The sequence below is a fragment of the Ananas comosus genome, linkage group 3 (genome assembly GCF_001540865.1).
Source record: "Ananas comosus cultivar F153 linkage group 3, ASM154086v1, whole genome shotgun sequence".
In the NCBI taxonomy this organism is placed as follows: Eukaryota; Viridiplantae; Streptophyta; class Magnoliopsida; order Poales; family Bromeliaceae; genus Ananas; species Ananas comosus.
Genome location: NC_033623.1, coordinates 3,084,509 through 3,151,336, shown reverse-complemented (window position 1 = coordinate 3,151,336; position 66,828 = coordinate 3,084,509). Strand labels below are relative to the sequence as shown.

At 38.5% G+C, this 66,828-nt stretch overlaps 3 protein-coding genes across 3 annotated transcripts; 1 reads left to right on the top strand and 2 right to left on the bottom strand.

Annotated features, from left to right (window-relative positions):
- Positions 27,565-34,993, top strand: LOC109707357 (LEAF RUST 10 DISEASE-RESISTANCE LOCUS RECEPTOR-LIKE PROTEIN KINASE-like 1.2). Its single transcript, XM_020228582.1, has 4 exons — positions 27,565-29,118; positions 32,752-32,790; positions 33,169-33,459; positions 33,884-34,993. Exons 1-4 carry the CDS (start codon positions 28,344-28,346, stop codon positions 34,819-34,821), a joined length of 2,043 nt encoding a protein of 680 aa, XP_020084171.1. The 5' UTR covers positions 27,565-28,343; the 3' UTR covers positions 34,822-34,993.
- On the bottom strand, positions 40,828-47,670 carry LOC109707455 (protein ABHD17C-like). The gene is made up of 5 exons (XM_020228710.1): positions 47,612-47,670; positions 46,793-46,829; positions 46,427-46,663; positions 46,308-46,355; positions 40,828-41,750 (listed from the first exon to the last, which is right to left on the bottom strand). The coding sequence occupies exons 1-5, from the start codon at positions 47,668-47,670 to the stop codon at positions 41,337-41,339; spliced, it is 795 nt and encodes a 264-aa protein (XP_020084299.1). The 3' UTR covers positions 40,828-41,336.
- On the bottom strand, positions 61,715-63,902 carry LOC109707153 (hydroquinone glucosyltransferase-like). Its single transcript, XM_020228255.1, has 3 exons — positions 63,143-63,902; positions 62,671-63,020; positions 61,715-62,371 (listed from the first exon to the last, which is right to left on the bottom strand). The coding sequence occupies exons 1-3, from the start codon at positions 63,754-63,756 to the stop codon at positions 61,884-61,886; spliced, it is 1,452 nt and encodes a 483-aa protein (XP_020083844.1). The 5' UTR covers positions 63,757-63,902; the 3' UTR covers positions 61,715-61,883.

Sequence of the window (66,828 nt, the reverse complement as noted above, 5' to 3'; positions counted from 1 at the left end):
GAACTTTAGTCAAATTGACCAAAGTGCGAGGATGGTACACTTCGGAAAGTCCGAAGGTGTTAAAATGATCAAAAGTGCGTTGTGGAAGATTTTCGAGAGCTAAAGAATCAAATTCTGCAAAACTACAGATTTTGAGCTCTCGGGGACCGGTCCCTCGTGGGAGAGACCGGTCCCCGAACGCGTATAAAATGAGACAGCCGAAAAATCGGCTAAGTCCTGAGAAACTAGCTCTCGGGAACCGGTCCCTGCCTGAGAGACCGGTCCCCGAGAGACCGGTCCCCCAAAGAGAGAGACTGGTTGCCCTGCGCGCAGCAGCTCTGGCTGCGCGGGGAGAGCCTTCGGGAACCGGTCCCTAAAGGAGAGACCGGTCCCCGCCTGCGCGAACTGCCCAGTTCGGGCAGGGTATTAAAGTGAAAGTTGAGGGGTTTATTTGCATTTTGGCAACCCATTGAGTATAGTAAGAGGGTAAATGAGATATTTCTCTCATTTCACTCCCTCTCCCACTCTCATATCTCTTTCTCTCTCTAGAAGACAAAAAGGAGAAGAAGAAGAAGAGAAGGAAAAAGAAGGAAAAGAAGAAGAAGAAAGTGGAGAAAAAGCTAGTGGAGTGAAGCAACTTCATCTTCCTCCTCTCTAGGGCAAGAAAGGAGCAAGCTTAGAGGTAAGCTTTGCCTCTTCTCATGATTAAATTCCAAACTAGGGTTTGGATTAGAGCAAAGATGGTTTTTATAGAACCTTAGAGTATTTGAAGCTTTTCTTTTGCTTCTTTAGAGATCAAAACCATGAAATGGGGGTAATGGGTAAAGCTTGAAGGTGAGCTTGACCCCTCTCATGGTAGAATCCAAACTAGGGTTTGGATTGAATTAAAGATGGTTTAGATGGACTCTTTAGAGTATAATGAAGCTACTTTTGCCTCTCTTTGAGATCAAACCTTAGGTTTGATGATGCTATGGAGCTAGGGCACCCAAATTGGGGCTTTTGCTCATGGGAATTTCTAAGTGCAATTGACCCTCTAGAAACCTAATTGGGGGTATTTCCGACGCGTTGGTGCGCTCGGATTAGCGTTACGAAAAGTCTATGAAAAGTTATGGGCAAAATGGCCTAAGTTGGCTTCGTTTTGCCGCAGGTAAAGAACGAGAAGCCTAAAAATCCCAGGAAAATCATTGGAGCACCTTTGAGAACCTACGAGGTGGGTGGTGCTTTTCAAACTCGTTGAACTTCTCTCTATGCCTAACGTGTCATTCAATTGAGCATATGTATATACATTGTTGCATGCATTTTAGGGTAAAGCGATGATGAAAATGTGATGTCGCATGATTGTGAGTACAACTTGCGTAATGTGATGACTAAGAACCTTATGAATGTCAAAGACCCTATATATATATATGCATGAGAGAAAATGTGAGTGCCAAAGTGAGGCGAAAGAACAGAGTGACACAATAAGACATAGATCGAGTGGCATTCGATAATGTAAAGTAAAGTGACACTAGAGTTAGTGTGAGGCAAAGAATCAATGTGATGTACAAAGTAATGACAATAACTAAAGTAAATATAATGTGGGGCATAAAGAATGCGCAAAGAGTAAAGAACATGATTGTTAGAGATAGCCAAAGGTAAAGAAATGTAAAGAACCATGATTGCTAGAGTAGCAACATAAAGTGAAGAAAAGAACACTAGAGTTAGTGTAATGACATGATTGAACTTATAATCCTTAGAGTTAAGGATTCGATTATACTTGCTATGAGTTCCGTGCTCGAGGCGGTCGCTCCCCCTCGGGCGATGCCCTCCGGAGTTTTTGCACACGGGTTGGAGTAAACCCGAGGACGGTCTTAGCGGGAGGAAGCTGAGGGCCCGCGATGATGGACTTAATGTGAAGCAAGTTAATGTGGCGAAACCCCCGGGTTAGCCTTGAGATTAAAGAACAAAGAGCAAAGAACAAAGAACAAAGACAAAGTATAAAGTGAAAAGAACAAAAGAACTTGCATAATCTGCATATGTTAATGTTGAGCATATTTTCTGCTTATTGTTCAAACATATTAGCATCATATTATAGATTGGTTACTATATTCAGCTTATCCTTTCTACTATGCCTGAGTTAGTCCTAGTGGGAAACTCGGTGAGATTGAGGCCGAACCCACTGGAAACTTTGTTGTAGTTCTCACCCCACTATTTTCACAGAGCCGGGACCGAGTGAGCTGGTGAGCGATCGCGGTAAAGGTATCGCACCTTAGCCAGAGGCCACCCTAGTTGGGCTTGTATTTTGTAGTAGAGTACCCTATGATCATCTTTTGTATTTGATGATAAATGATGTAAAGAAAAGAATGAAAAGCTCTCTTTTGAGGTAAATGTGATGTAAGAAAGAAATGATGTAAAGATGTAATGAAATGTAAGGAAATTTGAAAATGTACAAGTTGGACTTAATGTATATGATCTAAATTGAATCATAGTACAAGTGAATGTTAGCTTCTTTTCTTTCACTCGTGGCTATTGCTTACCCTCGTGTAAGCTGTGTTTGTATGTTTCCGCTAGTGCACTTTTTTTTAAAAATGTACATGTGATGAGCCTTGGGCGGACAGGGAAAACTCTGTCCGTTCGGCGTCTGTTTGACGTGCTCAGGCCGGCCCAAATTGGTATCTGTCCTGGGGCGTGACACGGTCTCTCCCTACCAGGGGCTGGTCCCTGAGAGCAGACCCTGCCAGACCACGTTCAGGGACCGGTCCCTCCCACCAGGGACCGATCCCCGAGAGCAGATCTGCCAGAGTGCAGATTTGCACTGTTTGCTCTCGTGGACTCGTTTTCATTGCACTTTTGGTGATTTAGACCCCCTTCAGCCTTTCCGAAGGACACCAACACAACCCTTGGTCGATTCTAAACGAAGTCTAACTCTCGTATTTCGAGAATTCACTTCCTCACACAAGTACAAGTAAAAGTACCACCATGCAAACTTATTAGATTTCTAAGCTTCGTAAGTGATTTGAAGAGCGATAATATATTTGGAGTAGGAGGATTGATCTAAGTCCAAGTGAGAAAATCACACTGTAGAGGTCAATTATTATTTTTATTATTATTTTATTAATTTTTAATTGGAATTCAAATTGTAAAAGGTGCCGAAAATTTAATAAAAAAGAATGCGATGGATTCGAGATATGAGAGGTAACATAGAATTTTGAAAAAAAAAATGATTATAATTCTCTCTCCCCTGCAAGTTATGTAATGAGATTAGTCCTCTGTGGATTTATTTAGTTAATTAATTTCGTAATGCAGCACTGCTTTATAGATATTTCAAAACATACAAAACAAACGTCATAACTTTAATAAATCTCCTTCCACATCCCTAACCAAACATTATTGTTATTATTATTTTCTCTCTAACTTAAGTTATGACGTTTAATTTCATCTGTCTTATTGGGAAATATATAGTCGACATATATCTTCATTCAAAAATTTAATTTCATTTATTTTAGAATTTCCAACTAAGAAGCTATTTCTCGTGCTGTCAGCACAAAAGATTTTGTGTGGAGGCAGTAACAAAATGTCCATTTGGGATTGCCTGCAGATGGGTGCCACTTGGCTAGCCACATGGTGTCCATCTCGAAGGGCACTTCTTGTTGAAGATAAGATCAAATTGTTAATTAGTTTTTTAGTTAGATTTGTTATCAGGGATTTTGTTAATCAGTTTAGATTTTTTTCTTTAAGTTGTTAAATTAGTTTAGATTTTGTTTTTTTTGTTATCCATATGCACTATAAAAGGCTAAAACTATGTAGAACAAGTGCACCGCGAATCTATTGATTATTCTCCACATTAATAAAATTATTCGCTTCATTTTATTGTTTTATTGATTACCGCCATAACAAGTGGTATTAGAGAGTCAGGATTCAGAGAGTCAGGATTCGTGAGAGAAGGCTACGTCGATGGCGATCAGCGGGGTTGTCGGATCCCAAACTACTCTTCCCATTTTCAAAGGGGAGAACTATGATTTCTAGTGCCTCAAGATGAAGACGATGCTACGATCACAAGATCTATGGGATCTTGTGGAGAAGGGGTACATGGATGCTACCCCAGAAAATATGAAGAAGGACTCGAAGGCTCTTTTCTTCATCCAGCAGGCCATCGATGAATCGATTTTTTCGCACATTGTTGCTGCGACAAAATCAAAGGAAGCGTGGGATACGCTACAGAAGAAGTATCAGGTCAGTTCAAAAGTACTAAGAGTCAAACTTCAAACTTTACGGAGTAAATTTGAGACTACTTTTATGCAAGAAAATGAAAATGTTCATTCTTTTTTCTCAAAAGTTATGGAACTAGTAACCACTATGTGTTCATATGGTGAAGATTTGTCGGATCGAAAGGTTGGTGAAAAAATTTTACGAAGTTTGACTCCTAAATATAATCATGTTGTGGCTGCTATTGAAGAGTCGAAAAATTTTACTAAATTTTCTTGTACCGAACTTTTGGGCTCTCTTTTGTCACATGAGAATCGCATTGACAACCCTCATGAAAATTCTATGGAGAATGCTTTTTTGAATGAATCAAAAGATAGGGATAAAGGAGTTGTAGATTACAGTCGACAAGCTTCATCACGTGATCGTGGAAGAGGTCGTGGTCATGGTCAAGGAAATAGAGGGAGAGGTAGATCTAGAGGGTCAGATCAACGAAACAGCAACAAATCCTATGGGTCAGAACGATGTAACACCTTTAAGAATATCCAATGTTTTTATTATAAGAAATATGACCATATAGAAAGATTTTGTCAATTGAAAAAGGAGAATAATTCTCAAGTTGATGCTAACTATGTTGAATCCGATGTTCTTTTTGCTTGCTATACCGTAAATACAAATTTAGAAAATATTTGGTATTTGGATAGTGGTTGTAGTGCTCACTTGACAAAAAGAGAAGATATATTTATCGAGTTGGACAAATCAATTCGAAGGCTGATAAAAATGGGAGATGGTCGTATTCGCGAAGCACATGGTAAAGGAGTTGTAAAAGTAAACTTTAATGGTATCACAGAAATATCAGATATTCTTTATGTTCCTGTTTTGGATGCAAATTTATTTAGTGTTGGCCAATTTCTTACTTTTGAATATTCTTTGGTTTTCAAAATTATAAATGCCTCATTTTTAAAGATAGACAGAAAACAGAATTGTTTGCTGAAATTGCCATGGCGAAAAGTAAAATTTTTCCTTTATATAATGATTTTCGAAATCTGGCTATGAGAGTATCTACTAATGAAAATTGGTTGTGGCATGAAAGATTCGGACATCTAAGTTTTTACAAGTTTAGAGATCTTGTATAAGAAGGAGATGATTGATGGATTGCCGCATATTGCACCAAGTGACTCGATTTGTGAAAGTTGCATACGAGGGAAGCATCATCGATCTCCGTTTCCAAAGAAAAGCACGTGGAGAGCAAAGAAACCTCTGGCCCTCGTACATGTGGATGTTTGGGGGCCAATGCAAACACCATCTTTGAATAATAATTTTTATTTTGTTGTTTTTGTTGACGATTTTAGCCATATGACGTGGGTTGATTTTGTTAAACATAAGTCTGATACTTTCGCATCTTTTTAAAAATTCAAAAATATGGTTGAGAAGGAATCGGGCTATCAAATTAAAACTCTCCGTATAGATATAAGTGGTGAATTTATTTCTAATGAATTTGAAGCTTTTTGTGAAGCACATGGTATTTTTAGGCAGTTGCAACAAGTTACACCCTACAAAGAAATGGGGTCGCGGAGAGAAAAAATAGAACCCACATCGAGATGGCGAAGAGCATGTTGAAGGCAAAGGGATTACCGAATAAGTTTTGGGCGGAGGCGGTCTCCATAGCAACACACATTTTAAATCGGAGTCCTACATCATCTTTGGAGAGTATTACTCCGTATGAACCTTGGGCCGAAAGAAAGCCGAAGATAAATTATTTTAGAATTTTTGGGTGTATGGGTTTTGTTCATCTTCCATCTCAAAAGCGAGAAGTTAGATGACAATTCCCAAAAGTGTTTTTTTATGGGGTACAGTGATAGAAGTAAAGCATATAGACTTTTTAATCCTACTACGAATTCTTTAATTATCAGTCGAGATGTAATTTTTGATGAACAAAAAGATTGGGAGTGGAATGAAGTTTTGCAGGGTCGTCCTATTAGATTGGCTGAGGAAGAAGTTCAGAGTACCCCACAAAACACACCCTGTTCTTCGGCAAGTTCTTCGATAACTACACGAGAAACAACGCCGTCCAAGGTAAGGTCGCTTCGGGAGATATATGAAAGGACAGAAAGATGTCAATTTGGCTTGATGCTTGAACCTGAAGGATTCGAAGATGCGGCTAAATCGTCGGAGTGGTGCAAAGCAATGGATGAGGAGATGGCTGCATTAGAGCGCAATCAGACTTGGGAACTTGTAGAACTACCCTCGAACAAAGAAGCACTTGGTCTAAAGTGGGTCTACAAGACCAAGTTTAGACTTGATGGATCGGTTCAGAAATTAAAGGCGCGGATCGTAGTGAAAGGGTATCTACAATGTGAAGGTATTGATTTTCCCGAAACTTTCACTCCAGTTGCACGTTTTGATACTATTAGAACTGTGTTAGCTCTAGCAGCACAATTTGGTTGGAAGGTTTTCCAGATTGATATTAAATCTGTATTTTTAAACGGTGTTTTGCATGATGAAGTTTAGGTTAAGCAACCTCAGGGGTATGAGGTTAAAGAAAAGGAGGAGAAGGTGTACAGGCTTAAGAAGACACTCTATGGCCTCAAGAAAGCACCCCAGGATTGGTATAGTCTAATTGATACTCATTTTTTGTAGGGCGGTTTTAGTCAAAGTGAAAGTGGTCCCACACTTTATGTGAAGACCCAAGGTACAGAAATTTTGATCGTGTGTCTTTATGTAAATGACCTAATATATGTTGGTAACTCTAAAAAGTTGATTGATGAGTTTAGAAATCATATGGTACAAGGGTTTGAAATGACTGATTTGGATTTGATGAATTATTTTTTGGGGCTTGAAATAACACAAGGGGAGAACGAAATTTTTGTGTCGCAAAAGAAATATATATCTAACTTGCTTGACAGATTTGGACTGAAGGATTGTAATCCAGTGACAAATCCACTGGGAACCAATATGAAGTTTTCAGTTAAAGACGGTGCAGAAAAAGTTGACCCTAATGAAGGAGTTTGATTGGGAGCTTATTATATGTGGTTCATACTAGACCGGACATTATGTTTGCAATGAGCGTTCTGTCAAGATTTACAGAATATCCTAGCAAGATTCACATGGGCGCAGCGAAGCGGATATTGAGATATTTGAAGGGGACTAGTGATCATGGATTGCGGTTCACTAAAACTAACAATTTTTCTTTATTTGGTTTTTCTGATAGTGACTGGGCAGATTCTATTGATGATCGGAGTAGTACAAGCGGGTTCGTGTTCAAGCTCGGTTCGAGTACAGTGTGTTGGTCCTCAAAGAAGCAACACACAATGGCATTGTCATCTTCTGAGGCCGAGTATGTTGCACTCACCAGTGCAGCATGTCAAGCAATCTGGTTGCGACGGATTCTATGTGATTTGTATCAGAAGCAAACAGATCCGATGATCATCTATTGTGGCAACCAATCGACGATTGTAACGGCAAAAAATCCGGTGCAGCACAGCCGCACCAAGCACATTGAGATCCGTCACCACTTTATTCGAGATCAAGTGGCAAACGGCAATATCCAGATGGTACATGTTTCCACTCAAAACCAGCTTGCGGATATTTTCACCAAACCATTACCATTGGAGAAATTCAGTTGGTGTTGTCAAGGACTTGGCATCACAAGATTTGATCTTATGGGGGCGTGTTGAAGATAAGATTAAATTGTTAGTTAGTTTTTAGTAGATTTGTTACGAGAGATTTTGTTAATAAGTTTAGATTTTTACTTTAAGTTGTTAAATCAGTTTAGATTTTATTTTGTTTGTTATCCATATGCACTATAAAAGGCTAAAACTATGTAAAACAAGTGCACCGCGAATCTATTGATTATTCTCCACATTAATAAAATTATTCACTTCATTTTATTGTTTTATTGATTACCGCCATAACACTTTTGTAGAGCCCATTACTCTAAAATTAGGAAAGCAGTGAAAGTTATGTGGTACATTCATAACTGCGCGCACTTGCACAGATGAACCATGTTTTCGTAAATTTTTTATTTTTATATTTTAGCGTTGAGAATATGATATTTATATATCATATGGAGTTTTAGGGCTTTACAATTTAGCATTTTATGATTATTTTAATTTTTAATTTGGATGTGCGTCACTTTAAAATTCTAAATATTATACTCTAAATCTTAAATCTTAAATTCTAAAATTATAGATTCTAAATTCTAAATTCTAAAAAAATTAAAATAATAATTTTATAAGTTTGTGGCATCCGCCGTGAGCACATAGAACCCAAGATCAACAGGCAATGTGAGACTTGTCTCCCAAATCTTGTCATTCCGATTCTGATTTAGCATGTCGTTAATCGACTCTGACTTAGTCTGTCATTCCGACTTTGACTTTGCCGAAACTCATCTCACATTTCCGGCTGATGACCGGCTCTGATACCAAAAGTAACGATCCGACCCACTAATAATAATAACTCGTTGGGCTAAAACCACCGACGTATTTTGTTTACTCGAGAGTAGGAAAGAAGTGGTCGCCACGTGGTTCCGCAGCCACGTGTTGTCTAATGGGGCAAACCCAAATGAACATTTTGGAGTTGCTTCCGCACAAAATTTTTATCCCTATCAAAACCATATCCAGCAAATTTGGCATCCGCAGTCTTTGAGTCCCACATCATTATATCTTCGGTTGTAACATTAGTTAGGCACCCTGCATGTAAAGAAAATTCACATCGGGTAGTATCCTCTTTTCCCAAAGATCATAATAAGTTGTTTACTCTTTAAGGCCTTTATTAGAGAATCCTATTGAGGATCACACATGTTGAAACTAAAGCTTTACAGCACAAGTTAATAATTAAACCTATCAAAGTTATCTATTTTCTCCGTACTGTACGTATATATATTAGATTGAGGTGAATAATAAACGTTTGTCTTATGAATAATACCATTACCATGTTCTTGTCAAAATGACCTAAATTATATTTGACACTATGGATAATCAATTCGAAAGCTATATCATCATAAATAATTTGTGAGCACGAAATTAATTGTACTCTTAAGAATATAGTAATGAAACTCTTCTCTCTCTATGTTTAGAGAGAGAGTGCCTGCCTAAAGGTAAAATTAATAATTCAAAAAATGAGTGCTGCAGTTTATTTCATATTACTTTTAAAGATGGGACATCTGGCACAATGATTAGTACCAATAAATTAGGTTTAAGTTATTTAAAATTTTTAATAACTAAATTTTATAATTTTGTGACTTTATTTGCCTATTATTCAAGTGATACCAAAATTAGCAATTTTTTATGGCTGATATAAGGTAAATTTGTGAATAGTAATAATGGCCAATTAAATAATCTCGTAAAATCATCACATTTGTTTCTATAATGTTCAAATACCATACATTTTGTTTAAGGGGTTAATTTCATACAGATCTCAAATATAGTGAATGTCAAATATATTCCTACAAAGTTTAACTTTCATATGTTGTTCGTGCAAAAGTCATGATATTTTAAATATGTTCTTGCCGTTAGAAAAATTTAGTTAATCACAGGTTAAATATTTAATCCTAGTTAGTTTTTAACATTTTTACCCCTCTTATATTATACTGTTATAGCTTAGAAGGACATATTTGTGATGACAAAATTGAAAATATAAACAGTTCTCTAACGGCTTCTAACGACAACAGAGCAAATGGACATATTTAAAAACAATAGAATGTTTGTATATAGGAACAATATATGAACGTTGAATTTTGTAGGGATATATTTGTCATTTACTATATCTGCGGGAATTTTTATGAAATTAACCTTTCGTTTAATGGTGCCAATAATCGATTTAAATATTTCATCATAAAAATAAAAAGTAAATTGGATCTACACAAATAGATAAAGATGTCCGTGGACCGGATCGGGTCTAGGTATATAGTTGATATACTATATCCGTATCCTAAAAGGAAATGGATATGAAACCCGTACCCGTATGCATATATTTTTTATAAATTTTATTAAACAGTTTAATTATAGACAAATTATAAAACTATCACTATAAAAGCTCACGTTCTAATTAGTTACATACAGTCCAATAAAATTTGTTTAAAAAAAAAATTCAAACAGTAAACAATTAGAATTAAAAAATGAGTAAAATAAAAAAAAGAGAAAACAAAGAGACCAGGATTTTCACTAGGAGGAAAATATACAGAGATCTTTCATTTCTAAGTCCTATTGAAATTGATCCCCAACTTAAGATTTTTTTTATTTACTATCGGGTATTTCACCGGGTCCAAATCCGAGTCTGGTTTCGGGTCCGGATTTGAAACCTCTTTCGGATCCTATCTATTAAAAGGTTGGGTTCGGGTCAGGTCCAAGTCGGGTATGGATATAAAGTATCCGGTGTCACGTCCCGGATTACTCGTTTCTCCGGGCTCGCTAACAGACCCGCCGTATACATAGGTATTTCTTCTGTATACGAAGCGAAAAGTAAAAGTATCTGTAAACATACAATACTACAGATAGTAGTGTAGAGCAGCTAGGAGAAAAGAATAAAATATGCATATATAAACTGTGATTCTATACATACATAAGATCCAAGATACAAAAGCACTCGCACTGGCGAGAGTACAACATCTGGATGTATAAACCAAACTACACTACCTGCAGCGGTCCTCCACTAGCTCAGCAATTCGACTGGAAGGGCTCTAACTCGCGACGCCCTTGCCACGATCAATATCAGCGACAGCAGCAGCCGAAGACGATGGCTCTGCAAAACAGTGAAAACAAACTGGGCGTGAGAACTACTATAAAAAGAAATAGTCCTCAGTGGGTACCTGTAACACACTGGACCTTTGCAAATTGCGAGGTTGAAGTGATTGGCCGTGTTCTGAGCTTTTCCAGACTTTCTGGTAGGTCGTTGACTGTGTTCCGACCTATGGCACGTGTCCCGAGATTTGTGGTACAAAGCCTTGCACCAAAATCCGAAAAAACGGGATTTGGCTGACTCTCGGATTGAGTTCTGGCAGGCTTGTACCGGTACAAGGTTGATGGTTGTACCGGTACAGCCATCGGAGCTTGTACCGGTACAGAGCCGCAGAGCCCAGCAACCCGAGCCTCGGGTTTGGATTTCGTGGACCTTGTACCGGTACAAGGGCCCGTGTATCGGTATCAGGCGGCAGATTTTGAGCAGTTCGAAACTGCAAGGGCTTTTTCGCGATTGTAGCCTCTCTATAACAGCACCCTCGCCCCCTAGGGCTTTTCTTGTGCTGGAACCACAGGGAAACAAGGTGAGGAGCCCATTCATCCCCTCATTTTGATTTTCCTTGGTTATATTGGAGATTTTTGAGGATTAATGCCTCATTTTGCTTCTTTTTGCACCTTGGAGGCTTTTTCCACCATTGGAGAGGACTTGGAGCTTTCTTAGAGGCTTGTTGGAGGAAAGATCTTCCACCCCATTTGATTTGGAGCCCAAGTTGAGACTTCTAGAGAGGTTAGCAACATGATTTGAGCTTTTGATCCATATTTAGCTAAGTTTTTGAGATGAAACCCTAGATTTGATACTTAGGGCTTATTTTGGGTATTTTGAATCTAGGGCTTTTGCGGCTAAATTAGTTGGTTTAGAACCTTCCTTGGGCTTGGAGTGGAAGGGTTCTAGCTCTCTTTTAGAGTTTTGGAAGAGATTTCTTCTCTTGAGGTGAGATTTGACCCCTTTTTGCTCCTAGGTTAATGTTTGATATTATAAGGTGATCGTAATGCCCGTGTATCTTATCGCTCAATACTTTTAGGGTATTTTGAGACTCGGGGACAACTTTGTTCGGCGAAACGAGGCACTACGTGACGGTTCGGTGGGTTTGACCTAGCCTATATATGAGAAATTCTCACATATGGTTATATATGTTCCGTAAATGGGAAAAGCATGCATATTCATACTAAATGTATTTATTATGATTTTTAGAATGCTTAAAATGCATATGTTACGTGTGATGAAATTTTGGACCTCTATGTAGTAGAGAGTTGCTTGGGAGATCTATGGTTGCATTTAGCGTTCATTATGAGACTTGATTCTATGCTTCTATAGTGTAAATGAGTTCGGATTCATGGATTTAAACTTAAGTTTACTTGTGACATGAAAGATGACAAAATTGCCATTTAGAAGGTGTGTGAACTAGAGAGCTAATGTCATCAACGGCATTGAGCTCGGGACATGTGTGAACCTAGTGGATAGGGCCATTGAGGGATGTGGAACATGCTTAAACATTAAATGTCTAAGTGTCATAAAGGGGCACTAGACCTAGAGAATGTTGGAACTTCATTTGTGACTTAGAACTAGATCTTCGAGATGCTAGTGACTATACCATGTAGAGACATGAGGGTTGGATACTTGAGACTTGGACTATACTTGCTTGCCATTTGTGCTCATTCGCACATGCTTGTGAGGGTCGCTCCCTACAAGCCGGCACTCCGGAGTTAGCCTTCGCGATCTATGTTCGCTCGTGCGATATTGAGAAGCCTACGGGGTCGGGTGGGACAGACACATTCCAAGAGTAGGGATGTTGGGCTACCACAGGCACTTAGGCGGCACAAGCTGGACTACCTTTGGTAGGTCCTTGATTGGAAATGGAAATTGACACGGTGTTGAGAATGAATAATCGCTACTAGATAGACTTAGTAGTTGGATTAGGTGACATGCTCATGACATAGCAATGGGGTATATGGTACACTTGCCGGTTTCATGCATTGCATCATAGTATACTGGGTTATCTTGATAGAGCGTACTCCTTATATTTTGGCATATGGTATTGTGAGGTTTACTTGTTCATTATGTTGAGGCATATTAGTATGCATTGGATATATTACCTTATGATAGCGTAGATGTACATCACCATGACATCATGCTTATTGGAGACATAGTAGTATAGCATTTCATTCATGCTTTCCTTTAGCAGTTTTTGTGTTCGCTATTTATTGCATATTACTATTATTGTTAGACTTACCCTTCCTTTTGGGGCCTAGTGGTGCATTGAGCTGAGGTCAGTAATTGCCCACTGGGAACTATAAATTATAGTTCTCACGCCCTCTGTTTTGTGTTTTCTTTCAGAGCCTTCCACACTGGGAGAGGCTAGGGACCGTGGGAAGAGCGTCGCTTCAAGTAGCCCTTCAGTGAGAGACGAGTTTAGGTGGTCTACCTCTCGATATATTTCTTTTTGGAGAGGTTGAGAGCTGTACCGGTGTACTAGAGACCACCATTTTTGTACTTTTGAGACTGATAGCGTACTACTTATGGTTTCTTTTTGTCTAGCTTTATATCTTTACTTTGATGTAGATGATAGAACTTTACTCGCTCTGATATCATTAGTTGCTTGTTATATTTGCTTCTTTTTATTGTTCTACCTCTTGCTTTTACTTCCGCTTTTACTATAAACGCCTTATATGTGTTGACATATGGCGGGTCTGGGCACGCTACCGGGAAGGCCCCTGCCGGTCCCGGGGCGTGACAGTACCGCCCTCAACTCATCAGTCTACCCACTAAGTCTACAGGGGTAAGCAAGAAGTAGTAAGGAAAGCTGGAACATATCTACAGCTATCTGCCTCTATATTATCATGCTCTAATATAACCAACTGTAGAACAGTGTCAACTCAGACCCAATCTCAAATAAGGACTGTAATCATACCCGTCCCTGGGACTGTGAGTCCCGCCTGGTTGCGACTATACAGCTACCTCCACACTAACCAGTCCGTGGAGAGCAAGTCCAACCTGCACGAACGACACCAACGCAAACACACTAAGCCCGACTCCGGAGTGGCACTCGTGGGCGCTACCCAACCGAGTATGCAAGCGTATCTCTGTCGAGCTCAATTAGGCTCTCACAAGCTAACGTCAAGTAGACAGGGTCAAAACATGTCTAGAAATCAAACCCACGTGCCCTCGGCACAATCTGAGACCAAAAACAGGAATCTGGGTCCACCGTCCACCCCGACGGCACCCGACAAGCCGAAACAGCCTAGACTCTACTCTAAAAATAAGCTCGGCATCCCAGCACGAGCGTAAAAGCATTCTAAACTACCCCGGATATCCATCGCGTTGAAACAGCGGTCATACAATCAAACCACGGCTCCTAGAGCTAAATCAGGTAGTAGAATCATATGACGGGTCAAAACGTTGGTTTTCTCCTAAGTCAAGTTCCAAGTCTAACATGTATATTCAACTTATTACTAAGCATGCTCCAAATTCAGTTTTATGTATCATACTCATCGATGAATTCGAGCTACAACACGATATTCCGAAGTCGAAACTATACATGTTTACTATACATATATGTAGGAGCCAAAACCGATGATAAACCCACCTCAAGAGCTAATCCCGGTAGCAAAGAACTCCCTCAGCTGCGGAAAACCTGCTGGATCAACTGAAACACCCTCAAGTCTGGCAACAAAGCCACATCAAGGTTCAAGCACCAAAAAGTACAAAAATCCATCAATAACTCTACCATTTCAGCACCTAAGCTAAAATTAGCTCAACTCTAATGTCAAAACTCACCTAAATAACTCCAAATCAAGTGAGGACAGTTCCAATCCACTGGAGTATACTGGAGAATGATTCTCAGGTCCCAAATTCCCCTGCTTCCAAAGATAGCATTAAGAAAAGTTCAAAATTCATAATTCTGTCCAAATACAACAACAGCAGAGTAAACTTGAGTTCAACCAAGCCAACCTCAACCAAATTCTACAATTAGGGCTTCGTGGATTCCTCAGGCAGTCTAGAATCCAGCAAACTAAGTTTCACCGCAATCCGACCTTCCTATGTCGCACACAAGCCAAAACACCGAAGGTCGTCGCTAGAAAACTGAAGAATCAGCACTCCACAAGTTGAATTTATGGACCTTTGATGCAATTTGAGTGATTTGGAGGGGTTGGAATGCTAAAATGGACTTCTCTGTGAAGAAGGGAGGAAAAGAGCAGCAAGGGGGCGCATTCTACCTATTTATAGGGTGTTAGAACGGTCCCATAAGCACCAGGAACAACAGCCGTAAACCTGCAACTCAGCAGAAACGGGCACTTCCGGGCGCCCAGGCCCACATTATGGGCGCTCGAATCCTCCAGGCTACACAAGGCTTCCTCTTCGGAGTCTCCGCCCGTGGTGTGTTGCGCCCATATCCGGCTCCAGCGGCCTCACCTACCACCAGCCACGTGTCAGCGCAAACGATACTCACGAGGTGAACTTTCGGACCCACATCCGAGCGCCCGAAACATGGACCCGAATTGGCTTCCAGTTCTGCTCAGTTCTGCACTCAACTTCTGGGCGACCCAAAGCCAGTTCTGGGCGCCCGAATCTGGCAAAACTTCAGTTTTGCTTATTTGAGTGCGCCGAGTCCATTTCTGCATCCATTTCGCACAGAAAGGACTCTGATTCAGTTCGATACTCTCCAAATGTGTCGACCAGTCACTAACACTGAAGTCAATTCTATCCAAAGCTCAGAAATACTACATCCGGACCTATACCCGGAACTTTGATGGATATTTTTTTTTACTCGTATGCTATCCATTTTTTATTGCGTCCGGTCTGAATCCTGATGGAGTCCGGATAATGTCCAAATCGGATATGATATATCAAATATCTTGGGCAGCTTTAGCTTTAAAAATAAATAATATCCTCAGCAAATTATCAAATTGTATTAAAATAAAATATAAATCCTATTTGATTAGATCAATTAGATCTATTATTAATGATCTAAAACGAAACACGATGTGATTTTTAGTTTTTCGAGAAAATTTTTAGTTGTGTTATTTTCTTCCGCTGCGTACACATGATTTTCTTACAGTGGTATCAGAGCCACCCTCGTCGTTTGTTTTAGATCTAATTTCTTTTTCGATGTTAATTGGATTTTTCGGAACGATTGAATTCAAAAACAATGAGGATTGTTTTTGAACAAATTTTTAATGGTTTCAAAACGTTAATTAGATCACATGTAAAATATAATTTTATTTTACCGATTCGACGCGCGATGCGCTATTCATGCGGCTACGACGCTCGGCATGCGGCCGAGGCGATTGTCATGCATTACTCGTCATTGAGATGACATGCATGCACATGCTAATGTTTCATGCATTACACGTCATCCATTTATCTTGGGTGGCCATGCATGACAAATTAGTGCATAGAGCACTAATTAATTAGTTCATGGTGCAAAGGTCGTGTGCCATGCACGAATGCTTTTGCATGTAGTGCTTGCGCACGCAGGTGGAATGCGACATGTGGTCATGCAGCGCAGAATCACAATTTAAATTAGTTTTAAATTTTAAAATTTAATACATAAGATGTATTAGATCTTTTTAATAATTTTACGAAAATTGTGATTCTTGAAATAAATAAAGATTTATTTTAAAATTAATCTGAAACCCGATTAATTAGAATTCGAATTAGAGAATTTAATATTATATGCATATGATGTATATGAGGTGATGATCATGGATAGCGACCTTGTGATGTGCATGTATCATGTGATGATGTGAATTGTTGTAATTTAAAAGGGACCCAGTATTAGATTATATTTTTTTTGGTGCCTGCGCGTGCCAATTAAATTATATAATTTGGAGACCTGCGTGTCTCATTAATTTTATGGGTTGTAAAGTTATTGTTATAAAATTAATAAGGAAAAAAGGTAGTTTAGGTTCCAGAGGGATTCGTTGTATTCAAGAGTTGATGCGATGCGGATCAAGTTCGGACCAGATGCTGATCAAGGGAGAAGATAAGAGTTGATCAACTCAAATCCGATCAAGACGTAGAATAAGAAAAGGTTTTCTTGTGTGTAATACCCTTATGACCCAATTCCGGCCTAGTGGCTCAGGCCCGAATCAAGATAAAATCCATGATCATCACCGGTAGTTATTTTTATATATGCGATGTATGTATACATGTGATGTGATGGTTTGCATGAGATGTAAATTAATAATAAATTAAAACTGATGAGACAACTAATATCCCTAAATAAAATATTAAGTTAATGGTGTTATGAACCCATTAGTGGCCTTCCACCGTTATAGGGTGTGGGTGTCTCTTTAGTGTTGATTGATGCACCCGGATACGGGGGTCAGTTGCATTAGGGAGCCGCAACCATTCTATTGGCATGAGATGCTGTGCGGTAAGAAAGGGGTTGGATCCAAGAATCTGTTGGGATGAGGATTCAATGACATTCTTATTTGCACGATGAACGGTGGGTCTAACTTAACCACGAGATAAAGCCAAGAATCTGTCAGGATGATGCCTATATCTTATGGAGGCCAAGGATTAGATTGCAATTTGCTTGAGAAGTATTGAACAAGAGTTGTTCACTTATTTGTTTGCTCATTGCCAAGAATCTGTCAGGATGAGGTGGTGTGTAAACAGATGGGACCACAATACCCACTAGAAACTTGTAAACAAAGTTTCCGTTTGCTCCGCTCGGGGACCCTAATCAAATGGATTAAGATTAAGTACACAACTAATTAGAATCTTAACCTTCTGCAGAAAATGGCTGCATCTAACCCACTTGCCAAAATACTTGATACTAATCGCTTAACTGGACCGAATTTCACCGATTGGCTGAGGAATTTGAGAATTGTTTTCAATATTGAAAAATTAGCCTATGTGTTGGACCCGGAGGCTCCAGCGGTGCCCGAAAATTCGACGGCTCAACAAAGAGCTGCAAGAAATAAATGGACTGATGATGATATGAAGGTAAAATGTTACATGCTTGCGTCTATGAGCAATGAGTTGCAACGCCAGCATGAGCACATGGAGAGTGCTGCTGATATTCTACTTCATCTCAAGGAGTTGTATGATGAAGAAAGTCGAACAGCTTGCTACGAGGTGTCGAAGCGACTGTGCAAGGCTAAGATGTCAGAGATTCATGTCATTGAAACTACTAACTTATCGGTTTGTTCTACTTTCACATGGGTCATTGACTCTGGATGCACCTCGCATTTATGTATTTCAATGCAGGGACTAAAACAAAGTAGAAGACTTAAGGATGGAGAGCTTACCCTACGCGTTGGAAACGAGGCAAGAGTTGCTGCTGTTGCCGTGGGGACTTATCCTTTATGTCTACCGACAGGAGTAGTTTTAGAACTTAGAGATTGTCTTTATGTTCCTAGTGCGACTAGAAACCTTATTTCTATTTCATACTTGGTATTGGACGGTTATAAGTTTATTTTTGAATCAAACGCTTGTTCAATTTATTTGAGAAATAATTTGAACGGTTATGGTTCTTTAATTGACAATCTCTATCACTTGCATATGGATGTTAGTGTTAATACAGTTGATAATGGCATGAATGAGAATATCATTGGTTTCAAAAGACCAAGAGAGGAGGTAAATAAAACGTACTTGTGGCATCTTAGACTTGGTCACATTGGAGAGGATAGGATTAACAAGTTAGCTAAGAATGGTGTCTTAGGGTCCTCACCCTCTGAACCATATCCAGCTTGTGAATCATGTTTTCAAGGAAAAATAACTAAGTCTCCTTTTGTTGGACAAGGAGAGAGAGCTACTGAAGTACTCGCCCTAATACATACTGATATATGTGGACCATTCGATGTGTCTGCTTGGGGTGGTTATCTCTACTTCATTACCTTTACTGATGATTATTCACGGTATGGGTACGGGTACTTAATTAAACACAAGTCTGAAGCCTTTGAAAAGTTTAAAGAGTTTAGACAAGAAGTAGAAAAGCAAATGGGAAAACCAATTAAGACTCTTCGATCAGATCGAGGAGGGGAATACCTTAGTACGGATTTCCTAACCTATCTCAAGGATATTGGTATTGTCTCTCAATGGACTCCTCCTGGAACACCAGAATTGAATGGGGTGTCTGAACGGAGAAATCGAACTTTATTAGATATGGTTCGACCTATGATGAGCTTTACAGATTTACCTATATCGTTTTGGGGTTACGCACTTCTTACGGCTATTTATATTTTGAACAGAGTGCCTTCCAAATCTATTTCGACCACACCATATGAGATGCGGCATGGTAGGAAGCCAAGTTTTACTCATATTAAAACTTGGGGGTGTCCAGCTTATATTAAGAAATTAAAGACGGACAAGTTGGAAAGCAGATCAGTCAAGGGTAGATTCATTGGGTATCCTAAAGAATCACTTGGATACTATTTTTATCTCCCAGAAGGCCATACTGTGATTGTGAGCCGTCATGCCTTCTTCCTTGAAAGTGAATTTATTTTCACTGGGGGCAGTGGGAGAAAAATAGAACTAGAGGAGAAAGTCTCTTTAGGATCGAATATTCCAAGAGCCCTCCCTGATAACTCTGTGACACCAGAGATTACACCGCCTCCTCGCAAGTCTAATAGGGTTTCCCGTCCTCCTGATAGATACATGGCTGATTGGATTTAGTGTAAGTGGGAGATTGTTAGTTGTATGCCCTAGAAGCCTATCAGGCTGACGCATTTTATTTTCTATGGGACATATATTTGTACTTAATCTTTATTATTTATATAATTGGGCCTTTTATTCCATTCATGTTAAATGTGTCCATGAATCGTCCTTTGAATTAATAAGATGATAATATGTATTCTCAAGAGTTGAGAATTTGAGATACATATTATTGGTGATTAATTCATAAATGCTCTCAATCGAAGGATCATCATGGGGACGATGATTGATCCGGTAAGATTGATGTGTGTGCCGCTTCCCTTTTGGGATGACGAATCTCGAGTCATCAGTGTGGGGACACTAGAGCGGACATGCAGATGGTTGTTGGAGAACAAGGGTACTGAGCGTGACCAACTACGAACAGTTACATGGATGTCTACTCATTCGTCAGTAACTGGTTCGATGTTGCAGTGGTACAACTGATCGATCCTTAGACCTGCGACACCACGGCCATTTAATCTGAGGCTACTGTAGTTTGACTATGCAACAAACTCTGATCCTAGCCATGGGTTTTAGTAGTATACGTTGGCTGCAGTCGGTTCATATCAGGAATGGGTGTGTGTTTATAGGGGATCTATCACTCTCGGTAAAGAGATAATTAGTTCTATGCTATTTGTACGGCAAAGCTCAGAAATCCTCGGCGGGGTAATATGGTGTATTGAAAGATGTTTCCAAGAGTAACCATAAGAGCTTCTGTCTGATCAAATTTGTCATATGAGGGTGATGGGATTTGACGAATATTCCATGACCTCCACTCAGTTGGAACTATGCGATAGAAGGATTGTATTGTACGGTAACTGCACCTAGAGGTTCAGTCCGATATTCACTTCTGACTGGATTGCCACTACATGCTGCTAGGCGTCACTGGTGGATTGTCGGAACCAATAGAAATAATTATTAACAATTAATTATTCTATTAGGGTAGAGTCAAAAGAGTTTGAGCCATCGAAAGGAGTTTCGATGATGATGTAGATGGGGATCGCATCATATCTTACTACCAGACAGAATTGAACATATTAGGTCACACACATAAGAAATCACGCATGATCGATATTTAGGAGACGATAAAAGAAGTTTATCGGATGGATTAATTATAATTACAATATAGTTAAATACTAAAGTTTACTAATTTATTAGTAAAAGGACTAATTTTCAATTATTGTAAATTAGAGGTATTTATGTGTAAAAGTTGCATGGTGTATTTACTAATCATTAGTAAATAATATGAGGACTTATGTGTAAATGTTACACACGAATCGAATTAGAATTAGGATTCAGAATTTGGTTAATATCATAACCAACTTGTGGGTTAATGAATAATCTAATCGGAATAGAATTTCGATTAGGATTACGTTAGGGTTTTCTCATTATAAATATATGTCATATGACATATTAAAATTAACGAAAAATTAAGCAAAAAGGAAAAAGAAAACTCTAGCCGTCAATCCTTTTTCTTTCTTAAGTCCTCCACAATAAATCCATCGATTTCGATCTTCAAAAGTTGCTAGCACATCTAGAAGATTGATTCATCTTTCTCAAGTCGACGCAAGGGTTAATTCGTGATCGGATCACGGATTGAAGTGGTCGTCTAAATTCGATCAAGGGCGTGATTTCGTGTGGACGCGAGTAGAGGCCGGGTGCGTTCGCGGCTAAGTGAGGACGAATAAATTTTTACCAACGATTGTCGACTTCGTGGATCAACTAGTAAAACTGATCTATCGGTCAGCCAAAATGTTGCATTTTGCAGTTGTAACAACTCTTGACCTTAATGGAAAGTAAGATCATCTAGTTTGCAGAAAATTTTTGTCTATTAAGAGTGAAGAAACTCTATGCCCTTGAGAGGTCAAGACTTGATAATGTAGTCAAGTTAATCCACATCCACTGTATTAGGATAGAATCAAGCTAAGTTGGGCCAAGTTAGAACATAACTTATAATCTGGCCCAGCTAAATTGTTCCCAAGTTCATTACCTACTCTGCTCCCTTCACTCTTGTATTCCTTATATAGTATTTGATGAACTAGGTTAGCTTGCTCTACATGTTGAAGGGTATAATGGTTTATGATAAAATGTTGTCTCAAAAGCAACATTTTAAAGCCCGAGTCGGACTAGCCAGCCGGACCGTGATCCATTGCCGAAGCCAATTCAGTTCAGTTCATTAAATCGGACCGGCTTGAAACCTACTTTGACTTTTTTAGACTGATTTTGCAACTAGCGAATCGGTGAACTAGCTTGATTTTATAAGAACCAATTAGATTTCTCTTTACTCTCGTAAGAATTATTCGATATGGAACTATTCACATGTGAACCAGCCAATGCTCCCTTGAATTCAATTTTTAATTTTCCGAGTATTGCATCGAGTTGCTTTTTTGGCTCATCTCCAAACATGTCATTCGAGTTTTTTTATATGAGCCACAGCAAACCCACTCGACTGCACCACAACATTCAGACTAGTAGTTTAGAATAGTCGAACCATCGACTTTGATACCACTTATTAGGAAGTTTTAGTCCTAACGCAAACCCATCTGAGTCTAAGGATATGACATATCTAATGAAATTCATTTGATCTAAAAACTTAAACAGCTCTTTTTTTTTCCGACTAAACCATTAAAGAACTTTCTTGCACTTTAGCCTCAGTCTTAATTATCCTCGTACATTAAAAATTGCATCAATTATTATCCTACATTTTATCATCATCTCAAATAAATCCAAAAATTAAAAAAAATCAGCAAATTAGACTACAAAACTCCACTAAAACAAATTGGCATATCACATTATTTCACTTCTCAACATATATTTTGCTCATGCTATCAAAATGATAGTTTATTATATTTTGCTATCTGTTGCATTACTTATAGATAATTTCATTTACAAATCTATTTTTACAAAGTTCCAAAGCAAAATTTAACGACTATCCTAATACTGAACCTATGTGAGTGGTAATGATAAAAAAATATAAGAGGATAATTGATGCAATTTTATCTAAAGGAGGTAATTGAAACATACGCGTGCGAAGAGATTTTATAATTTACCCCTTCGTATTTACTACTCATGTAGTAGAGAATCTTGCTAAGTCTAAATCTTTATCTTGTTTCGGCAAGCTTTTTCGTTATATTTCCGCTTAAATTATATACAAAAAAACTTCAGATACACCATCTATATTTATCGAATAGTCATTTTAGCTATCCTTTATTTAACTTTGTCACTGGCATTTAAAAAATAATAATATATAAAATATAACAAAAGATTTAAAAACGAACACAGTGGGTGGCAAATTGATACGTTATTTAACACCACAGGTAGCAAGTGAGAATGCCACGAAACCACGGTGGGCGTTTTTTGAAGTTTTTCCTATTATTTTTAAAAGAATATGCTATTCATTTTTGCGTGTGGATAGGATTTGGAAACCTAGCTTGCGTCCACTTTCTTTAATTTATGGTCGAAAAGGACGAAAGGCACGCAATATATGAGTTTACTGCCAAAAAATAGTAATTAATCAGCGTTGAGGGATCCACGCGCTTCTATTTGGGAAAAAAACACAACTCTAAAAAACGCGTCTCATACACGGAGTTAAGTTGTGCTATGCTTGGAACTTCGAACTCATATAGAAATTTCTCTGTCCCTTTCTGTTATAATATAAAGCTCTGAAGCTAGCATTGGTAGAAGTACGTAATTCGCTGTAAGCATATTTTAAAAGTAAAATTGCAAAGAAACCTCAATTCAGACAATTAAGGTGAGACACGGTAGCATGCTATCTGTTTCTTTTATTTTTTTATAATAAACTTACGCTAGAAATATGGATAACTTATGGATCGTGAATTTTGGGACTTCAGATACCAACCACCAAATTTTTCCACTTGCTTGTTAGAGCCCACCGGTCGGTGAGTACTTAATTTTCACACGCAATGATATGTAGATTTCTACACACCAAACTAAGCGGTGGCAATCCAGCTCGGCTGTTCGCAAACGTAGCTCGTGTTTCGACTCGAAATAAATGTGCATCGAATCACTCGTTTAGTAAACGAACGAACACGAGCTGAATTTTAGAGCTCGTTTAATAACGAGCGGAATACGACGCCGAGCCTGAGCCAAACACGACTAGGTCAGCTCCGTCGTATTCGGCCTCAATAATACCGAATACTTATATTTTTATATTTTATATATACAATACTATTATAATATAATTATATATAATACAGATTTTTATTATTTGATTTTTAGTCCAACCTAAATATAAAGCCCAGTTCAATTATAAAAAGACTAATTTATACGTAAAATTTCAACCATTAGATCAAAGTCTAATGGGTAAGAATCATAAATTTATTTTTTATATGTATTTTTTCTAATCTTTTTAATTTTTTATTCGTGAGTCGGCTCGTGTTCCGCTCGTTGACACCCGTACACCAAACAAACCAACTATCTATACTTCTATACTTACTTATACATAAATTCTCATGGCCAAATCCAACATGGATGCACCACCTTCAATTGAGGGCGGTGGAACCCACTATTTTTTAAAAAAATATTTTTCTATTCTCTTTTGGCTTAGTAAAACTCTTCCTCTTCCTCACAGCCGCCTCCTTCAACTCTCTTTCTCTCTCTCTTTTCTTTTTCCGTCCATCTCTTACTTCCCTTTATCTTCCGAACCAACAACGGCGTCTCTCCCTCTCCTCTTACCTCACCTACGCAGCGATTTTAGATCTCTTCATTTATGATTTTAGGTTTTTCTTTTTCTAGCCCTTTGCCTCTTGCTCGCCGCTTGGAGCCCTTCGGGCCCCCTCTATTGCTCCTCATGCATCCTCGACAAGGATGGCGCGTGGTGCCATTACCGACTACCTTATTCTCAACAATTATGAAATATCTACATTCCCATATTCTCATTGCTCCTATAATTTTTTTTTTAATTATCTATCCACCGTATCGCGCAAATTACTTCACTAGTATCCACATAAAAAAGGCAGAATTGATGTCAACTAGTAAAATTGATCTATCGGTCAGCCAAAATGTTGCATTTTGCAGTTGTAACAACTCTTGACCTTAATGGAAAGTAAGATCATATGCAGAAAATTTTTGTCTGTTAAGAGTGAAGAAACTCTATGCCCTTGAGAGGTCAAGACTTGATAATGTAGTCAAGTTAATCCACATCCACTGTATTAGGATAGAATCAAGCTAAGTTGGGCCAAGTTAGAACATAACTTATAATCTGGCCCAGCCAAATTGTTCCCAAGTTCATTACCTACTCTGCTTCCTTCACTCTTGTATTCCTTATATTGTATTTGATGAACTAGGTTAGCTTGCTCTACATGTTGAAGGGTATAATGGTTTATGATAAAATGTTGTCTCAAAAGCAACATTTTAAAGTCAATCCAGTTCAGTTCATTAAATCGGACCGGCTTGAAACTTACTTTGACTTTTTTAGACTGATTTTGCAACCAGTGAATCGGTGAACTAGCTTGATTTTATAAGAACCAATCAGATTTCTCTTTACTCTCGTAAGAATTATTCGATATGGAACTATTCACATGTGAACCAGCCAATGCTCCCTTGAATTCAATTTTTAATTTTCCGAGTATTGCATCGAGTTGCTTTTTTGGCTCATCTCCAAACATGTCATTTGAGTTTTTTTATATGAGACACCGCAAACCCACTCGACTGCACCACAACACTCATACTAGTAGTTTAGAATAGTCTAACCATCAGCTTTAATACCACTTATTAGAAAGTTTTAGTCCTAACGCAAACCCATCTGAGTCTAAGGATGTGACATATCTAATGAAATTCATTTGATCTAAAAACTTAAACAGCTCTTTTTTTTTTAGACTAAACCATAAAGAACTTTCTTGCACTTTAGCCTCAGTCTTAATTATCCTCATACATTAAAATTTGCATCAATTATTATCCTACATTTTATCATCATCTCAAATAAATCCAAAAATTAAAAAAAATCAGCAAATTAGACTGCAAAACTCCACTAAAACAATTTGGCATATCACATTATTTCACTTCTCAACTTATATTTTGCTCATGCTATCAAAATGATAGTTTATTATATTTTGCTATCTATTGCATTACTTATAGATAATTTCATTTACAAATCTATTTTTACAAAGTTCTAAAGCAAAATTTCTGAACCTATGTAAGATAATGATAAAAAAAATATAAGAGGATAATTGATGCAATTTTTTATATAAAGGAAGGTAATTGAAACAAGCGCGCGAAGAGATTTTATAATTTAGCCCCTTCTTATTTCTAACTCATGTAGTAGAGAATCTTTGCTAGTCTAAACATTTGATTAGGCTAGTGGGCCAGTTAAGAAGTAGGTGCAGGATTTAGAAGGAAGACCACCGACTGAAGAGAATGAGAATAGACCAGCAAAATGAGAAGCAACAAACAACTCCAACCGTCTGGTTCGGGTATAAGCAAGAACTAATTATTACAGGAATAGGTAAAAGTATGGGGATAAGAAAAATAACGTTTGGATGAAAATTAGGTTATTCCTGAGGATAAGAAAAATAACGTTTGGATAGATAATATGAAATAAGAAAAATAGTGAATAGTTATATATAAAAAATGAAGGTGTTGGTGGGAATAGTTATATCCGGTTATTATAGATAACCAAGAGCTACTATTCTCGAATAAAAATTACGCCCCACCGGGACTTCTGGGTATAAATGGATAAGGAGTTATTTCCATATCCCTATCCCCATCCAACAGTTAAAAGACATTGATAGTCAATTAGTGGAATTAGTTCCTTTTGTTCACTGAAAGGGCCATTTACATAAGACTCGCTCCTCATAGTCGACCATCCACATCCTTGCAAATATTAAACTCTCGCTCAAAACACTCGCAACTTTATTCTGAATATCGATCATTGTTTCAATTAAACTATCTTAATTTTAGCGCCTCTTTTATTTTTCTTCTCATTTTATTTATTTCCTGTTTTATTTGAGCCGGGCCAACCAGATTTCTGACTTTAATTTAATGTTAATATACTTACTTTAATAATTTATACTTGCGAGATTGTATAACAGTAACGCTCATCTCTTTGTAAAGATAAACGACGTATCAAATTTTCAATTGATTGTGCAGTTTAACGACTCATATCAAATAAATTGAAAACTAGATAGTACAACAAAATTTAAAAAATTGGATAGCCATTCAAATAGGCCATAGTTTAGGTAAGTTATATACCTTATTACCTGTAAATTTATTACTAAAATTATTTTAATGTTTAGTCAATTTGTTTTGATTTTCCGAATAGCATTTTCTACGCTCTAAAGATTTCGTTATTTCAATTCCAAAGAAAAAAAAGTTTTTGTGCAAACAGTCTTTTCAGATTTCATGGAAAAATAGTATTTTTTACTTTCCAATATTTATTCAAAAATATAAATTTATGAAAAGATATTTTTTTATCATAATATATATTTTTTTGCGATAGAATATTTTTCGCACTTTTCTTAGGGGCCAAACAATTCCTAAACAATGTAAGTAGTCATTTATGCAGGATTAGTACATCCTTGGCTGCTTCTACAATGTTTTAGCAGAACCCTTTTGACTTTCTCTGTTCCTCCTCCTTTTGGTGATGCCCTCTTTTGTCCTCATCACCTTCGTATTAATTTTTGTTGCTTTAATACTTTTTGTGTTTGTGTGTGTGTAGCGCCCCAATAGTCCAACATCGGATGAAATACTGATTTTGATCAGTTTATATGAGGCCTATACGCTAATAATAATAATTAGAATTAAGTATTTTGGGCCGGTGGTTAGGCCCAACGAGTTATTATTGTTAGCGGGTCGGGTCGTTGCAGTGTGTGTTCTCCTTTCATCAAGTAGAAGAAAATAAATGTATTCTTCTATTTTTGCAATGAGTTATTATAATGTAAGGAATTTCCCATCATCTTTTACTAGCCCCATAACCCAAATGCATATCAATGCATTCAAATGCACTATTAGTGGATGAAAATTCCCAAAATAAGGTATAGTGATGTGATATTCAATAGAGTATTACTTGAATATCATTTTTAGATGAATCAGTAGGTTATAATTCCTTCAATATTTCTTTTGGGGCTATGGATAAAGAAGCCCCAAATCATAGCTTCTAATTTACGGATCTGATATTTACTAGTTAGTTCTGTGAGATAGAGTGCTATTCAATAAAATACTATTTGAATACTAGTTTTAGAAGAAGCACTATATTAAAATTTCCCCGGTAACCTTTTCATGCTGCAGAGAGAGAAGCTCTAAAGTCTTGAGTTAGAGTTTCTATCCGACGAAGACGTAAAATCTCATTTCAAATTCTTGCAGCAGTAGAGGTTCAAATTTTTCATTTATAGTAAAGAGACCACAAATAGTAGAAATTCCTCACCTAAACTGAAGATAAAGACACCACATGCTTGGTCCACCCTCCTCACTAGCTGAAGTTCAATAGAAGCCACCCAAACAAGCCTTTCTTTTGACTAAAATACCAATAAAGATGTTCCCCATCTACTCCTCTCTCTTTCCTCCCTGTTGACCATTTCTAATCAAGGCAACATCATCACACCTTGCAAAATTGAAAGAACGCATAGTTTATTCCAATTCCTACCTTCCACATGCAACTTCCACACATTTGAAAATCAACCCCTTCTTTTGACCATCACCATTATTCAGATCATCAAATGAAACCACACCACTCATATCCATCTCACAAACCCTCTCTCCTCCTCTCTCTCTCTCTATCTCTCTCTCTCTTTCTCTCTCCAAAAAATAACCTGCTGCATCCTTTTGAGTAGCAGCAGAACCAATTAATTATGCACCCTGCAGAAACTCTTCCGCTGCTTCCCTTCGTCCTTCTCCTGCTTCTAGCATGCATACTCCCTTCTCTATCCGACGCAAAGAACTACTACCGATACACCGATTGCGCTCCGACGAACTACACTTGCGGGACGATGAAGTTCACCGTTGGCTACCCGTTTCAGTTCGGCACCGCCCGACCAGACTACTGCCGATATCCGGGGTACTACCTCACTTGCACCGATGACACCCTTCTGATCAACATCGACGAGAAAATGATGCCCTTCCAAGTGAAGAACATCGACTACGGGAACCACCTCCTCACGCTCGTCGACCTGAATTTTTCTGCCGAAACATGCCCTCTACCAAACTACAGCGTCACCATCAACACCACCATCTTTGATTACAACGAGCGCAGTACCATGATGACCATATACAACTGCAGCAGTCCACAAATATCCTTGCCTGCCGACATATATAAATTCCCATGTGCGGACGAAATGTCCGGGCAGTACTATTATTATCGACTAAACGACGGGGATAGTGTGTTTGGGAATTGCGATTTGGCGTCACAAGTTCTGGTGCAGATATCGGCGGCATATCTGTTTAGTCATGGAAATTTGAGCTTCGAAGACGTGATGAACGAGGGTTTCATGCTGCGGTGGACGGCGGGGAAGGGGTGGTGCAGTGACTGCGTAAGCTCTGGCGGGAACTGCGGGTATAACACGGTCGCGCGGGACCAGCAAACCTGCTACTGCCCTAACGGAACCGCTATCAGAAATTGCACCACAGGTACACAGAATTATGCTTCGCGACATAGCACTAGCCTTTTTGGCCCTACCATGAGGTTTGGTGCTGTTCGGCAAAGTACCGCTTGCTTGAATCGTACTTTTACGAGAAGCACCGAGCTCAGATCCTTTCAGCAACTCCTTTCTGTTCGCTAAACTAGAAGTTCTGAATAGTTTTTGAATGTCACAATACATTAGAAGTTACTGCAATTGCAAGTAGAAATTGAAACGGAGCCAGATGGGCTACCGTAAAAAGTTTTTCCCTAGAATTTGCGGTTCAAGCGAAAACTTCAGGTGTTAAGGAGATATAGGAACCTACTAAATGAGATCACAGTGCCATTCTCTGTTTTAGATATATGATAGTATATAGGAATCAATATTTACAGTTGCTTTACTTTGCACATAAATAGGATACTAGATTCAGTCCTAACCCTCTTAATTTCTTCAGTTCTCGAGTTTGTTTGTCCGCAACTTCTCTGATTCATTTCCTATCAAATCAATTTGTTCGGTAGCGAAAATCCCCTGTTTTAGTGGTGGAAAAAAAAAAAAAAAAAAAAAAAGGTTTTGAAAATTTTGGATGTATGGTGGATTATTATGGTGGTTGGATTACTTTTTCCCATTTTTCTCACAATTTGATTAATATTGTATTCTTAGCACCAACATCAGGATGCTGAATCATGCAATTAATGCATAAATAAACCAAAATTTTAAATAGCAAAGTCAACGGCGGCTTCCCACTGTTGCCTATCCAAACAGCAAACCTCTTGCTTTAGTGCTGACTCTGCTTTGGTCAATGAAGAAGCAGGAGCACCTAAATTATAAGAAAAGCTAACTTGGATTTTTTTCAGAAACTTCCTCTTCCTTTCATCTTGTATAGTGATGAGTCTACATTACTACATCTTATTCAACTCTTTTCTAGAGATTTGACTTCTCAATCCCTTTCTGTCTCCTCTTCTTATCTCTTTTCCTCTTCCATTCTTCCGAAACAAGTTTTTCGCTGATGACTTATGCTGCGAAGAATTCACTTTCAGGGCATCTTTGGTTCATGATTAGAACCGGAATTTGATTTCTATAAAACAAACGACAACTATCGGAATCAATGAATTCCATTCTGATTCCATAGTCTAAAATATGTGAACCAAACATGACCTCAGTCCCTTGCAAAGTGCCCAGAGTTATGGTTTATTAGAGTAATGCATTGGACCAAATGGTTAATTTAATTTATTGTGAGAAAATAACTTGACGGACAAGTATAATATACTGCCAAAAACCTTTTGGCATACTAGTCATCTATCAATTATTGGATTGTGCCAAGCAAGATGTTCATGCACCCAAACAAAGTTTAATGTCACGGATTTAAGTAAAATCACTTGTCTAGTCCGTGTGGCACTCGCCTTACTCCGCAAAGTGAGCAAGTCTACCTCTCTGCTTACTAGTCCGGACCTACTCGCACAACGAATAAGTACAAGAGAGAGAGAGAGTTTGGGAAATGTTGTATTGTATTACTTGAAAGTAGAAAGATATAAGTGTAATGCTCCAATAGTCCCACATCGGGTGGGAAACTAATTTTGATTAGAATATATGAGGCCTACACGCTGGTAATAATAACTGGGCTTAAGCATTTTGGGGCGGTTGTTTGGGCCCAACGAGTTATTGTTACTAGCGGGTCAGGTCGTTACAATTGATATCAGAGCCGAATACCAGTAGAAAGTGTGAGAGACCAACGAGTTTGGTGGGAGCCGGCTACAAGCTCCCAGGAGAAGTGCTATACGGAGCAAAATGCTACACCAATGAGTTTGGTGGGAGCCGGCTACAAGCTCCCAGGAGACCGTATTTATTACACATCTCCTAGAAACCCTAGAGGCTAGGAGAAACCAGAAGAAAATTCCAAGTCCCTGACACTAAGCTCTCTTACAAGATGTTCATTAACACTAAAATCGCACCACAATCCAAAGAATCCTTGGATCTCTTTTCTCAGTAGCCAAGCAATGACTTCTTGGGGCTATCTGTTAGAACTTAAACCGAGAAAATCTAGTTCGTCGGGTGCGAAAATTCTAAAAGAGATCCGAGAAAGAGAGAAGAAAAATAAAGCACACAATATTTACGTGGTTCGGCCAACGGCCTACGTCCACGGGCGAAGACGGAGCGGAGATCTTCATTATAATCAAAGTGGTGTACAAAATATGCCTCTCTCACAAAACTCTAATCCCAAAAAATACACCCATATTCCCTCTCTCATCTTCCGCACTAAATCAATAGCAGAAAGGGTATATTTATAATAGTGGCAAATCCTAATACGATTAGAAATACAAACCCACTAAGAATAGGAATATCTCGATAAATTAGGCATAATCTGAACTTAACTTGATGGGATAATTAAAACAGAATAGGGTTAGAAGACCTTGCGGTACTAGAATTCGAGACATATTTAACAATCTCCACCATGGCTTGAATTCTATGTCTTCTCCACCAAAATCCCAAGAGCTCCTGAAGTGCTACTGCACATGCGAACAAGTTTACGGAATACTTGACCTTGATCGCCTAAAAACTTAATGAGCAAATCCGCGGGATTCTCTGAAGTGCCAATCTTCTCATCTCCAACTACGCCTTTTGCAACCTCTGTTGCATCAGAACGACAACTTGTCGTAGAGCGAAACTGTTGGAGCAATTAAACTTTCCAATCTCAAATTCGTTGACGTCTTAAACACCCAAACGAACACTCCGGCTCTGACACCAGTTTGTTAGAACTTAAACCGAAAAAATCTAGTTCGTCGGGTGCGAAAATTCTAAAAGAGATCCGAGAAAGAGAGAAGAAAAATAAAGCACACAATATTTACGTGGTTCGGCCAACGGCCTACGTCCACAGGCGAAGACGGAGCGGAGATCTTCATTATAATCAAAGTGGTGTATAAAATATGCCTCTCTCACAAAACCCTAATCCCAAAAAATACACTGATATTCCCTCTCTCATTTTCCGCACTAAATCAATAGCAGAAAGGGTATATTTATAATAGTGGCTAAATCCTAATACGATTAGGAATACAAACCCACTAAGAATAGAAATATCTCGATAAATTAGGCATAATCTAAAATTAACTTAATGGGATAATTAAAACAGAATAGGGTTAGAAGACCTTGCGGTACTAGAATTCGAGACATATTTAACACTATCCTTTCAAACAAAGGATTAAAACAGAAGAGCTGTATACTTAAACTTACTCCTAATTAGCCAGTTTTGTTAGAGAATATTTTAGTCTCACAATGAATGCTACTAACTTACCAGCTATAATACCTTGTCAAAAGTTCTTTTAAGTTCCTATAGGCATCATTGTTTTGGGAATTACTTTGATATTCTCATTTTGTGAATTTAGCAGGTAAATATAAATATATGCTGTGCTTGGGATTTCATTGTACCAAAATTTACCAGTGGCTTATGAAAGGATTTTCACAGAGGAGCAAAGATTCATTTTACTCACTTTTTCTCACTTTCACTCATTCGATCTCTTCTTCTTCTCTTGTGAATCAATTGCTTTTTAGTAACCAACAAAAGTAGGATCAATATGGGTATTTAATGTGAATATAATTCTTACCTGTTTGCTCATTTGTTTTTAATTAGTGTTTGCCTTTTTTTTTTCAGCTGCTCACAGCAAGAAAAATCTTACAGGAGTGATAATTGGTAAGCACACTTCCCTCCACCATGCCTATCTCTTCCTACCTTCTTAAAAATTCCTTCTTCTTTTTTTTCCAATTACTGCACAAGTTTGAGTTGTCATTGCTTGTTAATTAATAATATGTAGGATTTTTTTTTTTTGAACTGTTGATTTGAAAATCAAATTTGAGTAAGGTTTAAATTCAACTGCGATGAGACACTCCGATAACAAGATGATTCTGTTTGTGATATTAATGTCTAGCAGAGATTACCTGTAAAATGAAGAAGAAAAGGAAAGGTAAAAAAAGAAAGGGAAAATAAAAACAACAAAGATCGATCAATCAATCGTCGATCGAGTATCGTTATGAATGGTGTACTAACTTCTGAAATCATAATAATCTGCAGGAAGTTCAGTAGGTGCAGCTGCAGGCCTCGTCGGTCTATGCAGCCTCTGCGTGTTTCTGTACATCCGAACACGGAGGCGGCGGCATTCGCCTTCGTCGTCAAATCTCATTCGCAATGCATCTTCATCCGTTCCGAACTCCTACTCCAAGTCCAAGGACCCAGAATTAGGAGGAGGCAGCAGTGTCTTCTACCAGACTCACCTCTTCTCCTACGACGAGCTCGAGGCGGCCACTGATGGCTTCTCTGACTCCCGAGAGCTGGGCGACGGAGGCTTCGGCACCGTCTACAAAGGTTCATACTAACATATTCAGTTCCTTTTTCCTATAAATTATGACTCTGATCTTAGTTTCATTCTATTAGTTTTACTTTAGTAGTTCAGTCCCTTGTAAAAATTGTTCAGCACTATAGCTAGACTTTGCTAGAATTCAAATTTCAAGAAAGGGGTCTGGTTGGTAACAATGAGCTGCCAATGACGCGGAGTTCGCTCCGCACACGAAATCTCACGAGATCATGAGAAAATGTCTGGTGGAGGGAATAGACACCAACAATAAGAATCTCGTGCGCAAGGCCCAGCTCAAACTTGCAGGATTCATGTTCAAAAAGTGACTTGAGAACAAATGAAATCAAGTTTCAGCGACTAAATTGTTACGATTGAAACACGAAGAACAAGATTAACTTGTTGGTTTTACTCTGAAACAATCTTGTTGATGATCAGGAATTCTGCGAGACGGTCGGGTAGTGGCGATCAAGCGGTTGTACGAGAACAATTGGCGGCGTGTGGAGCAGTTCAAGAACGAGGTGGCGATCCTCTCCCTCATCCGCCACCCAAACCTCGTCGCACTCTACGGCTGCACATCTCGCCACAGCCGTGAGCTTCTCCTCGTCTACGAGTACATCTCCAACGGTACCATTGCTGACCACCTGCACGGCTCACGTGCTGACGAGCGTGCATTGACGTGGCCGCGTCGTCTATCTATTGCAATCGAGACCGCCGATGCCCTTGCATACCTCCACGCAGTGAATCCCCCCATCATCCACCGCGACGTAAAGACCAACAACATACTGCTGGATGCCGACTTTCACGTGAAGGTCGCCGACTTTGGCCTCTCGCGGCTTTTCCCTCTAGACGCCACGCACGTGTCGACGGCGCCGCAGGGCACGCCGGGATACGTGGACCCGGAGTACCACAAGTGCTTCCAGCTCACCGACAAGAGCGACGTGTACAGTTTCGGCGTGGTTTTAGTCGAGCTCATATCGTCGATGCCGGCCGTGGACATAACACGGCGGCGCGACGAGATCAACCTGGCCAACATGGCGATACGTAAGATACAGAACTGCCAGCTCGAGGAGCTGGTGGACGCCGCGCTCGGGTACGAGGAGGATCTCGCGACGAAGAGGATGATCACGATGGTGGCGGAGCTCGCGTTCCGGTGCCTACAGCCGGACGGCGAGATGCGGCCGCCGATAAGGGAGGTGGTTGAGGTGTTGAGGGGGATACAGAGAGAGGGCTACAACAAGAACAGTGAGGGGGAGGAAGGAGACATTGTGGTGAAGGAAGATTCAGGGCTGCTTAAGAATATCCCTCCCTTCTCACCTGATTCGGTTGCTGCTAAGTGGCCGAGTAGGACTACAACACCCAACACTAGCGAGTAAGAGTAATCAATCACATATTTACTGGCGTTGAAACGGGTGGAATAGTTGTGCATTTTGTGATGTTGTGTAGATGTTTTCCTGTTCTAAGTTTACTTACTCTTTTGAATTTGAGGGCAGTGTACATATCAGTTAAGAGTGTTTAACAGCATATATGAGAGATGATTAACTAGTCCCTGTTCTTCTTTCCCCACTGAACAAATAGAACAAGACTACAAAATATTGCGAGACAGGAACTGCAGCTGGCTGAACAACTCCACCCAAAAGCCGACCGAGCAGCGAGTCAAAAGCAGCTACTAACATGTTGGCACTGAAGCTTCATTGAACTGTTTACTAGCACACCAGCACAGCCACCGCCGTCGGATAAGAAGGTCATAAAAGAGGAAGAGCGATGGACACTTAAGAGTGCGCCAACGAAGAAGTGCACCAACAAAGGAAGAAACAATGGAAGAGACGATATAATAGTAAATCTAGGAACTAAACTCAGAACCTCTTAAAATGGAGAGAATTTAGGACCGACTCTGATATAATGTTACCCAAAAAATCGATCTAGTAAAAGAGGGTCTCAAATTAATCATCACAGACCTTAACCAAGGAAGTCCCCACATTCATTGGTAATCTCCATCTAAAGGCCTAAATCGACAGACACAAAAACTAAGCTCGAAAGGAACCTATCGAAAGTGGCGGAAGAGAATTAGAGGGTGGGAAAAAAAGAGAGTGGTGACATTAACAAGGGAAGAAGAACATTGGAGAAGGGAAAAAGGGAGGGCAAGGAGAGAAGCAAAGAATAACCAACCAAAACATTCCTCATACATCTTTGTTTCTCCTTTCCTCTTCAAAACCAAAGTACAGTTAGTACCAAACATCTTAATAAGTAAACAAAAGTCAAAATAGCAACTAAAAGCACAAGAAAAGCCTTATCTCGTAACAACACTAAGGGCCGTTTGGTTGAATGTAGTTGCAGAAACAATGTAGTTAGAATTACATGCAGTTGCAAATGTTGTAGTTGTAACTACACCTAGTCTGTTTGGTTTTATACAGTTGCAACTGCTGCAGTTACATTTTTTCTGTTTGGTAATATGTAGCTGATAGTTGTATTTGTAAATTTTGTCACCTCTTCAGATAAAGTGGTGAGATGACCTTCACTATGCATAAAATAATTGTATAATTTTATTAATTATTCAAACTTACTATTTATAAATAAATAAATAGATATATATAATATATATATATAATATTTTTTTATTTTTCAATAATTCTTCAACTTATTAATCGACACATTTTAAAATTTTTTAAATTTATTTAATTTTAATATGTAAAATCAAACTTTAAAAATTTTAAACGATTCTCTCATTTTTTTTTATCAAATTTAATAATTATAATTAATTAAAACTTATTAAGTTAAATACACAATCACATTCTATAAAAATTTAGAAAAAAATATTTTTATATTTTAAATAAATAAATTTTAAAAAATTTTAATTTTTGCACAAAACTTGTATTGCCTAAAAAAATTTATTAGTATGAGTTTATTTACAAGTATTTTTATTTATCCATATATATATATATATATATATATTATTTATTATTGTTAATTTGTGGGTGATCCTAATCCTCACCAACTGCAGCATTTGGACCTTCTTGTGCAGGTGGAACTGCAGCAGTTGGACTCAACTGCACTAAACCAAACATAGGAATTGAGATTGCATGCGTTTGCAACTGCACCGTTGTTGCAAATGCGTGCAACCAAACAGCCCCTAAGAAACTCACGGCTCCGCCTTTTGTTGGAATCGGTTAGCTTCAACCTAGCCTTCGCAAAATACAATCCTTAAGATCCAATATCATATCCAACAAATCTTTCAGTAATATAAAAGCTCAAATTCGTAAAAGATTGAATTCAAAACAAATCATCCTTTTCTCTATAAGAAGCCCCAAGAGACAAAGAACTGTCCAGAATATTCGACAAAAACTAACAAGAGTCATTGTATATATCTACCAAGAAAAACTGACCATGTCGGTCCGAAGATGTCCCACCAGATGTCCAACTGTAAGAAGGGCAAAAGAGCATACGCTATTGAGTTGTATTGATGCAAATATATAATACAAGAGATATATCAAATATAGTAACAAAGCCTAGTATAGTAAGAATACAAACGAGATTAGATACCGTATAATCCTACTCTGTATATAATAGTAATATACAGTTTCCTAATATAGAGAATAATGCTAAATATGTCGTAATATCCCCCCACAAACTAAGTATCCATTGGACGGATGCGAAGATTGAGCCGCAGTATAGAAAATCGAGATGGTGATAAAGGCTTGGTGAAAATATCAGCAAGTTGTTTATCGGAAGAGATATGAACCAACTCCAAATCACCGGTCTGAACATTTTCGCGCAAGAATTGACGGTCGAGTTCAATGTGCTTTGTGTGAGTATGAAGAATAGGATTGGCCGCAAGATAATTGATGCTAAGGTTATCACAGTAGATGCTAATAGGCCACCAAAGGAAAACACCAAGGTCGCGAAGTAGAAAGCGGATCCATATTGTCTCAGCAAGCGCGCAGGCTACAGCACGATACTCCGCTTCAGAACTAGAGCAAGAAATGGTAGGCTGCTTCTTAACGAACTAGGAGATAAAATTGGGCCCGAAAAATATGCAATATCCGGAGATAGACCATCGGGTATCTGGACAACCAGCCCAATCAGCATCTGCAAATGTTACAAGAGAAAGATTAACGCAGCAAGATATAGGTAGGCCATAAGTCAGCATGCCCCGAATATACCGTAGAATATGCTTAACCGCTTGCATGTGAGATTCACGAGGAGCATGTAGATACTTAGGCACGGAAGTTGACGGCATACGATATATCCGGTCGGGTGAAGGTAAGATACTGGAAAGCACAACAAGCTGACGATAACTATAGGGTTCCTCAAAAGGACATCCCTCATGAGAAGAGAAACGAGAAAATAAAAAATAGTTTCAATAAAGGTAACATGCTGAGAAATAAAAACTTTACCAGTGCTTGAATGGAGACAGTGAAAACCTTTATGTTTATCAGAGAGTCCTAAGAAGAAACAAAGAAGTGATCGAGTAGAGACCTTGTGAGCTGCAATGTTCTGTATATCGAGATAACACAAACATTCAAAAACTCTGACAAATTGCAAGTCAGAGAATGAACAACCATGCAGAGTTTCATATGGTAATCGTCCTCTTAAAACAGTAAGAGAATGAATTCGATTCACGAGAAATACAGCAGTTTGGATGGCATCAACCCAAAAATGAAGAGGCATGCAAGCTTGAAACAGCAAACTTCTAACAATGTTAGTTAAATGTCTATATTTTCTTTCGGTAAGACCATTTTGTTGTGAAGTATAAGGACAAGAAAAGAGGTGAAGAATTCCATTTTGTGAACAAAGGGTAAAAAACTAATCATTTACAAACTTCGTACCACTGTCAGATTGAAAATGTTGATTGAGCTATGAAATCTGTTTTCTACCATTGCTTTAAATTCGAGTAATTTGACAAAAACTTCATGTTTAAATTTCAAAAGATAAAGCCAAAAAAATCGAGAGTAATTATCAATGAATATAACATAATATTTATAGTCAGAAACCGATGGAACAGGTGATTGTCATACATCAGAATGCACAATATGAAAGGGAAAAGCATATTTGGATTCATAATTATGAAATGAAAGTTTAACATGTTTTTCCATATTACAAACATTGCAAATAGATAATGTCTGAGTAGAATTACCATCAAAAATAATGTTATTATTTTTAATAAATGCAGAAAGAACAAGAAGACTAGGATGACCTAACTGTCTATGCCAAACATCACCACTAAACCTAGATGCAACAAGACCTATCTGTTGCTTATTCCCTACACTTGCAACTTTAGAAGAGATTGGAGTGATGTTCCCGAGCTAGGGCATCGAAAAAGCCTCGTCCCTATTTCCTTGTCCTTTACAGAAAAACCTAAAGAGTCAAATTCAAAAAAAAATTTATTGTCATGACAGAACTGACGCATTGAAAATAAATTTCTCTTAATAAAATGAACAACAAGAACATTTTTAAGAACAAATGAGGTAGAAGATGTATTCAATTGAGTTTCACCTGTCTGAGTAATATCAAGTAAATTTTCATTAACAATTAGAATTTTCTCATGTCCAATATAAGGTTTGGAAGATGAGAGAATGCCAGAATTCACTATCATGTGATTAGACGCTCTTGTGTCTGGATACCACACTTCCTCACCAGGTTCATGAAGATTCATAGCAGCAAAAGTCTGAGGGACATCATCGGCCACGAATGAGTGATTGAAGCGTTGTCTGTGCTAAAGAGCAGAATGGTTGTTCTTTCCACAAATCTGACATTATGTGCCAGACTTCGGAAAATAAGGTTGCTAATTTGGAGTGTTAAGTTGAGGAGAATTATTAGGTGAAGAATGTGGATAGGTTCCAAGAGATCCATGACCATGATAAGAATTGTGTTTACCACGTTGTCCTTGACCTCCGCGATGTCTTCCTCCACGGCCAGCACAATTACCACGTCCACGATTTGCATAAAAGACTTCACCGTCAATAGTGGGAGTAGCAGAGGACGTCATTAAGCTAGTATGACGTTGGACTTTTGCTTCTTCTTGCAGAAAGAGTGGACGTAGTTGTGTAAAGGTAAGCTTACTTCTGTGTGTTAAGGGCACTAATGAAACCTCTGTATTCTTCTGGTAGTCCAAACAGAACAGTCATGACCGAATTATGGTCTGACTCAATTTCACCAATTGCCTGAAGAGCATCACCAATCGACTTGATCTTCTGCATGTAATCACTCATGCTCATCGAGTCTTTCTTGATGCTTCGTAATTAATTCAGACTTTAGAGAGAAAGCCGTGGAAGCAGTTTTATCAAGAAAATAAGCTTCAATGGTTCACCAGGCATCATATGCAGTTTTGGATGAGCACAAAATAACCATTTGTAATATATTAAAGATAAGGTAGCATTGATCCACGAAAGTATAATAGTATTTTCTTTTTTACAACTTAAATATTCAGAATTTATAACTATCTTATCAGCAGTATCGATAGTCTGAGAAGGGACAACACCAGTTTCGTCCACATGTGATGTAACACCAAAACTTTCTAGAACATTAAGAAAAATATTTCCACACAAGATATGGGGAATCAATCAGTTCTAGTGGTATAAGAGTTTTGATGTTAACAACTGGCAAATTTGAGATAGAAGAAGACATATTTGTCACCTTAAGAGAAGAATCCACCACTAAATATGAAAAAAAGATAAATCAGAATGTATCGGATGAGAAAAAAAAAGAACCTAATTTCTACCAAACTGGTTGTACCAAGCGCACAAGAAAAGAACCACTTAGCGCGAAACAAGAACGATCGCATCAGGGAAAAGACCGAGCGACACCAAAAAAGCAAGAGAGGAATCACAAAGAGGCCGAAATTAGTGTAGCAGAACTACCGTAGCAGTACTATAGCACCGGTACTGTAGTATAGCGATGGTACTGTAGCAACTGTAACACCACTGTAGCAGTACCGTAGCGCCGGACTGTAGACTACAAGGGAGATTGAAGTCCAAGGAAAATAGGAGATAGAACACAAAAAGAAAAATAACACCTATGAAAGAAAGTGAAACTTGTGGTGGATGATTGTTATGGATCGATATCCCCAAATTAGGATTCCCGCTCTGATACGATTAAAGAAAAGCAAGAGAATATACCCTAGTGAGTTGTATTGATGCAAATATATAATACAAGAGATATATCAAATATAGTAACAAAGCCTAGTATAGTAAGAATACAAACGGAATTAGATACCATATAATTCTACTCTGTATATAATAGTAATATACAGTTTCCTGATATTGAGAATAATGCCAAATATATTGTAACAACAACATTTTGTGAGCATGAAGTAGAATAACACTTCCGAAGGAACATGCTTTACCAATTACGCTGTTTACTTATTAAACACAATACGAAAACTCTTCAGAGAAACAAATGTTAAAGTGAACCACTTTATTCTTTGGAACCAGAACAATCATACAGTTGAAGTTAACATATCTAGAAATGCACATACAGATTAAGCATCGCCTAACTTATGCTTATCTCAAATTTTTCGAATGTAAACAAGTGCTCAACATTTGATCGTGATTAGCAAAACAATAAATAGAGAAAAAAAAAAGTTACAACCAGCAGGATGGATGACCCAGTGATGGTACAGAAAATGTTATGGAGAAAAAAAATGTCATACCAAAGTCAAGACTGTGATGGCTCCTTTCATCGGACAATTAGCTATACCAGTTTTTGGTCTTCGAACTAACCTTTGCCGCTTCTCCACAACAATGCTACCAGTACCAAATTCAAAGTATTATGTCTTTTCCCAATGGAGGAGGATCTGTAAGGTGTCGAGTACACGATTATAGCATCACTCGAAGTCTAAACAAAGTGAGTAACTTATTCAAATAAATGCTTCAGTTAAGGCCATGATTGCTGATCACCAAACTAAGCATCGCCTCCTTCTGAACTTATCGACATCATCTGAACTCATCCTCGACTTCTCGGGAAGATCTGCCGCCTTGGATTTCACAACTCGACTGTCTAAACTGTTCCTCGAAGCCTCAGGACGGTGGGCGGCTTCCTGTGTTCGTGGTCTCTCAGAGGGTATAATCTCAATAATGTCCTTATTGTTGTTATGGGCGCCGTCTTTCACCGTTCGTTCTTTCGAGCCATTCTTTGCAGCTTGCTTAGCAACAGACGAAATGAATTTCTTAAGGTGGCGTATGAAGTCAGGGTACAACTCGAGATTGCAGTGGCCGCCACCACTAAGCCACAAGGGCGTGTACTTTACTTTGCTAAGCTCCCATAGCTGCTTTCCATGTGAGCAGTCAACAACATCATCCGATGTGCCCTGGGAATAAAAATATTCAGTTAAACAATCTTGTACCAACAAACAACTTACAAAAGACTCGATTATATTTCCATCAATTTTCTACTGATAATACTCCTACAGTCCAGCTTCTGATGCTAATTTCATATTTGAAGAATTTATTGCTACAGGACTACAAGCAGACCAACTCAACAAGGAAAACCTGGCACATAAACTATACAAGCAACAGCTCAGATCATTCCGAAGTGAAAAAAAACTGACCAACAAAAGGACATCAGCTGTATAATATGCAAGCCCAAGCATGAAATTGGAATAATTGAACTCTCTACAATCTTCACAAACTTTTCCAGAGAAGCATCCAATATGCTAGTATCACCAAGCAACAAGACAGGTTACACCTAAAAAGTACAGCAGGTCAAACCAGACAAGACTCCTCGGTTTCGATCAAAAAGTCATTGAAGATGATTTCCAAGCCAACCCCACTCAAAAGTTTGCCTGGGCCTTCCAAAACAGCATTCTTGTCGTAGAACTAATCTATCACACATGACATCTGATTTTACCAATTAAAAGAAGCCACACTACCAATTGAGCCTACTTTACAGACTGATAGATGTTAGAACCATGCTGCCACGGTATTTGAGGAGCATCATCACCCTCCTCCCAAACCAAAACCTGCCAAAAAATCCCTCTTCCTTCTCTTTTCTCTTTCAATAATCAAAACCTGCAGAAAACCCCCACATTTTAGCCCCTGTTCATCAATCTTCCACTAGGGTTTCAGTAGAATCTATTCTAAAGTATACATTAAAAGTCTTAAATACCTGAATTGCCCTCCCCTTTCGAAGCTATCTTTATGCTAAAGGACTGATAGGAGTAATTTTTGTCATTTTACCCTCTCCTTTATTGTTGTAGCCCCTTAAAGAGACTTCTCATAAAGCCACGGGAAATTTCTATAGATTTTGATTATCAAGAGCAACTTGTATACTGCATTTTTGAGGGGGAAAAAATTAAAAAAAGAAAACCAAAAGAGGTTATTATCTCTTGGAACATTACCATATTAAAACCCTTTAATTGAGACCTTCCAAAACAAGATTATCTCCATCTAATTGCTAAAGCTAAGCCCCATGGCCCCCATCTAACATTTTCAAAACCAGTTAACAGTTTTAATCCATGCCTGCTGAATATTGTGCAAGAAAAAGCTTTGTAACTTAACATGCCTAATGCATGAGGCTCTCGTCACTGGAGTATCTAGGAGGCAAGAGATACACAGCCTTACATGGAAGCAGATTTGTACGGCTCAAAGCAATAACACTAGCCAACACAAGGAAATCAATGACCATCCTACTAAAGTGAGACCTCCAAAAGTGTAGTACTGTAGTACATGAGGGTGAGATGTATGCATTCCGCCTAAGAAAATTCTTAACTATAATATAAAGTGATGCTCTATACCAAATAAATTAGATGCAAGCAAACAATTTAGTCTAAGCATATTTACAAAGGAAACTTGTTATCAACCTTTAGCATCAAGCTAACAAAATGAGCCCGATCAAATTATACTTTAGGGAAGGGGCATTTCAAGTTTCTTGCACACAATTTAAGCCATATTAAAATCCAAGCATAATCTGCTTTCACCTTATTAAAAAGCAAATACCGTCCCTCGGTAAATTAGTTACAGAACTAAGTGCCCATTTTGATTAGCAAGGATTCCCTGCAGCCCAGTGCACAAGGATTTCCTGCACACAGGGCCATCCCACTGCTGATGAGTGGAGGGTTCCCTCCACCCCATGTACGGGAACTTCCTACTCACGGGTTTGCACCCAACAAGCAAGTTGGAGCTTCTACAAAAGTGGTTCTTGAGTAGGGCTTGTTCCTAGGAGGATAAGGGACGCTCATAAATCAGGATAGGGCAACTCACATCACCTAATTAAAAAGTTGGTTAGGCAAAGGAACTGCTTCTACAGAGGTGATGCAAACTGGCTATCCAACTCAAGTTAGAGTCAATCCTGAATTGGTTATATTGATATCTTACCTAATCGAAGCCTAACAAATCGTAAAATTTCATAAATGATATTATTATTCAATTTTGGGAATTTTCTTTATTTTATTTGATTGAGATTTTATTTGGGATTCAATTAAGATTTGTGATTCTATTTGGATTTGAATTTGGAATCAATTAGAACTTAGTTGATTAGTTTTCTTAATTTTATTTAATTTTATTTGGGAAGATTTAATTTGATTTAGTTTTCTTTTGGTTTCTTATTGTTACTACGAAACTTGGGAATAGAATTTTTTTATTAATAAGACCACAGCTTCATATTGTTACTACGAAACTTGGGAATAGAATTTTTTTATTAATAAGACCACAGCTTCATTGTTATTCATACCTTGAGAATTTAGGGGAAAAAAAGAATGGAGAATTTCTTCTTCCTTCGTGGAGACGAAGTTTTAGAGAGCATAATTGAAGCAAATCCATACAGGAGAGTCCGTCATTCCAATTTCTTCTTTCTCCATTGGATAACTTCCTAAACGGTGATTTAATAATCTAAATGAATTCAACTTGATACGTGGGACCCAAAACTGAACAACAAAACAGAAAACTTGGGAGTCACATAAGCACTCTCGCTGTGTGGCTCCCTTTTCTTCACATTGTGCCCAGAGGCGCAAATCCCACGCATCTCCTAATTCTTTGGCATGTTTTCATGTGGACCCATTCCTCCACATTATCAAGGAAAAAGAAGTGTATATGATTCGCACCCTCCATCAACACTGCACATGCCGGCATCTAAACCCAAGAGTAATTCTTTTCCTCTTCAGGCGGCCACACCTTCATCCAGAAGCACTGCCTCTGAGCTTCTAGCGCCAAATCAGGCGGTTGGAGGCAGTTTCTCCTTGAAACAATCCAGGGATCATTGCATCAGCAATCAAACCGATCTGCGCCAGAAACTACAATCAACTTTCTAGCTTTGAGCATATCTCCGCCGAAACCCCCTGGATTCTCCTTTTGTCTTTCTGGCAGTCGAACTTTAAAACAATATCCCTTATTATCCTACTACATTCTTTTCCTCATTGTGAAAACTATTAGTTTACTTTTTTATACATATTAGAAAATTCTCACATAACCAATCCGTGAATCAATAATTGAGGAATCTTGGGTATTTTCTCTTTGTTGCACATTCATTCCAAATTAACTTCACTAAAGCTTGACAATTAATATTTCGCATCAGCAACAATTCCTGCTGAAATCAAGTATTTTGCAATATCCTGATAATTTTCAGAAAGTTTCAGTTTCAAAGATTATTCATTTCAAAACTTTGGAACAACTCTCAATTTCATCGCACGTTCCGCATTGAGTTGCATTAGAAGAGTTTTCTAGGTTAGGTTGTCTTTCATCACATCGGTATGGCAGTTATCTTTCATCACATGGTTTGCATGGACATTCATTGTCTGTACTGATGTAAAATCCCATATAGATCATCAACAATTTTGCATCAAGTCTAACTTAGAATTGGTTAGGCTTGGCGTGAGATGGCCACAGATTAGGCACACATATTTTCACTTAAGCAAATGTTTGCTACAGCGCAGGCTAGGTGAAGGAACAATATCTGTCTGGCCAACTAAATGGTTTATGTTAACAAAAAATGTATCCTACTGCCTTCCTAGACTCAACTCAGATTTCGGCTCAGCTCCAATGTTGCCATCTTTATCTTCCATCGGAAATAAGTTGAGAGGCAACTGCCAAAGGATGATCGAAATTGCAGTAGTCTTTTAATTGCATCAAGGCTCCTCTTTTGTCACTTGGCTCTTTCACAGGAAACAACATCTTATTGTCTCTATAAATCCTAACTCAGAAAAACTATTCCACAAAACAACAAGTCATTCTAAACCATAGCTAACAGCTTGTGCACCTTTCTTATGGATAATCTTTCAATAAGCCAATAGCAAACTGATTTTACTACTTAGAAAAAGTATTCTGGATATAATTCTACAGTAATTTATTTGCAGTTCCCCTAAACATCTCACAACTTTTCTAATATTTACCTTCCTAACCCTTTCCCATAAAAGTAGATGGTGGCCCTTTTTCAGTGCAGAGCATGAAAGAACACCTAAAAGCTGTTATAAGATATGACTTAGTCAGAAGACTTGGAACAAGTTGAAACACACAAGATTGTATCCACCAGTCATTTCTCAATCTTTAGGTATGTTTCTAATATATCATGCCATATGGGAGTGGCTTCTAAGGGTAAGTTGTGCAGCATAAAATTAATCAGAAACACATAAAAGTACTAAAATTCTTCATCACTTGTTCCCCTCAAGCTTGGAATAATTTCTTCCCATAATGTGTTGGAAGCAAACTATTTTACCTATCCAAAAAAAAAAAAAGCTTTTCAAAGTCACATAACCAATACCACTTGAAATTTAACTACAAAACTGCTAGCCAAGATCAACAATACTACCTACACAAAGTGAGTAATGATCAACTAGTTATCACTAAAAAACAGATAGGCCAGATTACCAGAAAATCTAAACAAATTGATCAATTATAATTAAAAAAACTAAAAAGAAAGGCAGGACAGAACTTACATGAATGACAAGGACTGGACAGTTTACCAAGCCAATTTTGTCAATATTCTGCAAATCAAAAAATTGTTTGTCAAGAAGAAAGCGCAGGGCACGTGGACATAAGTACTATCGATTTTTACCTTGTAGATGTCAAACCAATATGTGCGTTTGACAGGATATAGTACTCGTAATCCAGAAAGAATGGGACTATGTAAAACTACAGCCCTCAAGTTCGGCACTCGTGAGGCAAGATCAATCGTCGGACCACTTCCAACAGATTGGCCATATAAGATTATGTCCTCATCAGCTACTCCATACTGTTCCTTGAGACAATTATATGCTGCTTCAATGTCTGCATATGTATTATACTCAGTGGGCTGTACCATGAAAGAATAAATGCCATATTAAGTGACTGTCAATAGTATGGGGGGCATAGTAGTATATTTTCAAGCTTCAAGCGAAAAAAAATTGTGAAAGAGTAATAATGAAACAAATTTGGAGCAGACCTTTCCTGTGGATCTTCCATAACCAGCATAGTCATACCTGCAATCACATTAACCAACTCAAGTTAATTCAAGAATTAACAAGTAATAGAATAATAAATAAACAATACATATATATTGTTCTTGAGGAAGAATAGTTATGCAAGCTCGACATGAAACACAGTAAGTAATAATACAAAAAGGCTCTCTTCTCTTTTATAAGCTAGCACTGGTAATTATGACACCATTTTTTACAGGGTTCCAAATCATAAAACTTAACAGAATAAGTAAAACCGGAAAAATCAAAAAGATTTCGATGTCTAACTGATGCAGAAGTGGACCATGACAACAAAGGTGGCCAGATAGATCACATAACGGATTAGCTTCAAATCAGTTGGATATTTTTGACCACTGATTATTGTGAACTTACTAGCTAGCTGCAAGCAGGTAAAGTAAAAGCAAGAAAAAATAAGACGTGAAATACATTCAACAAGATAAATTGTTGCCATATAAATTTGAGCCTGTGCAGTTTGACTCCAAGTTGAGTTCAATCAAATCAGTTTTAATTTTTACTTATTTTTGGGCGGTCTTTAGCTTACTGATGTTTATATTAGAAATTTTAGGCTAAGAAATTGATAACTCCCTACAAGTTAGTTATATTTCTAGATTTGTTTATTTCAGTCCCAACTCCCAAGTAGGGTTAGGTTTTCATTTTTAACCATAAATAGGACCCAATCAAGGGTTTTGAAGGGCGCTGATTTGAGCTATATGAAATATAGCATTAGGTCTTATTATTTTCTCTACTCTGTGACCTCGATTGGCGATCTTCTTCCTCACTTATGCCTCAATTGAGCACTTCGTCTCAATTTTTCCTCTTCTTTTTCACCCTCTCTTCTTTCCATTTCCCTTTTCTCTTTACCCTCCTCTACAGCCAAGGTTTAAAGTGCCGTGGCACTGGGGCGTGCCGTGGCATGGGGGCGTGCCGTTATGTCCTTGGCACGGTACGGCACAGACACACTTGCGTGCCGACACATGGCACGCTTGCATGCCGATAGATACGCATGACCTTCTACTGGCACGTTTTGGCATGGACTTATTTCAATTTGTTTGATTCTAATAAACTCTTATAATATTATTTTGAAAGATTTAAATAAAATAATTATGAATATTTACTATGTATACCTTACTATACTCATCAATTAACATGCATGAAAACTTTTTGTAAGTAAAGTACAGCTATACCTGATGTAGAATAGAAATTAAAATATAATAATAAAATTCACAAGTACAATAATTATTTAAATTTACATCTTTACATAGAAATGACTGCTTAATTCCACATAGATCGTCACGCTTGATCATATGGCATATTGTTATCTGCAGATACAAGATTTATTTGACAATGTTGATATAAGTATTGCTGGTATTGTGAGAAATTCATATATTCCCAATATTACATCTATATTTTTTGTTCTTTTATTCTTTTTAAAAATATCTGATCAAAATTTGTTTAGGAGATCAATTTTTGTTTCTGTGATTCACCGAAAACTTCGCGGTGCGACAAATTTTGACAAAATATTTTGTGAAGAAAAAATAGATGTCAGTAGTGGGCTACGGGCTCGGGCCGAATATGCCAATTAAAAATTTGGTCCTATATTGATAAATAAGAAGTTAAAAAAAAAGGTATCCACCAAAAAGCAAAAGAAAAATGTTGAAAAAAAGACAACAAAGTGAAAAAAAAAAGACAATATAGTGGTCCGGCGGTGCTAACAGACTGGACCTTTGCAAATTGCGAGGTTCGAGTGTTTGATTTGTGTGTCGAGCTTTTCCAGACTTTCTGGTAGGTCGTTGACAGTGTTCCGACCTATGGTTCGAGTCCCGAGAATTGTGGTTTAAAGCTGTGTACCAAAATCCAAAAAGTTGGATTTTTGGTCAGCTCTCGGGTGGCCTTCAGCAGGCCGTGTACCGGTAGGGGTTCGCTTGCTGTACCGGTACGCGGTTGATGGCTGTACCGGTACGTGGTTGTGTACCGGTACACAGAGCATTTCCCAGCGAACCCGAGGCTCGGGTTTGGCATTTCGTGGGCAGTGTACCGGTACACAAACCCGTATACCGGTACGCAGTGCAGATTTTGACTGTTTCGTAGAGGGGTGTTTTTGCAATTGTTGCAACGCCTATATAAGTAACCCCAGCCCTCATGGCTGCTCTTTTGAGCCCTAGAACATAGAAGATAAGGTGAGAACTCCTCCCCTTTGGTTTCTTTTTCATTTTTGTTGGGTTTTTGCTAGTTTTGATCTCTTTTCTCTTCTCCTTCTTACTTTTTGTGGGTTTTCCACCATTGGAGAAGTGTGAGATCTTGGTTGGAGCTTGTTTGAGGATCAACCTTCAACCCTAGAGGACTTGGGAGCTTGGTTTGGAGCTTCTAAGAGGTTAGAAGCAATTTCTCTCCTCTAGATTCGGATTTTGTTGGATTTTACTAGATCAAACCCTAGATTTGGCATTTTAGGGTTAGATTTGGGGATTTTCGTTTTGAGGGCTTTTGTATCAAATTGATGGGTTTAGAACCTTTGTTTAGGTTAGATTGGAAGGACTCTAGCTCCCATTTGGAGATTGTGAGAGCTTCCTTCGCAATCGGTGAGTTTTTGTCTACCCTAGCCCTATATGCTTAATGATTGAGCTTAGCGTCGTTTGTTTCGACTAGATGACACTTGTTCTTGTACCTCTAAGGTACTAGGAGACTAGAGGACACCCTCGTTGGAGCGCACGAGGAGTTTCGTTGTCATCGGTGGGTTTGGCTTCCTTGAAATTGGAGGAAATTCCTCCTAAATGGTTAAATACTTTCATTCTCTTCAAATTTATGCATATTCATGTTTAGTAGCATCTATGGGAATTTTGAATGCTTGGAACTCATATGTTATGCATCAAGAAGGTTACTCTATATAGTAGAGAGAGACAAATGTGCTTTGTTAATATGCATGCGACGAATATTCTATGAGATGAAAGGAAATAAAGTTTCATGCTTCGATTTTGACTAGAAATTATAAGTTCTTGAACTTAGTATCCATGTTGGGACAAAATGAGCCATAGTGTCATAAAGAGGCACTTGGACTAGGAAATTATTAAACTGCAACATAGAGACTTGATAATAGGCCACATTGACATCAACTATATTCCATATTTGAGATATGATGAAATAGTGACTTGGCCACGAGGACATTTGCTATATATCATGTTACTGAACATGAGAACTTGGTACTTGCGACTGATCGTTTGATTACTTGCCATTGTGCTCATTCGCACATGCTTGTGAGGGTCGCTCCCTACAAGCCGGCACTCCGGAGATGGCCATCGCGATACATATTCGCCGTGCGGGATTGGGCGCCGAAGTGGATTGCCGTGGGACAGGCTCATCCCTAGGGTGGGGATGATGACTACCACGGGGCCATTAGGCTCGGCACCGGCCAGAGCCTACGGGTGGGTCTCAGGGCCATAGACAGCCTTCGGGTGGGTCTCTCAGATTGGGCTATATATATCCATTATGACATGTGGACAGATGATGACTTAGTGTACTACTTGGACATTGATTAGAATAGTAAACAACGGAACTTCACTATTTCACATTGTGAACATCATGATAGTTGGAGACATTTACTTTATGCATAGTTGTTTTCATACTTATGCTATTCATGCTAAGTAGAGATATCATGTCGTAGTAGGTTACATATTTACTTACCTGTCGCCTTTCTACTTCTATAGTCACTGACATCTTTTGTAGCTTTGGGCCTTGTGGTGCATGCACTGAAGTCAGTAATTGCCCACTGGGAACTATTTTTAATAGTTCTCATGCCCTCGTTTTATGGTTTACTTTTCAGAGCCTTCGGCACCGGCGGAGGCGCGGGATCGCGGCAAGGGTGTCGCGTAGCTAGCTCGCGGAGAGTTCTTTTGCGATAGGTGGTTACTCCTCTATTTCATATTTTGTGAGAGAGGGAGAGATTTTGTACCTTGTATAGAGAGACCACCTTGTACTCCTTTTAGCACTTGTTATGGGATTCCTGTTGTATTTACTTTATGTTTTATTTAGTGGATTTACAGTTTTAACTTTATCCCTTGTTATAGCTTTTAGACATTGATATTGCTCTGATACTCCTAGATGTCTTGTACTATTGCTTTTATTATTGTTGTTGTTAGACGCCTTATGCGTTTTAGACGCATGGCGGGTCTGGGCACGTGCCGGGCGGGCTTCCGCTGGGTCCCGGCTCGTAAAGGGGTTGGTCCGGCGGGCAACGGGGGGATCCGGGGCGTGACATAGAGCCTCGTACTCATAAGTTGTTTTCAATAATAAAGTTTCCGAATCGACGATCCACTCCATTAAATATGATCTACAGTATTTGAAACTTCTAGAAAAAAAATTTCGTAAATTTTCGAAATCATAATAAAGTCCATCAAGTGGGCATAAAATGAACGGTCAAAATCGAACGACGTTCTAAAAAAAGATGATCGAATCCTTCAATTTAAGATCGGAATTATTGATCTTTATCTATGTAGTGAATAAAATTTTCTATCAAAAATTCAACAAATTCTGATTCTTTTACACCGTTAAACTAGCAAGTATCCCATACCGGTCGTTAAAAATTGTCAAATTTGTGACCTCTTGATCGTAAGGTAAATGATGTCGAAAAATTATAAATTTTGATTTCTAGAAGTTTTAAATGCTGTAAATAACGCTTAACGGTGTGGATCGTCGATTCGGAAGCTCTATTATCGAAAACAACTTATGAGTACCAGCATTGTACGAAAAGATACTACCGACTATATATAAATATATATAATAATATAGAAGTTGAGCTAGAATACTATCGGTAGCAAACGGACTCCGTTGCCACCCATTTGTTTTCGATGATAGAGCCTCCAAATCGACGATCGGCACCGTTAAATATAATCTATACCACTTGAAGTATCTAGAAATCAAATTTCATGCTTTTCCGATATTGTTCTCTTGTCCATCAAGTGAGCGTAAAAATGAACGGTTGAAAATGAATATCCTCTGAAAAGTGATGATAGAAATTTTATAATCATGATCGAGAGTATAGATCTTGTTCTAAATAGTTTAAAGAATTTTCTAACCAAAATTCAATTGATTTGGATAGCTTTACGCCGTTAAACGTGAAAACACCTCATATCTACCACTAAAATTACGAATTTTGAAATCTTTTGATCATTAGGTCAATGATATCGAAAAGATTTGAAATTTAGTTTCTAGATACTTTAAGTGGTATAGATCATGTTCAACGGTGCCGATTGTCGATTTGGAAGCTCCATCATCGAAAACAAATGGGTGGCAACGGAGCCCGTTTGCTACCGATAGTATTCTAGCTCAACTCTCTCTCTCTCTCAGTTCCGATCATCTCTCTCCTCCCGCTCATCTCTCTCACCTCTTCTTCCTCTATAATAAATATATATAAAATATTAATGAATTAGTATGTTAGCATAAATATATGTATATACTAACTATATATATATAATATAATATAATATATATCATAATATTATATGGAGTGAGGCTACTATGCTATCGGAAGCACGGAGCCTTCCGTGCTTCCAGCTCGTTTTCGATGTTGTGACTTTCGAATCGTCGATCGGCTCCGTTAAACTTGATCTAGAGTATTTGGAGTACCTAGAAAATAAATTTTATGATTTTACGATATCATTTGCCTAGTGAACGAAGGGGCTCAAAATCAACAGCTAAAAATAAAAATCTTACAAAATGTAATAGTATGATATTAAAATTTTAAATAAAAGATATTGATCTTGTTTTATATAGTATAAAGAATTTTCTATCAAAATTTCACGTGATTTGGATATTTCTACACCGTTAAACTTGCAAACGGCTCACTACGGCCATTGAAATTTGTTGATTTTGAGCTCATTCGATCACTAGACAAATGATATCGAAAAATAATAAAATTTATTTTCTAGGTACTCCAAATACTCTAGATCAAGTTTAACGGAACCGATCGACGATTCAAAAGTCGTAACATCGAAAACGAACTGAACAACAGTAAGCCTCCGTCTGCCCATAGTAAGTAGAGCCTCCTCTATATATACTAATATACTATATATATATATATATATATGTATCTATATGTATGTATGTACTATTATGTAGATGTATGCATTAATACGTTAATTAGTATGCAATGTAGTAATATTATATCATATATATATATATAATATAAAGTATCTAATAATGATGTGTTTGTGGGTTGTGTGTTTGTAGTATGCATGTATATATATCTATTATGAATGAATGTATTCATGATAAATATCATGCATTATGTATATATACATATGTAAAATAAATATAAAATATAAATTATATATTATATGTATATAGAGTATTATGTATTATGCAATATATATAGATATAGTATGCATGTAATATTAGTATAAATTAATATATAGGCCATGGCTACTATACTATTATGAGTATTGGAGCCCTCATACTCATAAGTTGTTTTCAATGATGGAGCTTCCAAATCGACGATCCACTCCGTTAAATATGATCTAGAGTATTTGAAACTTCTAGAAAATAAATTTCGTAAATTTTCGAAATTATAATAAAGTCCATCAAGTGGGTATAAAATGAACGGTCAAAATCGAACGACGTCCTAAAAAGGATGATCGGATCCTTCAATTCAAGATCGGAGTTATTGATCTTTATATATGTATTGAATAAAATTTTTTATCAAATATTCAACAAATTTCGATTCTTTTACACCGTTAAACTAGCAAGTATCCCATACCGGCCGTTAAAAATTGTCAAATTTGTGACCTCTTGATCGTAAGGTAAATGACGTCGAAAAATTATAAAATTTGATTTCTAGAAGTTTTAAATGCTGTAAATGACGTTTAACGGTGTGGATCGTCGATTCGGAAGATCTATCATCGAAAACAACTTATGAGTACGAAGGCGATCGTACTCATAATATTAAACAAGTTGAGAATTGCGAGACAGGAGAATGTGGCGTGTCGCAAGGAAAGTGAAGTAGAAGAGGACAATAAAGGTGCGGTTGTAGTATCCATACCTGAACCGGTTTGAGGAGACCTTGGAGTACACCAGATCCAGCTATCTGGGTGGAGTCGACCGAACCAGTAGGGAGGTGGATCCAACAAGGCCCACTTAATACCATACTTGCTTTCAGTATTTTTTTGCATATGAATGTAATTACAATTTTAGCCTTAGCAGTAGCTATAAGTAGCTGAGGCATTCGATTGTAAGGGTATGAATGGAATAGTACTCTCTCAATTCAAATTCCAATCTCTTCTTCTTCTTCTTCTTCTTCTTCCTCAATCCCTCTTTTCCCTCAGATCTGGATCTCTTCTCTTCAAATTCCCTCTGATTCTCATCGACCTCTCTCCCGAGTATCAGATCTAGCTAAGCCAGCTCCACGCTCTTCCTCACCGCCATCCATCCTCGGATCTAGGTCGTCATCGGGGTTGCGGCGAGGTGGAGTCGTAACAATTTGGTATCAGAGCTGTCTCGGTCCCAGGGAGCAATTGGTGAATCCCACGTTAGTTCCAGATCGAAGATCTGTCGAGCTAACACAGGGAGGAATTTGGCCGCAATCTGATTCCACCTCAGGGAGGAGTCTGGATTACAAGGTCAATCACCAGTAATTGTGAGAATTAGAGTATAAGAGCCAGGGTATCATCATCGGGGAAGATCTTACTGTTGGGTCATTTCCTCAGGCAACCATCGGGCCCGATAGAAGTAACCGATTCAAGTTTGTCAGTAAGACAATGACGGAAGGCACAAGGCTTAAGGTGCTCGATGAAAAGATCCATTCCCTTGAGCAGCAGTTCCAAGAGTTATCCACGGGGAACAACAAAAGATTCGAAGAGCTGAGTCATAAGATAGACATCATGAAGGAGGAAGAGCATAACCTCTATGAAGCATTGCGTAAAGATTCCGCGAGTACGGCAAAGAAGATCGAGCAATTAATGGAGATCATGATCAACCAGTCGATGGGATCTTCGTCCAAGGGAACCACAGGGTCATTGACACAAGAAGAGAAAGGTATATTACCAACCCCACCTACTTTAGCATCACGTGAGGACATGAATTCATGCCACTTATTCAATAGAGTTAATCATACCTTGCCATTTCCTCGATTGGAGTTTCCGATATTTAGCGGGAGCAATCCCAGAAGCTGGGTTCGGAAATGTGAGAAATATTTTGATATCTATGGAATTAGAGAGCATCAGAAACTGGAATTAGCATGTATGCATTTAGAACCGAAGGTCGACATATGGTTCCATGGGTTTCTTGCAGAAAAAGGAGTAGTTAATTGGGAAATATTTGTGCAAGAGGTTTGTCATCGATTTGATGCAAACGGGTTAACCGATGTTGTCGAGGAATTCAATAAGTTGTCACAACAAGGGACGGTGGAAGAATATCAAGAGCAATTCGAGGAATTAAGATCCAGGTTGTTGACTACTGACTCCCAATTCGCTCAGGGATATTTCTTGTCGAGTTTCTTAAGTGGACTCAAAGAGGAAATCAAAACGGCAGTCAAAATGATGAGGCCTAAGTCTGTCGCACAAGCTTACGAGTTGGCTAGATTACAAGAGCAGAATCTGGCGGCAGTCATGAAAAAGAACAAGATATGGCTTAAAAATCAAGGCAGTGTGGTATCTGGCAGTAATTCCAAAAGCAACAGCTCGACTGCACCCACGAGGAGCACAGAGAGATCTCCAGCCAATAAACAACTCATTGAACAAAGGCGAGCGGCAGGGTTGTGCTTCAAATGCGGGGATAAGTACTCATTTGGGCATCAGTGCAAAACACAGACCATACACTTCATGGAGGCTACGAGCGAGACCCCTGGGATTTATGATGAGATCTACGACGAAGAATGCTTGGAAGATGAGACAGAGGATAGTGAACAAGAAATCAGGGAAGTGGAAGAATGCGGATTGTCGGTGCACGCATTGAGTGCTGAAAATCCCCAAGAAACTATCAAGATTCCAGGAGAGGCAAAAGGGAAGACTTTCATTATACTTGTTGATACGGGAAGTACCCACAGTTTCATCGACATAAACACTGCTAAAGAGATCAAGGCGACTATCACCACGACTACACCCTTGACAGTAACGGTGGCAAACGGGCAGAAAGTGCTTAGTAAGTTGAAGTGTCCAGGGTTTGCGTGGAAAATGCAAGGAGAAGGATATGCGACTGACCTGCGAGTGATAAGGTTGGAAGGGTCGGGCATGATATTGGGAATCGATTGGCTAAAGGTGCATGGTCCCGTGACTTTCGATTATAAAAACCAAACGGTTACTATCACTAAAGAAGGTAAGCAGGTGGAATTGAAAGGCTTGGTAGATAAGGGAGCAATCAGAAGCATCACGGCCAAACAATGGAGACAGGAGTACTTAGAAGGAAGTTGCTGTGCCCTCGCTCAACTCACCAGTGTAAACGAAGGGGAGCATAAAGTTATTCCACAGTCAATTCAGACTGTTTTGCAAGAATTTCAGGATGTTTTCAGAGAGCCACAAGGTCTGCCGCCAGAAAGGCCACAAGATCATCGGATTCCGCTACAAACAGGGGCACAACCGATCAATGTGCGGCCTTATCGATACACCTTCGAACAGAAGAACGAGATGGAAAAGTTGATTAGAGAAATGCTTGCCACTGAGGTTATTCAGCCGAGCCAAAGTCCCTATGCTTCCCCAGTATTGTTAGTAAAGAAGAAAGATGGAAGTTGGCGATTCTGTGTTGATTACAGGCAGCTCAACAACATCACTGTAAAGGATAAATACCCTATACCTATAATTGAAGAGTTACTTGATGAATTAGGTGGCTCTAAATATTTTTCAAAGATCGACCTTCGCTCAGGATACCATCAGATCAGGATGTGGCCGGAAGACATTCCCAAGACAGCTTTTAAGACTCATTTGGGCCATTATGAGTTCCGGGTGATGCCTTTTGGGCTAACAAACGCGCCAGCAACTTTTCAAGCAACAATGAATGAGGTATTCGCACCCTTACTGCGGAAATTTGTTCTTATATTCTTTGATGACATCCTGGTTTATAGCAAAACAATAGTAGATCACGCTCGACACTTAGAGATGGTACTGAGGATCTTGAGAGAAAACAAGTTTTTTGCCAAAAGAACAAAATGCTTCTTTGGTCAGGAGAGAGTCGAGTATTTCGGCCACATAATTACTCAGCAAGGAATTGCCACTGACCCAAGTAAAATTGAAGCAATGCAGCAATGGCCAATACCAACCACTCTAAAAGGACTGAGGGGATTTTTAGGATTGACAGGCTATTACCGAAAGTTCATCAAAGGCTATGGGGCCATTAGCAGACCGTTAACAGAGTTGCTTAAGAAATCAGGGTTCCACTGGGGTTCCAGTGCACAAGAAGCCTTCGACAAACTAAAAAGATTGATGACCGAGGCTCCTGTACTGGCGATGCCCAATTACGATAAAACCTTCGTCATCGAGGTTGATGCTTGCGACCAAGGGGTAGGAGCAGTGTTAACCCAAGAAGGGCGACCTATTGCCTTTCTGAGTAAGACAATAAGTAAAAGAAATTTGGGGTTATCTACCTACGAGAAGGAATTCTTGGCAATTTTGATGGCGGTGTCGAAGTGGAGGCATTATCTTAGCCCGAGGCAGTTCATTATCCGAACCGACCACGAGAGCCTTAAGTACTTGCTTGAGCAGAAAATAACTACGGCCATACAGCAAAAAGGGATGTTGAAGTTACTTGGGTTAGACTATGTAATACAGTACAAGAAGGGAAAGGAGAATAAAGCGGCTGATGCTCTCTCTCGCCGGGGCTTTGAAGAAGGAAGTAGTAAGGCCATTTCGGCAGCTGTACCAGAGTGGGTTACTGAGATTTCGAAGAGCTACATGGAGGATGGGGATTGTCAAAAACTTATTGAGCAGCTGACTACACAAAAGGCTGATGTAACAGGTTACACATATGATCTGGGCTTACTACGCTACAAAGGGAAGTTATACATTGGGAAGGGAGAAGAGTTGAGGAACCGAGTACTCAGACAGATGCATGATTCTGCATTAGGGGGCCACTCGGGGCAACAAGCCACATATAAAAGAATTAAAGAGACATTCTATTGGCCGGGTCTCAAGAAGGATGTAGATGATATGGTGAGGAATTGCACCACATGCATTCAGAATAAGATCGATAATCAACCCTATGCAGGGCTGTTACAACCCCTGCCTGTACTTCAACAAGCTTGGCAGGAGATAGGGATGGATTTCATTGAAGGGCTTCCTCGATCGGAAGGTAAAAACTCCATAATGGTCGTGGTGGATAGGTTTTCTAAGTATGGGCATTTTATTCCTCTCGCACACCCTTATACTGTCCAAACTGTGGCCCGGGCTTTCTTCAATAATATATATAAGCTACATGGACTTCCAAGCAAGATCATCTCAGATCGAGATAAGATCTTCACAAGTGAATTTTGGAGGGAGCTGTTTAAGATGTTGGGAACTAAGCTCGCGATGGGTTCAGCCTACCACCCTCAGACCGATGGACAAACCGAACGACTGAACAGGTGCGTCGAAACCTATCTGCGATGCTTGTGCTCTCAGCAACCACAGAAGTGGTACAGATGGATTGCGCATGCGGAATGGTGGTATAACACCAATTTCCATACAGCCCTCGGAACCACCCCGTTCCAAGCTCTCTATGGTCGAGCTCCCCCGAACTACTTAGTGGCCAACCTACAATCGAGTATCACAGAAGAACTTAAGGAGTGGGGGTGTGAACGAGAGAGGGTGACTCAGGACCTAAGGGAAAACCTCCTCAAGGCGTAGAACAGAATGAAACAAATGGCAGATCAAAAAAGGGTGGATAAAGAGTATAAAGTTGGCGACTTGGTGTTTTTAAAACTTCAACCCTACCGACAGCAAACCGTAGCGGCCCGTCGGAACCTTAAGTTGACCTCACGCTACTTTGGGCCTTACGAAATCCTGGAGCGCGTAGGAGCAGTAGCTTATCGGTTACGGCTGCCCGAAGGGTCCAAGGTACATCCTGTCTTCCACGTTTCGCTACTCAAACAGAGCCCACCGATGGGGAAACAGGCCATGCCAGAAGCACCGCCCGGCCAGGACGAAGAAACACTGTGTACCGCGCCTGAGAAAATCTTGGAGAGGAGGATAGTGAGAAAGGGGAACAAGTCCAAGGCGCAAGTTTTGGTAACCTGGAGCACCCTACCGAGCACCATGGCAACTTGGGAGGACTACGGGTCCCTCAAGGAGCAATTTCCTCACTTTGATCCTTGAGGACAAGGATTGTTTGGTTGGAGGAGGGATTGTAATACAAGTGTGGGAGGAAAGGGGAGGAAGCACATGGAGAATGGCCTAGGGCATTGTCGAAGGATAGAGGGGAAGTAGAAGAGGACAATAAAGGTGCGGTTGTAATATCCATACCTGAACCGGTTTGAGGAGACCTTGGAGTACACCAGATCCAGCTATCTGGGTGGAGTTGACCGGACCAGTAGGGAGGTGGATCCAACAAGGCCCACTTAATACCATACTTGCTTTTAGTATTTTTTTGCATATGAATGTAATCCAATTTTAGCCTTAGCAGTAAGCTATAAGTAGGCTGAGGCAGTTCGAATTGTAAGGGCATGAATGGCCATAGTATCTCTCAATTCAAATTCAGATCTCCTCTTCTTCTTCCTTCTTCTTCTTTCTTTCCTCAACCCATCTTTTCCCTCAGATCTGGGATCTCTTCTCTTCAATTCTCTCTGATTCTCATCGATCATCTCTCTCCCGAGTGAATCAGATCTAGCTAAGCCAGCTCCACGCTCATGCCTCACCGCCATCCATCCTCGGATCTAGGTCGATCATCGGGGTTGCGGCGAGGTGGAGCTCGTAACACTCGTGGTTCCGATCTGTTTTAAGTTAAAATAATAAATAATAGGTCGAAAATAAAAAAAAGATAGTTCATTCTGCATCCATCCTCAATTCGCTGAAGAAATAGATGTGGGAGGTAAGAGGGATTTTTTTTTTTTTCTCTAACCGCAATCTATTATAAATTTTATAAACAATTCGGCTTTATGTAATAAATTCGGTCGCGATTCTAACCAGTTCAGAAAGAACATGGTAAGATGGGATAAAAAAAAATAAAAATTATGTCAGTCTAAAAATCCAACCTAAGATATAGCCAAAGAAAAATAGGACGGGTGGTGGGAGGACCACTTCTATCCTCTTTATCTTCCGATTTGCCATCCAAACGTATCAGGCCTTTTTTTTTATTGGTCCCTTGTGAATTGCATTATTCTTATCAATTTTTTTAAAATTTATTAAAATTTAATAAAATTATTAATTTTTAGGTTTTTAAATGTGAAATATATATGACCAATTTGTATAAAAAATTCATAATTTTAAATTTTTGCAAAATTGGACTGTCTTTTTCGATTTTATAGATTTGGATTGAATTTTCAACAAACTGATCAAAATACTCTTATTTCTTTCTCTCTCTTCGCTTTTTTTTTTCTTTCGTTTTTTTTTTTATTTTTATTTTTCTCCGACCCTTATTTCCTCCACGACCCTTGACAACGGCAACGAGAGCAGTGCCACATCTTCTTTCTCCATCTCCTTCTCAGTCGATGCCGGCAGCGGCGCCGCTTCCTCTGCCTCCGCCTCCACCGACGCTGGAGAAGGCGGAGAACTCAAAGCTAGCCCAGATGATGGCGAAGCGAAGGAAGGCGATGAGGTCGTTGTCGAGGAGCTCCGGGTTCTCTTTCTTCTCCGGCGCCGGTGGAGGCGGAGGCAGAAGAGGCGGCACCGCCTTCGTTATCATTGCCGAGGACTATTGGCGTCGGCAGAGGAGATGGAGGAAGAGGTGATGACGCCGCCCTCGTTATGTCGCCGAGGCCGTAGAGGCGGTGGAGGAGGCGACGAGGACAGGAGAGAAAAAAAAAATAAAGGACAATTTTTTTTTTGATCAGTTTATTGAAAATCCGGTTCGAATTTATAAAATTAAAAAAATCAATACAATTTTACAAAAACTCAAAACTTATAAATTTTTTATGCAAATTGGCCAATATATATTCATATAAAAAGTATACAGGTATCATTTTCTTTGAAGAGAAAAACAGTGGTTCATCTGTCCCATCCATCCATGACATTCATAATGTTACCAAACCACATTGAGGGTAAGTATGATAATCAAAAGATAAGTTGTAATATATGACACAATCTGGTTTGATACTGTACAATAACTGCCTCTTGCACATATACTATATTCATTGTCATATAAATTTGTCAGCACATGAGGGGAAAAATCAAACTACTTTCTTGTAGTAGGTAAAATTTGCTTTATTTATTTTTTTTAAATAAATTCAGTGGAAATGTGAATTAGTTAGAAAAAACTTCGCGTATTAATCATTAAACTGTTTACCTAGCGCTAGGGACGGTAGCTAATATTAGAATCACAAATGGGCTAGTATTTGATTTAGTAATTTAAAATTAACATTTTTTTATGTTCTTATACTTAAAGTAAAATTAAAATACTATTAAACTTAAAGTAAAATTAAAATACTATTAATAGCAAAAGAAAAGTATTTACTACCTATATTATAGTTTTTGAATGCATAGAGTTTCTTATGTGGCGTGATGTGTACTAGTATAAATTTAAGGACTACAAAATTAATATTAAATACTTTTATTTACTATCAACAGTATTATAGGTGAACTCATTATGCATGGAATTAAAAAAAAAAAAGAAGCATCATTTGGCCGAAACATTTTTTTTTTATTTTGACCTCAGACTTATAGATTTTCTCAATTAAATTCTTAAACTCTATTATTTGTTTCGATTAAGTCCCACTCATCAAAAAGTTTAATGATTTTGATAAAATTTTTAGCAAATATGATTTATAAATAATGTGCCAATTAGCGTCAGATTTTAATACAAGACTTTTATTGAAGGACCCAAGAAACGTTTGGTTACAAAATATTTTACAAAGTGGAGAGTCACAATAGAAAACTAACAATAGAAAGCAATAATAAGACACAATGACATAGATTATTAATGCTGATTTATTAATAATATTTTATAAGACGTGTTTCATGCTTTTGCTACACGCTGGCTCGCTCCCTCCTTCCACTTACGGGCAACTCCGTGCAGCGCCTTGTACGAAGACCCAGCCGGCGGCATGAGCGCCCGTGACGCGGCCTCCTGCAGCTCCTCGGTGCGACGGTGCAGCGCCTTGCCCTTCTCCCCCTGCATCAATTCCTTTGCCGCCGCCGCGATCTCCTCCCTGCCGACGACGCCGTATGGCTCCCTCGCCCGCGGCCGGATGGCAATTCCAACCGCCTCGGCGAGCAGTACAGCATTCAAGCGCTGCTCGGCATAGAGCGGGTGCGCGATCATTGGCACGCCGTGCACGGTGCTCTCCAGCGTCGAGTTCCAGCCGCAGTGCGAGAAGAAGCCGCCGGTCGCGGGGTGGGCAAGCACACTGACCTGGGGCGCCCACGACGGCACCACGCGGCCCACGTCCTTTGTCCGTTCCAAGAAGCCCTCGGGAAGGTAGTTCGACGGATCGTCCTTGTTTCCTAACATCGTTTATAAATAAATTCGTTACACGGGTCTTAACATACTCGATCACACGTAGTTTTTATTATTAAATTTTTTTAATATTCATTTTCAATAATTAAAAATTTATGATAATAAATTTTTTTATTTTAGACAGATTAATAACTGAGTTCTCCAACAACTTTGGTTTATGAAAGAAGTAACTTACATACTAAATTAGTATGCCAAGAATTGTAAAAACTCTACACTAATAAATCAAAATTATATATATTATATAATACCAGCACAGCATCAAATTTTATGGTAATAGTTTTAGTACCTGATGTGAAGAAGGCGGCGTTCTTTTCTCTGTCATTGGGACACCTGATAACCCAAAGGAAGCGCTGCCCGCTGGCCTCCAGCCCGAGTGCCATCTCCTGCATCTGCTCCGTCGAGAGGGAGCCGCCACTTCCGAAAGACACGAATAAAACCGAGTCGGCCGGCTGCCGGTCAAGCCACTCCAGGCAGCCTGACTCGTCCGCTTCGTCCGAACCGGACCGGACCATCGGACCCACCAGGTGGACCGGCGGCCTCCCTGCTTCCGCTTGCTCCTCCTCTCTGATGGCTTTCAGCACCTCCGGCTCCATGTCCTCGAAGCTGTTCACCAGAATCCCCGCCGCATCGCTGTACCTGCAAAACAACTCGTTACTTCAATAATTCAATTGTATTCGAACTCAGAATCTACGTACTATTTTATTTAAAATTATTAATTATTCTAGAAACTTATGTTGCTAGAGAACGGTGCTTCTTACTTGCTCATGATCCGGATGAACGAAGCATACGCGGGGTGTGACTTCTTGCGGAAGGGGTCAGGAAAGTCAGTCCCGCGTACGGCGACGCAGCCGGGCAGGCGGACGGGGTCGGGGAGGTCTTCGATGTCGACGTCGGTAGTCTCGTCGAGCCGGGGCAGGTGCAGCGCGAGAGTGAGCATCGTGAGGTTGGAAGGGAAAAATATATAGCCCGGCACGCCGAGTTCCCTCGCCAGCGACAGCGTCTCGGATCCAAAAAGGTCGCAGACGAAGGCGGCGGCGGGGTTTTGGAAGGAGAGGAAGGCGTCGCGGAGGAGGGGGAGGCATCGGGCGAGGAGGGCGCAGAGGTGGACTTCGATCGGGGAGTCGGGGGGGAGGTCGGAGAGGGAGATGAAGGGGAGGGAGACGGAGGAGACGGAGTCGGAGGGGAGGGAGGTGAGGAAGGCGGCCTGCGCCGGGGAGTCGAAGTTGGAGAAGGTGAGGAGGGTGGCAGAGAAGCCATGGGTGGTGGCGAGCCGGACGGCGAAGTCCGCCAGCGGGATCACGTGGCCCATTCCCGGCGTCGGGAGCAGGACCACGTGCGGCCGCCGCCGGCTCTCATTCCCCACCGCAGCCATATAATTAATATGATAATATTTGTTTGGACTGTCGCACAGTGCAGAACAGAGATATGTTTGGAGCTCTCTGCTGTCAGATTATATAAGGTTGAGTTGTGTTGATTTTGCAGGAAGCTTCACGTAGTCTAAGGAAGGGGCGATGTTCTCTGGGCAGTCGTCTTTGGCTACATGTGTTGTGGACGTGTTTGGTGATGTCATTTTTTTTTCCAATTTAATAATACATAAATAGAATAATAAATTTTATTTACTTGAATATTTATAGGACTTTAGAAAGCAATATGTTACATAAGTCAAAAAGTAACAAACGCAGTAGATCAACTTAATTAACTTATTATTATTATGTACAATATTTAATAGATGCTAACCTAATTATTTAGGTGAGATGCATCTTATAATATATATATTAGAGTAATGCTTCTATACTTTTTTTTTTTTTTTTCGTTACCGTTCATTCACGCGTATTCAACGGCTCAGATTTAGTTTTTTTAAAATTGTGACCTACAATAGTAAGTCACTTTGGGAAAGGTACCGGTTACCAGGTACCTCAAAAAAGGGTATTTTTGCCTTTTAATACATGGACAATTTAGTCATTTTATCTCTACTATATTTTCAAAATTTTTATTTTCTCTTTGTTTCATTTTTCTCTCTCTATCTTTCCTTTCATAATTTGGCATTTTATATAAGAAAATTTTCAAATTATTTGACAATATGATCTTTTAATTTTTCTTTTCTCTTTGTTTATTTGTTTAATATTTCAAATGAGTTTAATTTTAAGTAACTATGCATTAAAATTTCTTTCCATACCTATTGCTTTTTAAATCCTTTTTTAATAAAATAAGAATGAAATTTAGATTATTTTGTGATTTAATTTGTTAGTTAATTTTTTTCTAGTTTGATCTGAGAATTTTCAAATTTTATCAGATTGTAGAATATTAATTTTTTATTATTTTTGATAGTAATAACTTGTTGAAATTTGCGATGGCTAAAGGGTCAGAAAACATTAAATTTTTTTAGTTTTGATAGTAAGAACTTTTAAATTCCTATAAATTTCTAACCTTTTTTTTTTTCTCACCAGTAATCCTAATCTTTTTAATTTTTATGTTTAAAATTATATGTAAAATATTTATTAGTTCTAAATTAGAAAAATTCTTAATTTTTTTTAAACATATTAAATATGTTGAATTTAAATATTTGCCCACATTTAATTTTTTAAAATTATTATACAAAATTAATGACTAAGATGAATTCATAAATTTATTAAACGTATTAAATATGTTAAATTTAAATATTTACCAACATTACAAATATTTTTAAATAGTCATAAAAAATTAATGTCTAAAGTAGAACAATACTAAATTTTTTTTAACATATTAAATACATTTAAATTATAAATTTTTTAACCTACATTTAAAATTTTTTAAATAAGTGATACAAAATTAATGTCTAAACTATAGGAATTTACAAGTTTCTTAAATATATTAAATATGTTGAATTAAAATATTTAACGAACATCTACAATTTTTTAAATAGTAATACAAAATTCCTCTAATTTAAAATTTCACTTTTAAAATTTTAAATATTTAATATTTAAAATTTAAATTCATGCGCATTTAGAAATAGAACTATTTCTAAAATTACTATAATTTAAATTAATGCATAATTTTGGAAACACTAAAACATTTAAAGTAGATGCCTAAATTAATGCCTAATTAATGCATAAATTTCGTTAATCAATTAATTTTCTAAATTAGTGCAAATTAATGCCTAAATTTAGGACCTCAATTAAAAGTTTCTTTAAATATTGTATTGTTTAATTACCAAACTAACCTTGAATAAAATAATCCTTTTACCTGCTAAATATTAAAATTACATTTTTACCCTCTATTAATCAACGGTTAAGATCTTTTTTATTTTTTTTTAAAAAAAGTACCGAATCATTTCTCTATATATTAAGCTTATTTCCTCTTTTTGTGGTTGGCACATATATTATTACTCATTGTTATATAAATTTGTTAGCACATGGTGAAGAAAAGCAAACTACTTATTCAAAATTGGAATCTCGAATATTACCCACCAAACTCGTTATCACTTGTACCAGGGGACGGTAGGTAAATATTAGAATCACAAATGGGCTAGTATTTGATTTATTAATTTAAATTTAGCATCTTTTAGGTTCTTATACTTAAAGTAAAATTAAAATATAATTTTTTTAAGAAAAAAATAGCATGCTATCTACTTTATATATTAAGCAAATGAATTTACCTATATAAGATGAGGCAGTCAGTACTTCAGAAGGGCGGAAAAGCAGAAGGCTAGAGGTTAGCGAAAGAAAAATGAGGAAAAAACCAAGAAAAACGTCAAAACAAGGGCCTAACAAAAAAAAAAACAGATATTGTCCAGCTCTACAGAACTCAGTCCATTTTTTTGCTAACACTCTAATACAATGCACTATTAATTGGTGAAATTTCTAAGAATAACGTTATTTCATTCGTGTCAGATAATTCACCAACTGACCGCCACCAGTGTTTTTTTTTTTAGAAAGAGATAGCGAGCTACCTGCTTTATTCATCAAGTAAAATAAACTAAGCGTACATGATGGAAGCAGCTAAGGCCTCCTATGAAGCAGAAAAAAGTAGAAAATGAATAAGAAAAAATAGAGCTATAGGAGAAAGCTAGAGAGCTAGGACAGGTGATGCAAAAATACAAAAGTGAGAGATTAGGAAGAAAAAGATAAGGCACTCTCCCATTCGCTAGCTTCTCTAGCAGCCGCTCTCCACGAGTGTTAGAGCCGTCAAAACGTCGCTTTGTGGACGCTAGCTTCTCTAGCAGCCGCCCCCCGAGGATATTGAAATCCTCAAAAAATGGATAGATAAGGCACTCTCCAATACGCTAGAGAAGTATTTGCTATCTATATTATAGTTTTTGAATGCATAGAGTTTATTATTTGACATGGTATGTGCTAGTATAAATTTAAAGACTACAAAGTTAATATTAAATACTTTTATTTACTATCAATAGTATTATAGATGAACTTATTATGCATAGAATTTTTTAAAAAAGAAATTAATTGCA

Bases quoted from the DNA above. Each gene is read 5' to 3' on its own strand.
- LOC109707357 (XM_020228582.1), top strand. From the start codon at position 28,344: ATGCACCCTGCAGAAACTCTTCCGCTGCTTCCCTTCGTCCTTCTCCTG. The intron at 29,119-32,751 runs GTACACAGAATT...TTTTTTTTTCAG, and splicing joins TATCAGAAATTGCACCACAG to CTGCTCACAGCAAGAAAAAT. The intron at 32,791-33,168 runs GTAAGCACACTT...AATAATCTGCAG, and splicing joins TCTTACAGGAGTGATAATTG to GAAGTTCAGTAGGTGCAGCT.
- LOC109707455 (XM_020228710.1), bottom strand. From the start codon at position 47,670: ATGGAAAGAAGAGAGGGTGAAAAAGAAGAGGAAAAATTGAGACGAAGT. The intron at 46,830-47,611 runs GCATAAGTGAGG...ATGTGATTGCAG, and splicing joins AGACGAAGTGCTCAATTGAG to GTATGACTATGCTGGTTATG. The intron at 46,356-46,426 runs GTAAAAATCGAT...TTTGATTTGCAG, and splicing joins ATTGGTTTGACATCTACAAG to AATATTGACAAAATTGGCTT.
- LOC109707153 (XM_020228255.1), bottom strand. From the start codon at position 63,756: ATGGCTGCGGTGGGGAATGAGAGCCGGCGGCGGCCGCACGTGGTCCTG. The intron at 63,021-63,142 runs GTAAGAAGCACC...GTTGTTTTGCAG, and splicing joins TTCATCCGGATCATGAGCAA to GTACAGCGATGCGGCGGGGA. The intron at 62,372-62,670 runs GTACTAAAACTA...AAACGATGTTAG, and splicing joins CGCCGCCTTCTTCACATCAG to GAAACAAGGACGATCCGTCG.